Here is a 72,089-nt window from a genome sequence, read left to right as displayed (position 1 = left end):
TTTTTGTGATTAGGGGATTTGTCTAAAAACAGAGGTTTTTATCTTTTTTTCCTTACACACTTTCTAAGCAGTGTGGATTTTGCCTCAACACATTACTTCCTTACCTGTGTGTGTTCTTAGAGGCTAGCCAGTGAGAAGTATGGAGTTTCCTGGAGTTCTCCAGGGCCTCCGAGTCAGTGTAAGCCACTTTTGCTATTTACATTATAAAATGATGTGATTAAAAGGCAGTTCTAAAGCAAAATGCTTCCCTGATCGTGTTGCAGTTTTGCCATTACCTTGCAGAAAGAGCACAGTTGGGGTGAGCTTTGATGCCTTAAGGCCCTGATTTTTTGATAGATTGGAAGGAATCTGTCTAGCAGGTTTTATTGATAAATTTACTTTTCTCCATGTATAAGTAGCACAGTGGAGAGCTGGTTTTATCAAGTAGAGCAGCACTGAAAAAGTGACTCAAAGGCATGTTGTAGAGAGAGTGGGGTAATCATAAGTGAAGGCAAGTATAAGTATTGACGTTACCATGGTACCCCTTTGGAAATACTTAATGCCTGCAATGTTCAATGGTGGACAATAGATGAGTAAGATTTAATAGCTATCATTTCCATCCCTCCAGGCTTGCGAGCATTCACTATAACTACAATAGAGCAATAAAATGAGATTTAAAAGTATCCTACATGCATTATGTATGTAACTTTTGTATTTTAACATGTAACCTTGAGGTTGATAACTTCTTAGACCTACCCCATCCTCATTTTTCCCCAAGTTATCATTCAATTCATGATTCTCTTTACTTTCATGTTCTTCTCAATGAGTTAGAAATTCCTTTGAGCACAGGAACCAGGCTCTTTCCTATTCCTCTCTACCACATGACACAATGCTTTATACCTTTTTTAAAAGAACATATACGGTGAGAATGCTTTTACAGTGTTAGGAAATTATACAGGGGATAAACTTTTATATTTAGTGATACCTGCATTTGATGAATGACTGAAAGTGTCACATTTGTTTATTAAATGTAGATCTTTGTTGTCTTTCCAGTCTTGGCCTTTTGCTCTTCCCTTTTTATTTTGTCTCCTGGAGAGCTCATCATCTCCCATAACTTTTGTCATATTGATGACTCTAACCTAGGATTTAAAGCTTGTCCTCTGGTTTTATTTCTACTTGCATTTCTTGCTACCACCTTAAATTTAATCATGTCCAGAGTTCTTACCAGAATAAGCTTTCCCCTCCTAAATTCTATGTTGGCCAATAATTGTACCATTCATCAGTTTGGAAATTCTTTATTTTTATTCCTCAGTGCCACCTCTATGACTTAATTTCAGTACATGTTATGCACTTATCTCTTAGATTAATTTCTTTTCTATTGTTGTCAACCACTCACTCAGTCTAGACATGACTTCAAGCTATGCTTACTTTGAAGCATCCTAACTAGTCTTTTTGACTCTATTCACTTGCTTCTTTAGAGTAGGGGTTGACAAACCTTTTCTGCAAAGGGTTAGATAGCACATAGGCAGATTAGAACATTGCAAATGTGTTCTCTTCTCCTTCTGGCTGGAGGGAGGGAACCAGGAATTGGGCCTCTTCCTCCTGACTGCTCTGCCCTGTGGAGGAAGGGGGGCAAAGGCAAGTTAAGACATCACAAAATTTCAACCATTTTGAATGAGTCTTTTTCTTGATTAGGTGTTTGGTTGCTTTCGATCTTGGACTAGTTTCGAGAGTTCTTATAAAGTTGTTTTAGTCAGTCTACAGTTATTTAAAAAATGTTTCTATGGAGGACTGGGGGCCTGAAACTTCCTAGTCTGCCATCTCACTGAATATGTCACTCTCAGAATATGAGGTTTGAAACAGGGGAGAAAAAATATAAATAAAAAACAGAGTTTCATTTGGAAAGTGTATGCTTAGGCTCAAAAGCTCAGTGAGCTTGTTTTGTGAGATGTACTAGTAATGGTTGTAGACATCTTTGCCTATATTAGGAGTGAGACCCAAAGACCCATTTGAGTATATCTGGCAGTTAGGTGGGATGGGTCTGAAGGAGACCATTTACAACAGGGAATGAGATGATTTTGGGGGGATAATTCATTTGGGACACCAGATTATAAAATCCACAAGATTATAAAATCCACAGATTATAAAATCCATACATTGGAAGTGGCATGTATCCAGTGGGAAGTAGTGTGACCATGGTGACAGAGAAGACCAGGTACCTTTGTGTAGCTTTGTGAGAAGTGGGAGCCTTAGCAATCACCACTGAAGGGGACAGGTTCAAGAGATTAAAGAAATAGTGTCAAGTGTGAACTGATAGAACTTGTTTCTACTCATGTGAGACACTCCTTGGTGACTCCTAGAAATAATTTCTTGAGTAGCATGTATGGGGCATACTTGCATGAAGCTAGAAATGTTGAGGGATGGTGAGATCCAGAGAAATTTGGTTCTCTAATGTTAATGGGATTTTACAGACTGATAAGGTCTGAGGATACTGTGTAGTCGTAAAAATAATTTTAAAATAAAATAAAGATCCTATGAAAATATTTTTTAAACCATTTTGCATTGCATGGTGTGAAGATAATCCAAGAATCAATATGTACTTTCTGTGGCACATTGGGTCATTTAGAATTTCCTCAATAGCATGGAATTTCTGTGAGGCCTGTGCTTTGTTCCAGTCTACCATTAGCCAATCTTGAGCAGTAATGATGCTTAGCAGTAAGAGCTCCAATACTGTTTTTATGCTTGATGAGGAAGCAACTGTAGCTAACATTCCATTTCATTTGCAGAGTAGAGATTACTGCGTCCTCTGAATAGATTTTATGGATATTATTGCTATCAGTTCAGTGCTACAGGGGAATTCAAGTGGGGACTCAACTTGAAATGGCTAAAGCCAATCTATTGGAGGTGATCAAATTATATCCTGAAATATGGCTCTGAAAAATGGAACATAGTGGAAAACTGCTTGCTAGAAAATGAGTGTTTTGAATCTTGACTGACAAACCTACATTTTATAAAATCTCTCATTTTTCTAATATAGACAGATATACTAAATTTAATTTGCCAAGTGATAGAATCTTGACACGTTTACCAAGGAATACTCTATAGATAAAATGTAAAACAGGAAGGAAAAATATTCCTTTATTTCACAATGCACACTTTTCTGACTGCAGAAAAGATCAGAAAGATAGCACTTTATTCCCTTAAAAACAAACTTTTTTGTCTGTTAGAAGAAATATATTTATAGTTTTAAAAATAAAATTGTATTCATGATTCATCCTCTTTGTGTCCCTCACCAAGCTGCTTTCTTTTTCTCATCTTTTTCATATAATAAGATCACCATTCACTTAGACGTTAACTTAGATGTCTGGGAGTATTTTTGTTTCCTCTCTTTCCTTCCTTTGTCCCTGTATCAAACTAGCCACCAAGGCCTGTCATTTATGTCTCCTAAAATTGTCTTGATTCTGTACTCTCCTCTGCAGCCTGTTGGAGGCTATCAGGATTCCAAACTGTCATAGTTTCTCATGTAAACTCATTTTTTCTTAACTGAGCTTCATGTTCCACTCTAATTACCTCTACCATCCAATCTGTTTTTACTCTGCCATCAGAGTTATTGTTTTCAAATATAATTGTGCCCTATCCGTCTCCTGTTTAAGAGTGCCTGTTTGCTTTCCATTTAATGCCTTCAGTTCAAGCTATTGCCCTGTGGTGGATTAAAGATGGCCCCTCCCATTGAGAAATGGGGTCTTTGTTAACTTCCATTGGGGAAAAAAAAAGACTCAAACAGTAATGCTTAGCGGTTTCAGAGCCCAGGAGTTAAGAGACTAGTTGTAAGTATTTCATGTTTCTTGGACCACTCCCTCTTGGGACACTCCCTCTTGTAACTCAGCCATCATTGCTTGAGAAGTCCAAGCCATGTGGAGAGGTCAAGTATAGATGCTCGCATTGACATCTCTGGCTGTCAGCATCAATTGCCAGCCATGAGAGTGAGCCATCTTGAACCTCCAGCCCAAGTGATTGAGCTTTCAGATAGACTGCAGGTCCAGCCAGCTAACATTTGACTACAAAAGCATAGACCTCAAAAAAGAACCACAGAGTAAGCCCAGTCAACCTAGGGAAACAAGAGAGATATTAATGAACTGTTGTTTTAAACAATTGCTTTGAAATGGCTTGTAGATAACTGAAAGAGCTTGACTTAAAATGTGCTTTGCAATCCTGTATTGACCTGCTCTTCTAGATTCATGTCCCGCAATTATCCTATAAGCTCACTATATTTTCGACAGTCTCTATATGCTTGGCAAGTTCTTTTGTGACTTGATATGTTTGTACGTGCTATGCCTTTGCCTAGGATACACTTCTATTCCTTGCCCACCAAGAAAATTCTTATTTCCTTTATGACTTAGCTACTGTCACCTCTTTTGTGAGGACATCTTCATCTTCTTCTGTGTAGAAATGGCTTCTCGTTACACTGGGCTCCTACCGTAGCCTGGATCACAGATCTTTTTACACTCTATCATACTTCATAATTGTATGATTTTTTTCCTTACTTCCTCCTGGAGGATAGGAATCATGTCTTATTTAACTATTCCTGGTGCTTAGCAGAGCTCTGGTATAGAGTGGACTGTGCACCTGTTTCTGTGACTGTGTCTGTGTGCTAATGTGTATATATATGTGTGTAAAGGGGTAAGGTAAATTAGTGGGCCTGAGGCAGGAAAAATAGAAGTAGAATATAATAGATTGTCTTAGTTTTTGCCTTTTTTCTTTTTTTTGGTAAAATATGATCCAATGATTTGATGTCTGATGCCAGAAATTCCTCAGGGTAGTTCTAACTAGTAGGTCCACAAATTAAATTTCAGGCAAGGTAAATATTATATAGACTTGTTCATAAATTTTAGAAACTATTTTAGGAGTATGAGTATCAAAATTCAGTGGTAAATATATATATGTTTTAGTGTACTATCAAATCAACTTATCGATCTCTTAGTCTAATGATTACTTTTATGAAATCACCTCTGATATATTAAATATCTTTGCTTTGAGAATATACCTGTCCTAGTTACGATAGGATAGGTAATGCTACAGTAACAACAACAACCAAAATGATTTCTCTACATTTTAGCAGCTTCTTACTCACACAGACTGTGGCAATTCTAGAGGTTCTCCAGGGAAGGTTCCTTCTAAGCAGTAAGTGACTCAGAAATCCAGGCAGCTACCGTCTTATGATTCCACCTTCATGACACATGGCTCCCCTTTTGCTGGGGACAGGCACAAGAGAAGAAGGGTGATGTACGAGGTCTGACTATTAAATTCGCAAACTTACTGCCTCGCACTTACATTGGCAGCACTGTACAAATAGCTCGGTAAGGTTTCATAACTTTGGTATATCCATGTCTCACAGTTGTGTTCGTGTTGATGTGTGGCGGTGTCTTGCTGAGTGGCATTCATTATTGCTATTGCGTGTTTTTGTGTGCCATCGCGAGAATGTCTGAGCTTGAATTAGAGCAACATTTTTGTAATGTTTTGTCAGTTCTGCTTGTTACTGGCCTCCCTGACCTCTCTTCAGCAGTGACATGTTCTCTCCCCTCAGAAAAAAGTTTAATTCACTTGTACACTGCTGTTTTCTTCATGGCATTATCCCCATAAACTTGAACTAACATGTCCCTGATTTCACTTCCACTCTTGCCAAGTTTAACATGAAATGTAATGTTTGTTTGTTGCTCTAATTTAAGCTCAGACATTCTCGTGATGACACACAAAAACACGCAACAACAATAATGAACATCACTCAGGAAGACACCACCACATGTCAACACCAACACAACTGTGAGACACTGATACGCTCAATGTGTCTTCAACTTTTTCTCTATTCCCAGTTTCAAGAATGCAGTATGCCTGTACCCCATTAGTATCTCTGTTATGGTATTATATAACTTATGAAATCTTTTTTCATAAGTATTATATAACTTATGTATTAAGTTATATAATTTAATACCATATGTAATATGGTATTATATAACTTATGAAATTATGAGTATAAGACAAAGTGTATTGTCATGCAGGGTGTCATGTGGGGTCTCAGCTCCCGCTCCCCACATAAGCACGCAGGATATGGTGAGGCGAAAAAGGAACCCTCACAGAGCCATAGATAGGGGAGTCATACTACTATATTCTCTCTGGTGGCTGGGTTGGAGACTCAGGGAGCAAACACCAGCCTGCACCCCAACAAGGGGTCTTCTTGCACCCCAGTCTCTCTGATGGCTGGGCGAGATGCACACAGGAAGTAGGATCCACACTATCTGCAATCTGCCATCCACCTTTCTGCCAACCAACCAACTGACCACACAGTCACAGCAGTTATATCAATGGCTAATTGGCTAACTGGTTACAGCTGATGGCCAACCAGTCACAGCTGACGGCCATCTACTACCTGAGCCAGTACCTTTCCACGTGGGGCTGAGAGCCTGGAAACTGCTCTCTGGGGCTCTGTCCCCACAGTTATTCAAAGTGTAGACCCTACCCATCTCAGCATTTGGGGCTTGTGTCACGTTTCCTAAATGCCATATTTGCATTTTCTCTCTGGTAATTGCAGGAAAGACGGTCCAGGAGAGGAAGCAGTAAGTATAGGAACATCTGGGTCCTATTGTGCAGCTACAATCAGTGCCATCATTAATCTTTGAGATCCTCACCCCCCATTTACTAATAAACAGCGAGTTCATCCAGAGTAACACAGCAATCAAAGTTAAGTGGCGAAGTTAATTGGAATCCAGCAGCCTCCATATCCCCAGTCAGCAGCCATTCCTCTGCATTAAACACAAAAGTACTCAGTGAGCCTGGTTGTCTTTTTGACTAAGAAAGGGAGATGGAAAGAAGTGATTGAAACTAAGATGATGGCTTTAGATTTTGGAGTTTCTTGTATTTTCTTTTCAGGTTGGAGATATCAGCCACTGTGGCTTGAAGGGAAGAAGGACCAGGGATCCGCTGGTGGGTCTTCCCTCTTTTTGGTCTCCTGAAGTTGAAGGCACAAGATTCATAGCCTCCTACTGGGGAGGAGAGGAGGAAAGAGAAAGAAGGGTTGCATGCAGGGGCGAAGCTTGATGCCCTCCACAAATTTCCCTTCATCCTATGTACACGTGACTTAACTTTTGGACTTCATCAGCTTGAATCATTTCTTAAGGTGACTGGTGTACTTCTCCACCAGGTTTTCTGTGAGGGCATGCTCCACACAGAGAAAGAACACAACTTGGGGTCTTTGGCCATCAGCTTGCCTTTACTTTCCATCCCCAGCTGTGTCTGTTAGGAAGAAGGACCATGCACAGACATGTGGACATCCCATCTAGACTCCCTCCACATCTTAGGAAATAGCTGCCCTCATGCTTAGGGGTGTGCCTGCTGCAGCACTGCCAGCCTCCAGGAACTAGATTCACAGAAGTGACCTATGGTAGACTTTGGGTGTGGGGACAGAACCAGGAGAGCAGTTTCCAGGCTCTTGGCCTCATGAGGAAAGGTGCTGGCTCAGTTATTAGATGGTTCCATCAGCTGTAATCAGATGGCCATCTGCTGTGTCTAGGTGGCCATCAGCTGTAACCAGTTAGCCATTGGCCACTAACATAACTACTGTGGCTACGCTAGGGGGTTTGTTGGTTGGCTGGCATTGAAGCGGACGGTGGATTGCCGCTAGCAAGTGGGGTTAGGAAGCACAGATGGCAGATTACGGATTGTGTGGATCCTACTTCCTGTGTCTCACCCGGCTGCCAGTGAGACTGGGGTGCAGGAAGATCCCTCGTTGGGATACTGGCAGATGTTTGCTTTTGTGTCTCAACCAGCCACCATCGAGAATATAGTGGTATGACTCCCCTATCTATGGCTCTGTTGTTGTTCCTTTTTGGCCTCTCTGTATCCTGCGTTCTTGTGTGGGGAGTGGGAACTGAGGTCCTGCATTACATTGGGAATTCCAGATCTTTGGTATCTCAGGTGTAGGGAAGGAATGGGTTCCAAGTGGACATGTTCCCTTGGACCTTCAGATTCCTCATTCTGCATAGAGGGCCATGCTCCCTCTAATGGGAGAACCCAGAGCAGGGGTTATAGTTGCCTGGCCTAAGGGCAGTACTGGTGACCATATTATGCTTTGAAACACCTCAGCTGGAAACAGCAGGTATTAATTAAATTAAGCAAAAACACAGGTGATAGGGGGAAGTAGTTGAACTTGTTCCTCTTGATTTTTTATAAAGGGCATTCCAAAGATAACAGAAATTATCTACCTACTGGGTCACTCCATTACTTCCAGTAATGAAATCTGTTGATATTCTGAAACTTCAAGGATTGGCCTGTATTTTCTCACAATTTGGAGAAACTTTAGAATAATAGCCTTTATGGTATTTTACACATGGGGATTACAAATCCATCACCTAGAAGAGAAGTAGGCTTAGGTAGGTGGCAGTATGTATTGATACAGTCTAAGTAACTCTTCAAAAGGGTGACATTTTATAGCCCTGTAATTTTTTTTCCTTTTATTAAGACAAATGCTAAACCAAGAGCAGAGGAATGTAAATGTCTGTCAGAATATCTTTCTCTTTAGCTTTCACTTAGAGAGACCCTAAGTTGAAGGCATTTTAGAGCCTTCTTCTTTAATGACTGTAATTAATGTTTCATGTGCTATGGCCAACTAGGGATACAGAAAATGACCCTGAGTCAAGTTTGCTGGCTATTCTGAGAAGCTCCCTAAATGTGAAAACATTACAGTACATCAGTGATATAATGCTTTTTACTCCCCTTATACTGCTAATGAAACAATCGCCATCCTCTTTCATTTCTGTCATTTAGCCATTCATTTTAATACAATGCAATAACGTTTTTTCTTTTTACCTGTTGCACATACTTCTTTCTCCTGCTGTATTTCAAAATGACTCCTTTAGCACTGTGCATAAAATCATAGAATATTAAAGCTGGAAGACACTTTGGATCTTATCTCACTTAACTCCCTAACTAATGCAAGTTTTATCAGTAGTAATGCTAAGAGACGGCTACTTAGCTTCCTCGTTGCTCTGAAGTCTCAGACAAAATGCAGGAAAAAGAAAACTTCCCATTTTCTTCCTGAGTTATCTACCTTTTGGGGCAAGGAGCGTCCATCATTGACAGTATAGATTTTGTCTGAGAATTCAGAGCAATGGGGGTGATGCACACCCACACATTCTAAACAGAGAGGCATATCTATGCAGGACTTGCTAAGAGATGGTCAATCCGGTCTTTCAACTATCTAGTCCCATTACCCACCTCTAGGAGGTCAGAGGAGGCAAAGTAGAGGAAGGGAGAGGAGAAAGCTGCACAGATAGAGAACTACAGAGAATCTACAGAGGGTCCCCTTCGAGTCTTCAGTTGATTATCAATCAATTCATACGTGTGAGGGAATTACTGGAAGTTATGGCAAGAGTCACTTGAACAGATGAGAGAGAACAGTCAATCCTCAGTGTTGACACAAGGCCAGGAATAGTTACTGTTCCACCAGCCAGAGTGAAAAACCTCATAATTCATAGGTTCATAGGGTTCATAGGACATTCATAGGACATTGAGCATTCAGAAGTGGAGAAAAATTAGCCCGAGACTAAATGATACTCTGGTCTCAAGGAATAAAGTTTAAAAGCAAGTCTGATATAGAAAACAGAAAACAATAGGAAAAGCAAAGCAAATAAAACAAGAAAATAAGTAAAAGCAACAAAAAAGGATCAGAGTGGAAATCAATGACAGAAAACAAAAGTAGAGAAAAATCAATTAAACCAAAAGGTATTTTTTATTAGTTTCTCTCTAAGTGAAAGCTGAAGAGAAAGGTATTCTGACAGACATTTACATTCCTCTGCTCTTGGTTTAGCTTTTGTCTTAAAAGGAAAAAAAAATTATTAGTAATCAATATGTACAAAACTACATATTGATTAGACATTTATGTACCTCACAAAGTAATAACTGCAATAAGTCTATTACCCATCTGACACTGTACATAGTTATTAGAATATTATTGACTGTATTCCTTATGCTGTACTATATATTCCCATGACTATTTTTTAAAAATTATAGTTGATATTCAGTATTATAATAGGTAATTTTTGAGGAGATCAATAAAACAGATAAACCTCTAGTCAGAGTCATCAGAAAAAAATGGAGAGAAAACACTAATCACCAATATCAGGAGTGAGACGTGACACCAGTACAGATTCTACAGATAGCAAAAGGATAAGGGAATTTTATAAAAAGTTTTATGCTAATAAAATTGATGACTTAGATTCTACAGATATTCAAAGGCCGTAGTCTCCCGGCATCCAGTCACTAAGTCTTAAAGATTCTGACACTTAAATGTTTCTTAAACTTGTTGATGTCTCTCCATCCTCTAGCATATTCTAGCTTAGGCCACCACCTTATCTCATTGTATGAAACTCTTAGCTAAACCCACTGCCTTTCTCTGTCTGTCTGTCTATCGGTCTGTCTGTCTGCCTCTCTCTCTACACACACACACACACACACACACACACACACATACTGGGGATGCCAAAAAATGTATACAAGTGGACATTTTGATCAACGTTGTTCAAGCAGTAATTTGCTGTAATCAGAAGTGTCTGGACGCTGATGGTAAGCACTTTGAACACCTCTTGTAATTGCAGAAGTCAAATGTGACTTGTTTTCACCTTTTGTTATCAGTATATATTGAGTATTACAATTTTAATACAGTGTTTTCCCTTTCTTAAAATGTGTATACATTTTTGGCACCCTCTCTATATATACAAGTGCAAACAATTAAGTTCATGAACGCATCCTAGAAAAAGTGCTACATACCTCATGGCTGAATATCACTACAGTCACCTTCAAAGTACTCCTCTTGGGAAGCTGTGCACCGATGCCAGCGCCTAGTCCACCTTCAAAGCAATTCTGGAACTCTTTTTCTGGAATGGCCATCAGAGCTGTCGTCGTATTACCCTTGATGTCCTGAATGTCATCCAAATGTCTTCCTTTCAATATTTCCTTTATCTTTAGGTAAAGAAAGAAGTCATTACGGGCCAGATCAGGTGAGCAGGGAGGGTGTTCCAATACAGTTATTTGTTTATTGGCTAAAAACTCCCTCCCACACAGTGCCGTGTGAGCTGGTGCATTGTCGTGATGCAAGAGCCATGAATTGTTGGTGAAAAGTTCAGGTTGTCTAACTTTTTCACGCAGCCTTTTCAGCATGTCCAAATAGTAAACTTGGTTAACTGTTTGTCTAGTTGGTACAAATTCATAATGACTAATCCCTCTGATATCAAAAAAAGGTTAGCAACATTATTGCAACAAGTTTGTGAACTTAATTGTCTGACCTCATATATAAAACAGTGAGCATGATTTTTAAAATATGGAAACTTGATTATATCACCCCTGCCATTCTTGTTTAAATGGTTTTCCATTACCCTCAAGAGAAGACCAAACTCTGTAACCTGATGAGACTCTTCCAGCTGTTTTCTCATGGCTCTCCCTTCACATTCTATGTTCCATAACAAGATGTGCTTTCTCTTTCCTCTGAGCACTTGTTTTTGCCTTTAATCTTTTATTCTCCGTATTAATTTGGCTAACTTTTACCGTCTTCCAAGTCTCAGTTTAAAAGTATATTCTTTCAGAACTTTTTTTTGATATTCTCATATTGGAGGTGAATGTTCTTTATATACTGTCAAAGCTCTTTACATGTGTCCATCCAACATTTATCACACTGTCATCATTGCCTATTTACTTCCCTGTAATCCTCAATGGGCTGAATGGTCTTCAAGATGGGGAAATACTTATTTTGTTTATGGTATTAACTCTTTCCTGTGACAAAGGCACATGGTACTCTATTTATAAATAGTCATCAGGGTGATTAATTAAATGTTCTTCTATTCAAACCTCAAATCCAAGGGCACTCTAATTTTGGACACAGATTATTTTAAGCAGGATACAAGCAGTAAGTTCTTGATTCCAACTTCAGATTGCCTGCTGATATATGTTCCATGGTGAAAACATGATTTTCTCCCTCTTAAACTCTCCTGGTTTTATATGTATTAACATTTTCAATCTATTATCCAAAAGTGAATACTGACGCAGTAATTCAATTGTAGGCTTTTGTGACTATTCATAAACCATGAGATGGAAGTAGAAAGCTTTCAGTTGGATTATAATATTTTATTCAGTCTAAGAGTATATAATTGATTGAGCAGTATGTTATACTTTATACAATTGCTTTTGCTCTTAGTCTATTCCAAAGTTCTTTGCCTTTCGCTTTTTCCTTTTGACCAAAGCCCCTTCCAGAATCAGACACTAAGTAACCCACATTCTAGGAGAAAGCCCTTTGCCATCATTTATACACTAATTCTTGTATCAGTTAGTTGTCTTCTATTTTTGAAATATGTGGTGAATTTTTAACCAAAAACAATCTTTCTCTGCTAATCAGAACCTTCTTGGCAATTTCTTTTTTTTTTTCTTTTTTGGCAATTTCTTCATCTCATTTATATTTTCCTTCTTTGTCCTAATAGTTTTTTCTAATTAACTAATTTTGTTTACTGCTGAAAATTTCAAATATACGTAAAGTTAGAGGAGGGAAAGAAAAACATCCAGAGATGAAGCCCTGTTAACACTTGGGTATATTGTTTCACACCACCATATGTACTTATTATTTGAGCCCCTCATAGAGTCAGACTAGTAATCTTTTGCCATAGTTGATTCAAATATTTTCCCTGATTTACTTTTAATTTTTGACTTTAAATTTTAGTTCTGATATTTTAAATATGGAGACTTTGTTGGGCAGTGAAATCTATTGTTCTATTTATTTCACTGCTTTTAGGCTTAGAAATGACTTTTTCACACAGAGTGCACATATTTATTTGCATCGATTTTTTAAGGTTTCAGTTTTTGTAGTTAACTATATGATTCATATGTAATTTACTTTTATGAGTATATTGGCTATTTCCCAGTAGTCAAAATTCTTTGAATTATATTTAATTTTGTCCATCTTTGACTTGTTTGGTTGAGAAACAGTGACTTGCAATGTTTCTCTAAACAGATATTAGTCTTTTATAGATTAGTATCTTTGAATAATCTATTCTAGTTTTATATGATTGTCTTTTATTCTTGTGCCAATGAAATACTGTATTATTAATGCTTGTATAACTAATGTTTAATATAGGTATTTTTCCTATAACTTTTTCTTTCTCCCAAATTTTGTTAGTTATTTTAACATCTTCATTGATTGCTAAATTTTGGACTAGTTTTTGTTGATTCAAATAACCATATTGGGATTCTGATGTTTTATTACTATAAGTTAATTTGGAAATAGTTGGCAGATATAGGAAATACATATTCATTATAAGTTGTCCCTCTTTATCCTCCGTTTCGCATCCCACAATTTCAGTTACCTTTGGCCAACCCAGGTCTGAAAACATTAAATGGAAAATTCCAGAAATAAATACTCATAAGTTTTAAATTGTGTGCCATTCTCAGTAGTGTATTGAAATTTCGCAAGTCCCACTCTATCCCACCAGGAATTGAATCATCCCTTTGACCAGAGTCTCCACCTTGTAGATGCTCCCTGCCCGCAAGTCACTTAGTAGTTATCTAGGTGAATAGACCAACTGTCACAGTACTGCAGTGCTTGTGTTCAAGTCACCCTTATTTTACTTACTCATGCCCCCAAAGCACAAGAATAGTGATGCTGGCAATTTGTTCATACCAAAGAGAAGCCGTAGAGTGCCTCTTTTAAGTGAACAGGTGAAAGTTCTTGACTTAATAAGGAAAGAAAAAATATTGTATGCTGAGCTTGCTCAATGGTTAAGACCAAACTTTCTTGTGAAATTGTGAAGAAGGTGAAAAAAATCATGCTAGTTTTGTTGTCGCACCTCAAACTGCAAAAGTTACAGACACAGTGTGTGATAAGTACTTAGTTAAGATGGAAAGACATTAAATTTCTGAGTGGAAGACATGAACAGAAAATGTGTTCAGATTGACAGTAGTGTTGCTCCAGAAAGCAATGAACCTGTACGAAGACTTCGGCAAGGGATCCCCAGAAATGAGGGACACCAAGCCATTTACTGCAAGTAAGGGATGGCTCTACAGATTCAGGAATAGGCTTGGCATTTTATCGTCTTACATCATGACAAGAAGAAAGGCGAGTACAATACAATGAGATATTTTGAGAGAGACCATATTCACATAATTTTTGTTACAGTATATTGTTATAATTGTTCTATTTTATTATTAGTTATTCTTATGCTATCTCTCATGGAATTTTTCTGTGACTCATTTATTCTCTCAATCCTGTATATTTTGGGTGAAGATATTTCTAAGTAAATTAGGTACTTTTTTGTTGTTACTATAGAAAAATCAACTTTATTTCTTTATTTTCTATTATATGTTTTAATTAATTATTGCTGGTGGGTTAAAAATTATTTGAAGACATACTTGGTTTATTTCAATATATATGTGTTTAGTGCAAAATGAGTGATATAAGCAGTAGGTTTGATTCAGAGGAAGAAGTCAGGGTAGGTTGCCATAGTTGACTAAAGTTATAAGGACAAAGAAGGATTTTTTTAATGGAAAGAAAACAAGGATATTCCAGACAATTCAGGGCAAATGGAGTTTTGGAGATGAGTAAGGTGTTAGAAGCACCTAATTTTTGTTAGTGTTTGGAAATAGTTAAAGTTAGAAGTACTGAGATTGTGGGAAACCTTGGATGCTAGCTAAGGGCTGTAATTCAAACGGCATTGTATTCACACAAGTATAGCTGATCACACCAGCCAAATGTATGTTTTCCTTAGGAACGAGTGACATGCCTAAAGTACCACCTTTGAAAGGTAATGTCTAGGTGATGTTTAGGTTTAGTGTATTAGTCTGCTCAGGCTACCATAACAAAATATCACAGACTATGTGGCTTAAACAACAGAAATTAATTTTTCTCACTGTTCTGGAGACTGGAAATCTGTGATCAAGGTGCTGACTGATTTGGTTCCTGGTGGGGGCTCTCTTCCTGGCCTGCAGATGGTGGCCTTCGTGTTATATTCTAATGTGGTGTTTTCGTGTGCACATGTGGCAGTGGAGAGGGCTCACCCTGGTCTCTCTTTCTCTTCTTATAAAGGACACCAGTACTATCAGATTAAGGCTGCACCCTCATGACCTCATTTAACCTTAATTATTTCCGTATAGGCCCTCTCTCTAAATATAGTCATATTGGGGTTAGAGCTTCAAGATATGAATTTGGGGAGTGGAGGAGTGCGGCACCATGATCCAGTCCACAGTGTTTGGTTTGCAGAGTAGAGAGCCTAGAAGAATGCTGGCTAAATTGGCAACAATGAGGAGATGGGGATGTGAGAGAATTTTTTTTTTTTATGTTACTCCCAACACCACGCTCCCTTATTTTAATTTAGAAACCACATTTTTTAATAATAACATTAATAGCTCACATTAGTTCAGGCACAGATCTGTGCCCTTATAAGCACCATCCCCCCTTTTTTTTATTAGTTTCAGGTGCACAAGACAAAGTAATATTTAGACGTTTATCATTTATATCCCTCACACTGTGTGGACACCCCTCCCCCCATCCACTATCCCTCTGACATCGCACAGAGCCGTTACATTTCCAGTCTCTATTCCTAATGCTGTACTCCGCTTCTTTTAAGTATATACCTACATGTATATAATTATAGTTGGCATTCATTATTGTTCAGCTTCAGGTGTACAGTTGTGAGAGAAATTTTGAAGGGAGATGTGAGAAAACAGAACATTAAAGGTTACTGTCGCATCCTTACTTTGGAAAGCTGGAAGAAGGAAACTGATTTTCTAGCTTTGTTTTAAGTACAGTACATTTTAAGTATATAAGCAGTGAATCTTCTTGTTGCCATCTTCTCATCTAGAACACATGTTTCGGAAGGGACCATGAAGATAACATTGTGAAACCAAGTGGGAAAATTTATGTTCTTGGATGTTTTTTGTTCATACTATCATGCCACCTGTTTGCACCCATATGGTCCATGCCATGTTGTAAAGTTTTAGAAAATGGTCCTGTGTCCTATTTACAGTGAATTTTATAACTTCCAGAAGAGTACCTTCTCCTTATATGTAGTACTTCTTTATTTTATAGTTCTTAATTTTTTTTCAATTACAGTTGACATATAATATTATATTAGTTTCAGGAATACAATGTAGTGATTAGACATTTACGTAACTTACGAAGTGATCACTGCACTATATCTAGTGCCCAGCTGACACCATACATAGTTAACACAATATTATTGACTGTGTTCCTTATGCTACACTTTACATCCCCATGACTTTTTTCCTTTTTTATTATTAGTTTCAGATGTACAAAACCACATAGTGATTAGACATTTACACACCTCACAGAGTGATAACCCCAACAAGTCTACTACCCCTCTGATATCGTATATAGCTGTTACAATACCACTGACTATATTCCTATGCTGTACTTTATATCCCATAACTATATACATTTTTTAATTCGGCGACTTTTATTTGTTGATTACAGTTGACATTCAATATTATTTTATATTTCAGGTGTACAGCATAGTGGTTAGACATTTATATAATTTACAAAGTGATCCCCCCAATAAATCTAGTACCCACGTGGCACTATACAAAGTTACTACCACATTATTGACTTTATTCTCTATGCTATACTCTACATCCCCATAACTATTTTGTAACTACAAATTTGTAGTACTTACTTCTTGAAGATGATGAATTATCCTTTTGGCATCAGTAACTTGGAGCAGTTTTGAAAAAACAAAGGAAGTTTATGAAAGAACAAGAGGGTATGCAAATAGCTATTTATGCTCTTATTATTTATGCTAACTTGAGTCAAATTTTATGAGAACAGAAATTTATTAAATAATCTCAATATCCAGCAACTCCCTTTCCACACCCCATAATGTTGGTATTCCAGCCCCTGTCTCATCCTCATTACTATCGCTGGTACTTGTTAACTGTAGTTCTGGGCTGGTCTTCCACTTAATGCACCATGGTAATTTCTTTTTCATTTTTCTTTCTTTCTTTCTTTCTTTCTTTCTTTCTTTCTTTCTTTCTTTCTTTCTTTCTTTCTTTCTTTCTTTCTTTCTTTCTTTCTTTCTTTCTTTCTTTCTTTCTCTCTCTCTCTCTCTCTCTCTCTCTCTCTCTCTCTCTCCTCCCTCCCTCCCTCCCTCCCTCCCTCCCTCCCTCCCTCCCTCCCTCCCTCCCTCCCTCCCTCCCTCCCCTCCCCTCCTCCCTCCCTCCCTTCCTTCCTTTTTGGTAATTTCTTCTTGAGATCAATTGTCTTTTTTCTCCTTCTCATGTTAAGATTAGTTGAATTTATTCCCAATTGGTACTCAGTTTTACTCTTTATCTTTGCACTGCTTCCTCAGTCTTCACTCAATGTGGACATCCTTTTCTGTCAAGGCTTAAAGATTATCCATAACTCTGTATTTGTGTCAGCAATGTTTTTCTTTGTCCTTGGTCCTCTTCTTAGAAAAACTTTCTCAAATTGTTCCTGAACTTTTTTGATAGCCTGATCAATTAGGAGAATCCAGAGCTTCTAAAAAGCTGGTTGGTCAAGAATCCTAGAAATTTTATAATAGACTTAACCTTAGTACTGATTTTTCTTAAAATATGTACAGAATCCCTTGGGTTTATTATTCACTGGTTTTATAAAAATAAATCTTCCTATTTTGAGTGCTAAACTTAGAAATAAGCTTGGAATAAACAGTGAAGTTCTGGGGCTTAGTTTATTTTCTTGTCAAGATCTTTAATAGCTCTTCTTTTTTGTGTGAGTGCAGTTGACTATTATAATAAAATCCATCTAATTAGCTATCACTATTTGACAGTGTATTTTTTAGCAGTGCCATTCATTCAACTCAACAGAGCAGTCATTTCAATCAAGAAAACCACACCAGCCATTCAAATGAGAGAATACTGCCAGAGCTGGATTTCATCTTAATGGGCTCGATAAAGAAAATAAAATTTCAGGGTTTCTATTAGCCAATATATCTCATTAATATTGTGACTGAAACTGTCAATATCCATTCTCAAATCCATCAGTGTTTAGAACCCATGCTAAATAGAGAAGACAAAAGGGAAAACAGGCTTTGTATATGTTATTTTTCATCTAGCAACATGTAGATTTATCTTTTATTGGCATCAAACATGTCACACAGTCTCATAAATGTCACTGACTTTTTTTTTTTTCTATTTCTCTTACTTTTCAGTTAGGTCATTATAGCTCTGTTATTTAATTCCTGGGAAACCCTGAGCATATTACTTATCTGAGTCTTATTTTCTCATTCTTTGCAAAATAGGAATAATAACATCAAGTATATCAGTCAGCTTTTGTTGTGTAACAAATAATCACAGTGTTTCCAAGGCTTATGACTGTACACATTTATTTTGGCTTACATGTCAGCAGGTCAGTTGGGGTGCAGCTGATTTAGGCTGGGCTCAGATGGCTTGCCTCCAGTTTCTATGTTGGGTTCAGGTCTGTTCCACATGTCCCTTATTCCTCTGAGACCAGCTTCCTAGGACATATTCTAATGGCAATGGCAAAAGCCTAATTGTGTAAGCACATTTCAAGCCTTTGGTTTTGTGGTGTCTGCTAATATCCCACTGAACAAATCAAGTCACAAGCTCAATATCAATGACAGGAGGAAGTTCTCCTTCTATGATGCGGGATGGGGTAGGGAGTGAATACTTTCTGAACAATGGTCTAATCTACCATGTGTGATGATGGGGAAGATTCTATGAAATTATGTGCTGTATATGAGAGCTCTTTATTAATTGTAAGGCATTGAATAACTACGACATTTACCATCTCTGTCATAAATTTTAGCAAGATTCCTTTTCATATTGACTGACTTACTACCCATTCCACAACTTCTTACCAAGAAAAGCCATGTGCAACTGTTATTTGCAGCCGTTGACGTAGAGTACTGAAGTATCATTGCACATTATTATAGTGGGAGACTAAAAATCAGTAGTATCTATTGCAGTCTGGGATGTTTAAACTCCTTTTCTTACCCTAAGACTTTAAATTCAAGGAAAAAGCAAGCCAAGGAAAGAGGATTACGCTTGAACAGTCTTCATGATAAAATAGTAGTAATTAGTTTGAGCAAAATCCCGTAATAGTTTTTTTCACACTTTGCAGGAAACCAAATGGCAGACAGATAAAACAAATTACTTTACTCGGGGTAATTAGCAAGCGATTATAAGGTTCTGCCTCTGTTCTCCCAAGAGTACAAAGATCATGCCCTGTTTTTCGAAGTTTATGTTGTTGATACCTAATCTGTATAAATTCAACTGCAAAATCTGACAGCAACTTCACCACAAACACTGAACTACCCAGAATACTGGGGAGACAGTAGCAATGCTAATTTAATGATGAGAGGGGGAAGGGTAGAAGCACAATGTTTTTCTTTTACTTTCTTATTGTTTTGCCACTTTTGTTAGCCTCCAGTTCACATTTCTCTTTCTGTAGATATCACAAATTCCTAAGAATTAAGTTCTCCGTGCTTATGTACCAAATCTAGGATTGTGAATTAAAATATTGTGTTGAGGACAGAAAAGGGGGGTCACAGGTTAAACCTGACAAGCTCAGGAAACTGAAAATAACCACATAAAATGGCATGAACATAAAAAAAAATCATAATTAAGGTAGGCCATGGCGCGAAGTCACATCTTTAGCCTGAAGCTTCCTTCATAAAGTCAATTTTCTCCTTCTGTGAGCCTGTCTATGGTCTTTTTGCACCTCAGAAGACATCCTTGGAATGTCAGTAATCCCTTTTTCTGGACCAGAGCTGAAGGAAACTACAGAATCCCTCATTATTATTCTTGTCCCTTTGTTAACATCTCTGTGAACTATTAACTGTCCTGCACCCACCTGTGTGAAAGAAGTATCTGTCTCTCCAATTTACTTTTATCCAATCCCAGAGATTCCCCCCACTTTGCTTTCTTCCACCCCCTTAATCTACCACCAGTGAATTTCATGTAACCCTCCTCCTTTGATTCTAGGTATAAAATACACTGCAAACCGCCATTTTGCGGAGCGTTTTCTCAATCCGTTGAGATTTTGCTTCCCAGCAATTGTCAGTTTGGCTCAAATAAATTCTTATGAGTTTTCTCTTAGGCTGGGTGTTTTTTCATTGACAGTGTTGTTAAGTCCAGACCACTTCATCTGAGAACAATAACATCATTGAAAGACAGAATTATCTTCCTGATGGAGGTCATAGAAGATTCAAATTAATTCCTAATCAAAGATGACTCAGGAAAACAGATAGTTCACATTAATGTTTTGATTGAAGGACACTGAGACCTTCAGGATAAGGTTGCTGCCGACTGACAAATAAGGGCACCTCTCTATACCGAAAGTGAGGGAAGGAACAGCAATGCAGGGCTCTGTTTGGATGTAGAGGTTGTATGATCTAGCCATGTTAAACATGACAAACCCTGAAGACAATCACATTTATTTATTCACATACAGCATTAAAAAAAAATCTTCTCTAATTCACATATTCACAGCAAAGGGAAATACATACATAGTTTTATATTTGATGGGATTCAATGCTCTCTCTTTGTAATGTATAAAATTCATAGAATAGTTCATATCTTGACTAAATTTTGTAATTCTCGGTCATGGAACTTCTTTTTTCAGTAGTGATTTTTTTTTTTAAAGTTGCTCAAGTCCTCCCAAGTGTTTATCGTGTTTTCTTTTTTACAAGCAGTTGTGTTTTAGAACTATCTTGTAACTTATTTTAAATATTTCCAGATATAAAGTTTGCTTCTATTCCATCCTGATTCTCAAATGCTCTCTATTATGGACATGATGATTTGTTGTTTTACTTAATAAGAATCAGAAGGGTTGGACTGCCCACATGTGGGACCATTTGGGAAAGAAATACCTGATAGGATCGTAGATAGAGCAGTGAATATGCTTCACCTGGCTTTTCATGGAGTGGGTGTGGAAACAGAGCACTAGTTTCTTCCAGAGAGACACAGTTTTGTTTAAGGGCTAAGACCTTAAAGAGGTGGATTAGTTTTCCTTTCTAAAAGTTTGAGTTGTGATTGAATTCTTTAGGCATTAAAGTGAATTAGTTATGTTCCTGTGTTAAATCTGTGAGTTACACTATAAAACATTAAAATTCAGTTTGTTCCTTTTTATTTGGAGACTTTGGTAGATTGATGACATCACAAGTGCTAATTTTGCTAATTTTCCATGCTTCCTGCTATCTATGCCCTATGGTAGTGCCCACCCACATTGACTCTGGGCCTGGTCTTGGGGATGGCTAGTCTAAGATGGTCTTGGCTGACATAATTAGGCTTTCCTCCATGCTTCTTTCACATTCCTTCAACAGTCTATTCCAGGCACGTTCTCACAGTGGAGGAAGGGTTCCAAAACAGGAAGCAGAAATGTACAACTGCTTTTTCAAGTTTCTGTTTACATCAAACTTGTTATATTTTTCATTGGCCGTTCTTTTATTTTTTCCCCATAGTACTGTCTTGGAAATAATTTTACATAATAAATCTTTAGAAAAACAGATTGTCTTTTCCCATGGGAGCAATGCTACATTTAGCATTTAGCAGGGATGATTGTGACTTTTCATCTTCTACTTGATATTCAGCACATTGATTATATAACCATTCATCTAGAAACTATTTCCAGTGGATCCCCTGTTTAACCTGATTAAACAGGCCTTTTACAATCTGACCCTATTTTTCATTAATTTCATCTGTCATGACTAATTACACTGTATATCTAGCTACATATTTTGACAAACATCTCCTCAGTATGCAATGCTCTTCCTTCCCTCTCTGCCTATTTCTATACTGTTTCCTTTACCTGGAAAACTCCTACTCCTACTCCAAACTCCAACTTAAATGTTCTCTCCTACTTTTCTCTCACTTTCCCAGGAGAGCTGTTTATAACAATTACTCTGGGTATTTATAATAATTGTATAAATGCAAATAATTGTAATTATTTATGTCTATGTCCAAAATTAGTGTGAATATGTGAAGTCCTGATGAGTTTCTTAATCACCATTTTCCTTCATCTCAAATGGCAAGCAATGCCTTGTATTGAAAATATATTTGTTAAAATGTGATTTAGAATAAATGAATAATGATGATACTGTGTTTTAAAAGCTAAGATATAAGAATTTTAAGCTTCTAATTAATGAAACTTGAAAGATTTAGAACTAGGGGAAACATTAAAGATCATTTCTGCAACCATTATTGTATAGATGAGGAATCAGTTGTTTAATGTTAGTTCTATATATAAATTGATTTATTGCTCACCATTAGAATTTCATACCATAGCTGGTTTGATTCTTTTCTTGATTACTGGAATTTTAACCTTAAGGCTATATTTCCAGAATCCAAAAAATTCGATAAACATTTTTCTGTTACATTTTTTAAATGGGTACAATATTATTGGATTATATATTTTTTCCCATCAAAATTTGCTGGCTGTTATTCCACTGTCTCCTACAAATGGAAGGAAATAGCAATCTGATTTTCCCCCTTGGTAGATGATTTGCTTTTACTACTGGAAGCCTCTAGGGTCCTTTTCTTGTCCTTGAAGTTTAGTCATTTCTCCAGGCTGTCTTTATGTTGATTATTTTATAATTTTGGGGGGGAATACATTTTGTCATACTAATTTATGGATTTGAGACTTTATTTATTTTAGAATGGTTTTTCTATTTTATTTTGGTTATTTTTTTCTTTCTGGTATCATCATCATCATCATCACCATCATCACCATCATCACCGTCATCACCTCCGTCATTATCATCACCATCAACAGCGGCAGAGTCTGGCCTTTGGATTTCCCTTGCCTCTATTCCTTCTTATCTTCATTTATTTGCCTTCATCTTCTGAACTTTGTGTTATTTTCTCCTGCCTTGTTTCCACATTGTTGACTCTTTCTCAGCAGAGTGTAGTTTCCTTCTCATTGTTTTTATTTTGAAGTAGGTTTATTATCATCTTCAATTTTTTCCTCATTTTTGCGAAATCATGTTTTGTTTTAGCTATAATATCATTTTAGCTATTTCTTCTAATAGTCCATATTCCTTTACTTTTTTGAGATTATAAAGATGCTTATCTGAACTTTTCTTCAATTTCTTAGGGATAATGCATCTGAAGTACAGCTTTTATTCCTTTTGCTTGTTACGTCAATTTCCCCCAGGTTTTATAATGTTTGTGTATACTGGCCCATGTGAACTCTTTCTACTTCTTTCTTATCTGTGGGTGGGTTATTATTGTATTATTGTATTATTGTATCTGTATCTGCTTGCGTCTCCTGCTTTGGAAGCATATCTCCCCACAGAAAGGTCAGAAATAATATAAGAGATCAACAGGAACCAAAGTGGAGCCTCTGAGCTCACAAATCTTTTACTTTATTATTGAGTATGTATTCATCTTTGTTTATAAGAGTTCGCTCCAGAACCAATTGGTGTTTTTCTTTTCCTTCTGGTCTCACTTCATTCTGTTTAGACTTTGGGGCAGAAAATAATAAATACAGTGGAGTCGTGTATTCTTTTCATCAACCTCCTTCTCATGGCACTTTGTGACTTGGAACTGGTACACCAGTTCCTCATAGCCTGTCCATATCCACAATCTTCATTGGTCCAAGTATAGGAGTCTCAATTCAGTCTCTCAACATCCTACAACTTCCAGAATCTTTTCATACTGCTCCAGAGCAGAAGTGAGTTTTCGCTTTCATCATTCTTAATTTAAGCCCACAATTCACTGAATTTTGGCAGATATTGTTTAGCAACTGTGGGTTGGGGTTTATGCTATTTCCTAGGTTCATGTAGATAGATATTTTTCATTTATTTCGTTTTGGGGTTTTCAGAGAATAAACGTACTTTTTCTATACCATCTTCTATCAGAAGTTTTTGAGATGGGTTCCTAAGGTGGGTTTTGCTATCTCCAATCATCATTATCATCAAATATTTATTGAGCATTTATCACATGACAATCATAAAATTAAACACTTTATGTGGATTTATACAAAACCACCCTATTATTATGTCCATCAATATATAGATAAAAAACAAGCCTGGAGAGTTTAGCTGACTTCGTTAAAATTGCACAGCTCTTAAATGACACAGACACAGGATTTGAATCTTGTTTCAGAATCTTGTCATAACTACTACAGGACTCTACCTCCAACATCAGATTAAGGCTTTTGCTAAAGAGGAAAATTTTTACATTCCAAAATCATCAATGTTCTGGCACTCAGTTGATTAAAATGTAACAAGAAGGGAAATAATAAGGGCACTATAATCAGGTAACCTGGTGTTTATAGATTTGGTTAAGTGTTTAGTAGAGACATGGTCTGGATGGGGCAACAGGAAACCACGGTACTTGACTGCCTTATATGTGTGTCTCATCCTTTACTCAAAGGCAAAGGTCTTCTGAGGTCTCTAAAAGTCTCTCTTCATACATTTTCTGTTCTCATGGATCAAAAGAATTTTCACAACCTGTGGAGTGCCAGAAGTTCCAGCCTTGGTGGGGTCCAGCTGAGGAATCCTGAAGAGACTGAATGTTCATTCTGAAAATTCAATATGTATGTAGCAACCTTGTGGAATTGATTCAAGCATTGTATGAACTGTGTCTTATTACTCTGAAGTAGTAATGAGTATTAGAGAGCTCTGCATAACACACAGTACATGCTGGACTAAAGACAAGTTAGGAAAAAATTGGATTGTCTGTGACCTACTTTACTGTACTTCACTGAGGAAAGGTCAAAAACTCTATCCTGTGACAATTTTGCACTCATCCTTTCTGCAAACCCTTTCAAAAGAGATTAGGTTCTTATTACTTTATTACTGCAATAAAATGTACATCCCAAATTCTGGAATGAAAGAGCTGCTGCTACAGAAGCTATAATAGAAGAAGCTTTAACTTAAGTGTAGGCTTGAAAAATTGCCATAAAGGCAATCTTTTATAAAGAGAGAATACCTTCGAATTTCTCACAGCAGAATATGACCACCAGCTATGAAACATCATGGATGCAGACTCTTTTCAAGAGTGACCCACACAATATTTTGGCATAAAAGCTATTCTGGTAATAAAAAGCTATTCTGTGACGTATTTGTAACGTAAAGCAGGGCTTCATTCATTGTGGTTACTGTTGCTTTGATGACATAACTAGTAGTTAACCAGTTAGTACTAGGTAAATACAGTGCTTGTACAATGAGCACTATTTTTGAGATTTTGCTTTTGGACATCAAAACCTTTTTAATCCTCTCCCTCTTTCTCATTTGCTTTTCTTCTATGTATTATTCATTTTGGAGTAGACTCTCCCATCCCTAAGAGCTGGTGTGATGGGATAGGAATATCTATGTTTTTGGTCCTTTTTTTCCACAGGTCATAACTGTGTTTTTGTAATTATATGCAGTGCACATGCAGGCACTGGATTCACTTTAGGGAAAGAAGGTCATTGAGGGCTACCCTTCTGAATTTTCACAGTAGACCAGGGAAATTTTTGTGATGTGGTCCACCAACATCTTCCAATAGACATTGCTTTTGCAAGCTAGAGAAACTTGACTCACACATTTTTATATGCCTGAGTTGTCTTCAAGAGCTTCTATGAAATAAATGACAGAAGAGATTTTGCACAAGTATGGGAGACATTGCTTCAGTTGATATGAAAGGAATTATGAGGCTAAGCAAAAAAAAAAAAGCCAATATTGTATTTTAACATAATATGTAACACAATAGTATTTGTACTGATGCAAATTGGGATAAACCTATAGACTCAAGACATGTAAATCCTTTAGTACACTGTTAAATCAATGTATGGCATGAACACCAAAATTATGCTTTTATGTTGCTGAGAATTTATGAGAGAGATTTTTACTTCACCTTTTCTACCATCTCCATCCTCCTAAGTCATATCTCTCACTTGAATTACCCTTTATTCCGCTTGTCTAGTGCTTTCATGGACATTCCCAAATTTGTTCCTCACCGCAATTTTAGCACATAGGAAGGGCAGTTATGGCTATTTACATTTTGCTAATGACTAATGTAGCAATAGAATTTCAGAGACAGTAAGTAATCCAAAAAGTGAATGTTAGAAACCAAAGACTCAGAGCTTCTGGACTGTATACCACAATGGATTAAAAGCAGATGGTAGGTTGGCTGAGAGAATCTCGGCACCAAATTATGCTCATTATGATGGTCACCATGGGCAGGTAGCACATGGGTCTTTAGCCCTTGCCACTCTTTCGTTATCTAAGCTGTGGTGTAATGGGGGCTTCTGTATTTTACAGAAGACATAAACTTTCCATTCAAACTGCAGAGATGTCTGATGTGATGAGAATTAGAAAAGCATTTGATCAGAGGCTATTATGAAAAAGAAGTGTATGCTTCAGGACAAATTATTTTGCATCTTAATTTGTTCTCTTGGCTAATATAACTGACAATTGAAACAACACCTAAATTTCATTGTGTCAGGAACTGGAGGTTCTCACTTCATCCTCACTGGGGTCCTTGTGGGTGGAATTCACCCATATATTGCTTGCTCCATATTCAATGGTTTATGCCAGTATTTTCATCACGAATCTACCTTCCCACTTGAAGTTTTGGAAACCATATGAACCAATAAATTGTCCTCCCACAGTATATTTTTACTTGTACTTTTGTGCTTTTGTCAAAGTCACGCTCCCACCAGAGAGTCTTAATCCCTTTTGTTCCCCCCCCAGCTTTATTGAGATGTGATTGACATTTAATATTGTATAAGTTTTAAGTCTACAGTGTGATTATTTGATACATGTATATATTATGAAATAATTACCACAATAAAGTTAGTTAACACACCCATCACCTCACATAGTTATCAATCTTTTTTGTGTGTGGTAAGAACATTTCAGATTTCCTCTCTTTCTGCTATCCAAATATTCTCCTATCTCATCACTCCACTTGAAGTTCCATCTTGTGTTGGAAAACTCAGTCCAAATTTAGCACCCAAATAGTCTTTCATTTATCTTAATTCCAGTAACATTTTATAGAGACGTCATAGTTTAGTATTTGATTTTGTCATTGCCTTCTGTCGTATTTGATTGTGCCATTCTCTTAATGTATTATGCTTTGTTTTCCCTACCAAGTGGGAAACTTCTCAAAGAGAGTCATTTGAACTTTGATGGTCTCATGAGGAATCAAATGGGAATTCAAGTTGGGTAATTTTAGAGAAGTTTAGTAAAGGACTATTTGCAAATGTGTAGAAAAGACAGAAGGAAACCATGTGGCAGTATCCTGCTTAGTAACAGCATCATTTCTTTTAGGTCCAAAATAGTGAGTGGATGGAATGGTTTCTAAAACCTAGAGGCAGAGAGCAGAGAGCTGTGCCCCAGCCAGCCTGTGGTGAACCCACAGGAAATGAATACTCATCTCACCCTCCTTTCACCATTTCATCTCTTGCTGATGCTCTTTATTGGCCAAATCCACCAAGAAGCCAGAGGCTAAGTAAACCCATTGATGTGATTCATGCACATTACTTTTGCAGGGCACAGAGAATAATGCAAAATCGTGAACAGTGGATCTGGAGGGATGATAATGAGTGATAACCAGCACAAACATCATACCATTTATTACACTGGTTTTGCATCTGTCAAGTTCCTGACACATTGTAGAGCTGATTGATAGTTTGTAGAACACAAATGGCAGGGCCATAAACATCAAACATGCACATAATTGCTACAGTCACTCACCAAAGAGAATCTTCATGGATTTTTCCATACATATCCTGCTGAACAGTACTTTGACTATTCGTCAGAATTTTTGGTTACAGCTAACCAAATATAGAACCATCATTAGAAGCATCATCAAGAATGCAGGGGAGAAAAACTTCTGAGTACATAGCAGTGACTTGATGAGTAGGTGGCACGTGGCAAGATGTGACTTGATTCACTATTTATTTCATCTAAAACCAGTTTCATAGATTCTTGCATTTCAATTATTCCTTTGGAAAGGCATCCTTTTTGGAAATTTTGCTTGTCTCCAGAAATATGTTTTATTTTTATATTCATATTCCCTGTCATTTAAATTTCAATTAATGCTACTAACCCCCCCACCCACAAAATGACTTTATTCCAGCTCTCTAAGTCTTTGCCTACTTGTAACAAAATTTATCAGGGCAGAGCTCAGCATCTAAGGTAGCAAAACCAAGAAAACATTTTCAGTTAACGTTCAGATGGAATTGATTTGAATTAAAGTCTGTTGACATATATAATGATAAAGAAAACAGTTTTCAGCTGGTAAAAAAACTTGGGATTGAAAAATATTAAAATACTGTATATCAATGTCAGAAAGACATCTGAACAAATGCTATGGAACATCAAAGTCACTTCAAGTGTCAACTGAGAGAATATAAATAAAACCTGATGAATTTCATCATGATGAGGTTATATAAAAAAAAAAAAGCTTTGCTAGAGATAAAGAAGGAAGATAGGAATTTATGTGGTCCTAAAATATACCCTTTAACCCCAAGATGCTAAACCATAATAAAAAATCTCAAGGTTGCAAAAGCTAAAGATGGTACTAAATTCAAGGTTGAGTAATAAATTTTATTTATTGCTCATAGGCATATAAATGTTGTTATACTTTTGATTATTTTAATTCAATATATGAACTTGATATTTCTTTGCAGGGTGTTGTCAAACATGAGAGAATTATACGAAGATAGTGGAAGGAGAACTGATAGAAATGATAATTGACAAGTTATAATGATTGAAATATTTCTTGATTTCATTTCAACAAGGAATGATTATTTTGCTATTACCTACTGTCATTTGGTCCATGCATTAAGGAGCAGGGGTAGTTTTTCTAAACAGCTTGTTTTGCCATGTTTTTTTTGAAATCAAGCAAGTTCTGTCCTCCATCATCTCTTGTGTAACTGGGTTTCAGTTCTCTTCTAAGAACTTAGAGGTCCCATAGGAAGTAGACATGTCAATGAAAATTGTTTTAAAATTCCAAATGTCTGCCTGTCAAACTTTAGGGTATTTAAATCTATTCCTGCAGAAAGCATTTATGAAGTGTTTACTATGAGCCAGTTTATGAGCACTGAAGATAAAGGGAAGAACATTACAGAAAAGTTCCCTGCCCCAATATATCATACATTTGAATGTCAGGAGCTAGGTAATAAATACTGGATGAATGAGATTTTTTCAGTGTATAGAAAGAAAACCTGTACTGATATTTAAGTGTAATGGAGAAAACAGAATATGATAACATGATTGAAAGTAACTGTGTGTGTGTGTGTGTGTGTGTGTGTGTGTGTGTGTGTGTGTGTGTGCCATATTAAATTGAGTGGTCTTAGAGGTACTTTCTCAAGGGGAGAAATTTTAGTCAAGACCTGAATGACAAGAGGCTGGTATGAATAGATGAGAGGACAGAAGGTTGTAGTCAAGTAGAAAATTGCAAAAGTCCTGAGGTGTGAACACACTTTATGTTTAAGATAAGTAAGGAATGCTTGAATGGGGTTACAGAAAAGCCTAAAATGGTATTTGATTGGATACTTAAAGAATTACATTGGTCTAAACTTATGCTATTAAATAGTCCCAGGGTTCTACGACTTTTGAAGGGGGTTGTTGCTTAAATATATTACAAATGATTAGGCAGAAAAAATAATTTTCATAAATTGTAGTTAATTGTGGTTCTTTTTATTAATTTATCGGGGTGACAATTGTTAGTAAAATTACATAGATTTCAGGTGTACAATTCTGTATTACATCATCTATAAATCCCATTGTGTGTTCACCACCCAGAGTCAGTTCTCCTTCCATCACCATATATTTGATCCCCCTTTACCCTCATCTCTCACTCCCCTGCCCCCTTACCTTCTGGTAACCACTAAACTATTGTCTGTGTCTATGAGTTTGTGTTTCTCATTTGTTTGTCTTGTTCTTTTGTTGTTTTAGGTTTATATATGACACACCAGTGAAATCATATGGTTCTCTGCTTTTTCTGTCTGACTTATTTCGCTTAGCATGATACTCTCAAGATCCATCCATGTTGTCACAAATGTTCCTATATCATCTTTTCTTACTGCAGAATAGTATTCCATTGTGTATATATACCACAACTTCTTTATCCATTCACTTATCGAAGGACATTTTGGTGGTTTCCATGTCTTGGCCACCGTAAAAAAAGCTGCAATGAACATTGGAGCACACGTGTCTTTATGGATAAATGTTTTCAGATTTTTTTTGGTAGATACCCAGGAGAGGGATCGCTGGGTCATATGGTAATTCTATTTGTAATTTTTTGAGGAACCTCCACACTGCCTTCCATAGCGGCTGCACCAGTCTGCATTCCCACCAACAGTGTATGAGGGTTCCTTTTTCTCCACAGCCTCTCCAACACTTGTTACTATTTGTCTTGTTGACGATAGCCATTCTGACTGGGGAGAGGTGATATCTCATTGTGGTTTTTATTTGCATTTCTCTTCTGATTAGTGATGTTGAACATTTTTTCATATGTCTATTTGCTATTTGTATGTCCTCTGAAGAAATGTCTCTTCAGGTCCTCTGCCCATTTTTCATTTGGGTTGTTTGTTTTTTTGTTGTTAAGCTTCATGAGTTCCTTGTATATTTTGAATATTAGCTCCTTATCAGAGGCATTGTTTGCAAAAATTGTTTACCATTCAGTTGGTTGCCTCATTATTTTGTCGATGGTTTCTTTTGCTGTGCAGAAGCTTTTAAGTTTCATATAGTCCCATTCGTTTATTTTAGCTTTTACTTCCATTGCCTTTGGAGTCAAATTCATAAAATGCTCTTTGAACCCAAGGTCCATAAGTTTAGTACCTACGTTTTCTTCTATGCAGTTTATTGTGTCAGGTCTTATGCTAAAGTCTTTGATCCATTTTGAATTAATTTTGGTACATGGTGACAGATAGCAGTCCAGTTTCATTCTTTTGCATGTGGGTATCCAATTCTGCCAGCACCATTTATGGAAGAGGCTGTATTTCCTCCATTATATGTTTTTAGCTTCTTTATCAAAAATCATCTGTCCATATTTATGTGGTTTTGTTTCTGGGTTCTCAATTCTATTCCATTGGTCTATGTGTCTGTTTTTCTGCCAATACCATGCTATTTTGATTACTGTAGCCCTGTAGTACAAGCTAAAGTCAGGGAGTGTGATACCTCCAGTATTGTTCTTTTTTCTTAAGATTGCTTTGGCTATTTGGGGTCTTTTGTGGTTCCAAACAAAGCTGATGATGTTTTGTTCTATTTCTTTAAAAAATGCCATTGGTATTTTGACGGGGATTGCATTAAATCTGTATATTGCTTTGGGTAATATGGCCATTTTAACTATGTTGATTCTTCCGATCCATGAGCACGGAATGTCTGTCCATTTCTTTGTGTCTTCAATTTTTTTCAAAAATGTCGTGTAGTTCTCAGCATATAGGTCCTTCACATCCTTGGTTAAGTTTATTCCTATGTATTTTATTCTTTTTGGTGCAATTGCAAAAGGAATTCTTTTTGTATTTCTTTTTCTGAGATTTCATTGTTAGTATATAGGAATGCAATGGACTTTTGTACGTTGATTTTGTAGCCAGCAACTTGACTGTATTCGTTGATTGTTTCTAACAGCTTTTTGGTGGAGTCTTTAGGGTTTTCTATATATAGCATCATGTCATCTGCAAAGAGTGATAATTTAACTTCTTCATTCCCAATTTGGATGCCTTTTATTTCTTTCTCTTGCCTGATTGCTCTGGCAAGGACTTCCAATACTATGTTGAAAAGCAGAGGTGATAGGGGACAGCCCTGTCATGTTCCTGAACGTAGAGCAAAGGACTTCAGTTTTTCACCATTAATTATGAGATTAGCTGAGGGCTTGTCATAGATGGCCTTTATTATGTTAAGGTATTTTCCTTCTATACCTATTTTATTAAGTGTTTTAATCATAAATGGATGTTGTAGCTTGTCAAATGCTTTTTCTGCATCAATTGATATAATCATATGATTTTTGTCCTTTATTTTGTTTATGTGATGTATCACATTGAGGGATTTGCGGATATTGAACCATCCTTGTGCCCCAGGGATAAACCCCACTTGTCCATGATGAATAATCTTTTTAATGCATTGTTGTATTCAATTTGCTAGAATTTTGTTTAGGATTTTTGCATCTGTATTCATCAGAGATATTGGTCTGTAGTTTTCTTTTTTTGTGTTGTCCTTACCAGGTTTTGGTATCAGAGTAATGTTGCCCTCATAATATGAGTTAGGGAGTACTGCCTCTTCTTCAATTTTTTGGAAGAGTTTGAGCAGGATTGGTATTAGATCCTCTTTGAAGGTTTGGTAGAATTCACTAGTGAAGCCACCTGGTCCCGGACTTTTGCTTTTGGGAAGGTTTTGGATGACTGATTCAATTTCGTTACTGGTGATCGGTCTGTTTAGATTTTCCAGTTCTTCATGGTTCAGCCTTGGAAGGCTATATGTTTCTAAGAGCTTGTCCATTTCTTCTAGGTTATTGAATTTGGTGGCATATAGTCCTTCATAGTATTCTTGGATGATCTTTTGTATTTCTGTGGTGTCCGTGATAACTTCCCCTTTTTCATTTCTGTTTTTGTTAATTAGTGTCTTCTCTCCTTACCTTAGTGAGTCTAGCCCAGGGTTTGTCAATTTTGATAATCTTTTCAAAGAAAAAGCTCTTTGTCACATTTACTTTTCCTATTGTCTTTTTGTTCTCTATTTCATTTAGTTCTGCTCTGATTTTTGTTATTTCCTTTCTTATGCTGATCTTGGGTTTCACTTGTTCTTCTTTTTCTAGTTCTTTAAGGTGTAACTTGAGGTTATTTATCTGGGATTTTTCTTGTTTCTTGAGATAGGCTGTAATGATATAAATTTCCCTCTTAAAACTGCTTTCGCTACATCCAAAAAATTTTGGTAGGATGTATTTTCATTCTCATTTGTTTCTGTCCTTGAGAATGTTCCATGTACACTAGAAAAGAATGTATAGTCTGATGTTTTCAGAGGAAGTACTCTATATATGTCAATGATTTCCATTTCATCTAACGTGTCATTGAGGGCTGCTATTTCGTTATTTATTTTCTGTTTGGATGATCTATCCATAGCTGTCAATGATGAATTTAAGTCTTCTAGTATAATGGTGTTTTGGTCAATTTCTCCCTTTAGTTCTGTTAGTAGTTGCTTGGTATATTTTGGTGCTCCCTGATTGGGGGCATAAATGTTGGTGACTGTCATGTCTTCTTGTTGTATAGTCCCCTTTACCATTATGAAATGTCCATCTTTGTCTCTTGTTATCTTTTTCACCCTGAAGTCTGTTTCATCTGATATCATTATGGCTACACCTGATTTTCTCTGGGTACAGTTTACTTGGAGTGTCAATTTCCACCCTTTCACTTTGAGTCTATGCTTGTCCTTGTAGCTGAGATGTGTCTCTTGGAGACAGCATATGGTTGGGTTTAATTTTTTGATCCAATCTGCTACTGTGTGCCTTTTTATTGGTGAGTTCAATCCATTTACATTTAGGGTGATTATTGATACGTGAGGAGTTACTGTCATTCTATCTCTAGTTTTCCAATAAGGCTGTGTCTCCATTGTTTCTTTGGTTTTTCGTTGTTGTCTTTTATTTCTGTGTGGTGGTATTCTATGATGTTTCCCTCTGTTTCTTATTTTATTACAGTATATATTTCAGTTCTGGATTTTTTTTGAGTGGTTACCCTTAAGTTTATGTAAAAGAAAGTTTGATATTTAGAGTATTCCATTTTCTTCAGCACGCTTACATTCTCCATTTCCATATTCCGGTTCACGCCTTATTCTCCCCCTTTTTATGTTTTGGTTGCCACAAATTGTCCCTGTTAATGGTGGTCGAATAGCCTCCTTTAGTATTTCTTGTAGTGCAGGTCATGTATTAGAAAATTCTTTCAGCTTCCATCTGTCTGGAAAGGTCTTTATTCCTCCTTCATATCTAAAGGATATCTTTGCTGGATATATTATTCTTGGCTCATAATTTCTCTCTTTCAATAGTTTGACTATTTGGTTCCACTCCCTCCTGGCTTGTAGAGTTTCTGCTGAAATGTCTGATGATAATCTAATGGACTTTCCTTTGTACGTTACCATCTTCTTTTCCCTGGCTTCCTTGAGGATTCTTTCTTTGTTGTTGATTTTAGACAGCTGCAATACAATGTGCCTTGGAGAAGGCCTGTTGGGATTGAGGTAATTAGGTGTTCTATTTGCTTCTTGGATTCGAGGATCCAGTTCTGTCCATAAATTTGTGAAGTTCTCATCAACAATTTGTTTGAATATATTCTCTGTTCCCTTCTCTCTTTCTTCTCCTTCTGGTATGCCCATTATTCTTATATTGCTCTTTCTGATGGAGTCAGAAAGTTCTTGTAGAGTTCTTTCATTTCTTTTAAGTCTCAAGTCTCTTTCTTCTTCCATCTGTGTCATTTCCAGGTTTCTATCTTCGATGTCACTGATTCTTTCCTCCATCTGGTCAACTCTAGTACCTCAACTGGTTATTTCATTCTTAATTTCTTCTTTTGAGTTTTTAATATCCAGAAATTCCATTTGATTCTTTTTTAAAATTTTAATCTCTTTCGTAAAATGCTCATGTTGTTCTTTGATTGTGTTTCTGAGTTTATTAAACTGTTTTTCTCTGTTTTCTTGCATCTTGTTGAGTTTTTTCTGAACTGCAATCTTGAATTCTCTGTCATTTAAGTCGCATATTTCCATATCTTTAAGTTCCTTTTCTGGAGACTTTTCACTTTCTTTCTGAGCTGTCTTGCTGCCTTGGTTATTCATGGTAATTACTGATTTATTATTTCTCTTCCTAGACATCTACAGGAGTGCCTTCTGCAACAGGTTGATAGGAAGAGGTCTTTCTTTTGTTTTCCAGTACTTGTCTATAGTATGTTTTATTTTCTCTCCGACTGCAGCCTTTCTTTTCTCTCTCACATGGTAGTGCTAAGTTTTCTAGGCACTATTCCAGCTTCTCACGCAATGAGGGGATTCCCTCGAAGATGGGCTTCTCCTCTGTTAATAGTTCGCCTGGGTCACGTGGTGCATTGTCCATGTGGGTACGCAGAGAGCTTTTGAAGTTCCAAAGCTCTTCCTGCACCAGATTCAGAACCCATATATTTCAGCAGTTCTGTTTACTCCTGCAGGGATCCGCCCAGATAGGTGGGGCCAGGGGCGGGGTGAGTTGTGAGAGGTGGCCCAGAGCAATGTCGGCAACCACCACCATAGCCAGTCCTGCTTCCACAGCTCCTTCCCCTTTGCTGCAACTAGTTGGGCTGCGAATCTGTGTCTGTGGTCTACAGTTCTCAGAATAGGAAATATTCTGTTCTTTTGATCTGACAGTGCTACTGTTCCGCTTCTAGTACTGGGCAGGTGGGGGCCGGGCAAGCTCTCGAGGGTAGGGAGGGGGCGGCCAGTCTCAGTGCCTAAGGCTTCCGTTCTCTGCTCAGCAATGAGGGCTTAAACCACCGTTTTCAGCCTTCTTCCCTCAGTCTTTGCTCCGAGGTCTCTGCCGTGAGCTTTGGGTTCAGCCGTGTTATATGCTGCCCCCTCAGCCCTGTGGGCCGTAAGCGGAGCCCTAGCGGTCCGAGTCCTTCCCTCTCCCACAGCTGCGGTAGATCCAGGAGCAGCGGGCTCCGAGCACTGAGCTAGGTCTGTGACCTGCGCCCGCGCGGCTCCGTCTCCGCACTTCTCCTTTCCCTCTTTCCCCTCTCGCGCGATTTTCCCACCTTTAGGTGAATTCAGTAGTTGGCCTCTCTGTCTTGCCTGTCTGCTGTGCAGGGAGTCCTTTATGGACTTATTATTGTTCAATTAGTTGTAAATTCCTGGGGAGCTTTACAGAGGCTCACCTCACGCCGCCATTTTTCAGAAAGGATTTTTTTTTTTAATTTCTTTTTCTGAAATTTCACTTTTAGTACATATTGCGTTTCCCAGAATATAACACCTAGCCGGACCATCAGCTCTAATGTGTCTTTTGGAGCAAAAATTAATATAAGACCCGGTCTTACATCAATTTTTGCTCCAAAAGACACATTATAGCTGATGATCCGGCTAGGTCTTATTTTCGGGGAAACAGGGTAGGAGCACAGTAGATTTTTGTACATTGATTTTGTGTCCTGCTACTTTACTGTATTTGTTTATTGTTTCTAATAATTTTTTTTTTGTTGAGTCTAGGATTTTCTACAAAAATAATCATGCCATCTGCATAAAGTTACAGTTTGACTTCTTCATTCCCAATGTGGATGCCTTTTATTTCTGTCTCTTGCCTGGTTGCTCCGGCGAGGACTCCCAATAGTATGTTGAATAATAGTGGTGATAGGTGGTATCCCTGTCTTGTTCCTGATCTTAGAGGAAAAGCTTTCAGTTTTTCACCATTAAGTATGACATTAGCTGTTGGTTTGTCATATATGGCCTTTATTATGTTGAGGTACTTTCCTTCTATACCTATTGTATTAAGCGTTTTAATCATAAGTGGATGTTGTGTCTTGTCAGATGCTTTTTCTGCATCTGTTGATATGATCATGTGATTTTTATCCTTTATTTTGTTTATGTGGTGTATCACATTGATTGATGTGCATATGTTGAACCATTCTTGCACCCTTGCAATGAATCCCCCTTGGTCATGATGTATAATCTTTTCTTTCTTTTTGGAGGGCACAGGTCACAATGGCCCATGCGAGGATGGAATTGGTAAACTTGGTGTTATTAGAACCAGACTCTAACCAACTGAGCTAACCGGCCATTCCAGATGTATAATCTTTTTAATGTATTGTTGTATGTGATTTGCTAGTATTGTGTTTAGGATTTTTGCATCTGTATTCATCAGAGACATTTGTCTGCAGTTTTATTTTTGTGTGTTATCCGTACCAAGTTTTGGTAATAGGGTAATGTTAGTCTCATAAAATGACTTATAAAGTATTGTCTCTTCTTTATTTTTTTTGGAAGAGTTTGAGAAGGATAGGTATTAAATCATCTTTGAATGTTTGGTAGAATTCACTCGTGAAGCCATCTTGTCCTGGACTTTTGCTTTTTGGGAGGTTTTTGATGTTTGTTCCAATTTCCTTGCTGTTGGTTGGTCTATTTAGATTTTCTAGTTCTTTGTGATTTAGTCTAGGAAGGTTACATATTTTTAAAAACTTGTCCATTTCTTTTAGATTATTGATTGGGTGGCATATAATCTTTCATAGTATTCTGGTATGATTGTTTGTATTTCTGTGGCATCTATCATGACTTCTCTTTCATTTCTGATTTTGTTTATTTGTGTCTTTTTTTCTCCTTAGTCAGTCTAGCCTGGGGTTTGTTGATTTTATTAATCTCTTCAAAGAACCCACTCGTTGTTGCATTAATTTTTTCTGTTGTCTTTTGTTCTGTTTCATTTAATTTTGCCCTAATTTTTATTATTTCTTTCCCTCTGCTAACCTTGAGTTTTATTTGCTCTTTTTGTAGTGTTTTAAGATGTAATGTTAGGTTGTTTACGTGGGATTTATTTTTGTTTCTTGAGATACACCTGTAATAATATAAAATTCCTTCTGATTACCACTTTGGCTGCATCCCACAAATTTTGATATGTTGTAATTTTATGGTAATTTGTTTCTGTGTATCTTTTGATCAGTCCTCCTATTTCTTCTTTGACCTAGATGTTTTCAGTAACATTTGTTTAATCTCCACATATTTGTGGTTTGCCCCACATTCTACTTGCTGTCCATCTCTAATTTCAAAGCATGGCGGTCACAAAGTGTGCTTGGTATGACTTCAGTCTTCTTAAATTTATTGAGGCTAGTTTTGTGTCCCAGCATATGGCCTGTCCTTGAGAATGTTTCTTATGCACTAAAGGAGAATGTATAATCTGGTGTCCTGGGAGGAAAGGCTCTGCAAATGTTAATTGTGTCCATTTGGTCTAAGGTTACATTTAAGGCTAATATTTTCTTATTGATTTTATTGTTTTGATGATCTGTCCATAGCTCTCAGTGATGTATTTAGATCCCCTACTATAATTGTGTTTTTGTCAGTTTCTCCCTTTAGTTCTGTTAGTAGTTGCTTTATATATTTTGGTGCTCCCTGATTAGGAGCATATATATTGATAAATGTTATGTCTTCTTATTGTATTGTCTCCCTTATCATTATGAATTGTCCATCTTTGAATCTTATTTTTTTATATTGAAGTATATTTTATTAATATAAGTATGGCTGCACTGCTTTTCTCTGGATACCATTTGCTTGGAGTATCGTTTTCCACTCTTTCACTTTGAGTCTATATTTGTTCTTGTAGCTGAGATGTGTCTCTTGAAGGTAGCATATGATTGCATTTTGTTTTTTGATCCAATCTGGTACTCTGTGGTGTTTTATTGGTGAGTTCAGTCCATTTACATTTAGGGTGATTATTGATATATGAGGATTTTCTATAGCTATTCTATCTTTTGTTTTCTGGTAGCTCAGTGTCTCCATTGTTTCTTTTCCACTCTGTTTGTGTCTTATTTTAGTTTGGTGGTATTCTATGATTTTTCCTCTGCTTCGTCTTTTTTTTATGTTATGTGTCTCAGTTCTGGATTTTTTCGGGGGTGGTTACTTTTAGGTTTATGTAAAAGAAAATTTCATACATACAGTACTCCTTTATCTTCAGCATGTGTTTTATCTCCATTCCCCTTGCAAATCAGGTCTTCAAGGGATGGTTAAGTTAAAATGAGGCCATTAAGTAGGCCATAATACAGTGTGAGTGGTGTCCTTATAAGAAGAGATTGTGACACACGAGGGGACACCGGGGACACACTCACACAATGAGACAGCCACGTGAAGAGGGTAGTTGTCTAGAAGCCAAGGAGAGAGGCCTCAGAGGGAACTAACCCTGCCAGTTCTCGACCTTGGACGTCCAGCCTCCAGAACAGTGAGAAAATGAATTTTGGTTGTTTAAGCAACCCAGTCTGGGGTATTTTGTTATGGCAGCCTGAGATAACTGCTACACTGCCCAGGATGGACATTTCTTTCTACTTATCTACCATCCCAATGTAATTCACAAGAGCATGTTTTATGGCCTTCTGTTTACCCCATGAGGTGAGGAAGGTGGTCATGGGGTGTCCACACACACAACACTGGACACTGCAGAGATGAGATAGACAGCGATTTATTAACCACGTGTACTCACATGACGGGGAGGACCCCACGTGCCCCACTGTGCCACACGGGGTTTGCACTAGGGAACAGAGTGAAGAGATAGTGTCTTTGGGAGGGGGTATTTGTGATATCAAGAGGGTGAGCTGACCCCTAGTTCCCATGGCAGCGTGTAATCAGATTGTCTGCAAAATTCTGCAGGGTGGTAGGGACCGGATGACTGCTGCTTAGGAATGAGCAAGATCTATGCTTTGTCCCCTTATAAAGCTGGTTGTTTGGTAGGGGACCTTATGTACAAGTGAGGACTATGGATGGGAACTTGCATTTTGGGGATGTGAGGCCCTGCTGGTTTCACCAAATGTCCAGGCAGCCCATATTATTGGGTCTTAATTTTACACCTTACACCACAGTACATTCTTTAATACGCCAAGATATACATCAATTTTATGAAACAAAACACTGAGTCAGTAAAATCAAGGTTGATGATGCTTTATTTTTTTTTTCTATTCCATTCTCCCCAAAATTTTACTGTGGGATTCTTTCACATTTCCACGAAAATCCCTATTGTGCTGTCATTTTTTTTATCTTGATAAAAATCCTCAGACATCACTAGGGGTGGGAGAAGCTGGGGCTGTGATATCATGTCCAGCTGTGGCACCAGTGGCAGCCCTCACTGCCTCTGTGGCTCGTGCTCTGTCTTCATCTTCCAGAGCCTCTTCATACCAAGGTGACAAAGCACTAGGGACTGTGTCATTAACCTTGGCCAAAAATTCCAGGACTTGCATCTTGCTTGTTTCAGCGTGAGCTCTTGGGCCCCATAAAAACTCATAACGTGCAGGATCGCTGTCAGGTACCTGGCGGTACTCCAGGTACTGTAACTGCACCAGATTTCTGTTAATGAGCTTCCTGGGTTCCCCATAGACATGGTGCTTCCTCCCAGCGTATACTTCCAGCATATTCAGGAATTGCCACATCTCCTCCTCGCTGGCCCGGTTGCCTTTAATGAAGATCAGGCCCAGAACATTCAGCAGGAGACCCGTTTTGGGTAATCCCCTGCCAGCATACACCCTCCCATTATTGGGGAGGTTCAGTTTGCTGACGAGCTCATATGCGTGGTTGCTTGAGTCGACTTCTTGCAAATCAACCGCAAAGACGGCCTCAATACGATCCGAGGCTTTCTGGAGGATGTCATCCAACTCGTCTTGGTTATTTTCTCCTACAATCTGGATCATCTCTTCCTTCAGAATGGGCTGCTGCATTTTATACTTGTACAGAAGGTATCGCTCCACCAATTCCACTTTCATAGTTAGAGTCTCACTCCATGAGTTCACAGAAGATGAGGAGTTAGAGGAGCGTGCATGTTCCTCATCTAGGCTTTCATCATCTGTATCAGATCTTGTGTGAAAAGAACCTGAAGAGGCAATGGTGGTAGACGAGGGACTCCAAGAGCCCTGGGAAGTGCTACTTGTCTCTGTAGCTGATAGCATCTGGGGATTATCCCCCAAAACAGAAGGACAGCAGGGGGTCTCTTCTTCCTCTACTGATGCTGCCTGAAGTGTATTCTGACTCTTGGAGTCATCGCGACCCCGGTTGCATTTCCCATGGGCACGGGGCATAGTCTTCCGACCCCTAGGCATGATGGCTCTGGTCCGGGACAGCAGTCAGGCAGGGTGGTAGCACATTGATGAGGGCACCTGGGGTGGAAGGTTGAGGGGATGTGTGTACCTTCTGCATGGAAATACCACTTAGTTATAAGGAAGGCTAAGTTTGCAGTTTTCCCCAAGGGCACTGCTCGAAAAACCCACAGGGCTCCTGTTCTAATGGGCCTGTCCCCTTTCGGCTGCATCCTGTGTGCTCTGACTCTAGCATACTGACGGGACAGCAGGGGCTGTCCATATTTTAGTTTTAGGAGTCTCGTGTCTCATATTGAAGAGCATCCAATTGGTGAGAGGTCATGGGACCCACAAGAATTAAGTAAAGGGTCCTGTCAAGCAGGGTCTCATGTGGGGTCTCTGGTCTTACTCCCCACAGAAGAACGCAGGACATGGTGAGACCAAAAAGGAAACCCACAGAGCCATAGGTAGGGGAGTTATACCACTATAGTCTCGCTGGTGGCTGGGTTGGAGATACAGGAAGCAGGAGCCACACTATCTACAATCCACATTCCAATTCTCTGCCAATCAACCAACCCTAATCCTCTATGCTAACTGTAATCCGTTCTTGCTAGTTCAGCCACCATCTTCTTGCTAGCCCCCATTTGCTGCTAGCATAGCCACAGCAGTTATATTAGTGGCCAATGGCTCACTGGTTATAGCTGACAGCCAATTAGCCACAGCTGATAGTCTTCCAATCACAATTGATGGCATTTACTACCTGGGCCAGCACCTTTCCACATGTGGGTGGGAGCCTGGAAACTGCACTCCTGGCTCTCTCCCCACATTCCACCCCTACAGGGTCTCGCATCACTATCTATGTGACAAGCACCTTCCACTAGGGGCCCTGTAAGAGGAGCTTGGAGGTGAATGCAATACCCTGGACACAGCCAGGCTCTCTGGGCACAGCCAGGATTTCTCATGGCACCACCAGACCTTCTCGGCACAGCCAGACTTCCTGGGCTTCTTAGGGTACCATCAGTCTCCTCAGGCACAGCCAGGGTCTTTCAGGGGACTGCCACTCTCTCTGGGCACAGACAGCCTTCCTGGACACAGCCAGGGTCTCTCAGGGCACTGCCACTCTCTCTGGGCACATGCAGACTCCCTGGACTAAGCCAGGACTCTCAGGGCACTGCCACTCTCTCTGGGCACAGCCAGAGTTCCTGGGCTCAGGCAGGGTTTTCAGGGCACTGCCACCATCTCCCTGGGCCATTTATTACGCAGGGTGTCATGTGGGGTAACTGGTCCCAATCCCCACATAAGTACACAGGACATGGTGAGGCCAAAAAGGAACACCCATGGAGCCATAGATAGGGGAGTCATACCACTATAGTCTCGCTGGTCGCTGGGTTGGAGACACAGGAAGCAGGAGCCGCACAATCCACAATCCACAAATCCACACTCCACTTCTCTGCCAACCAACCAACTTCACTTGCTAGCTGCAATCCGTTCTTGCTAGCTCAGCCACCATACTCTTGCTAGCCTCCCCATTTTTCTGCTAGCGTAGCCATGGCAGTTATATTAGTGGCCCAGTGGCTCACTGGTTAAAGCTGATGGCAAGCTAACCACAGCTCATGGCCATCCAATCACAGTTGATGGCCATTTACTACCTGAGCCAGCACCTTACCATGTGAGGCCCAGAGCCTGGAAACTGCACTCCTGGCTCTGTCCCCACAGGGCCCCTCAGCTTATCATCCCTGCCCAAGTGTCCCCAGTACTGACTGCTTGGTGGGAGTTTTCTGTCCCGGTCACTTTGGGTTCCTCAGTCCTCAATAAGGGCCCTTACTTTGGCTCCAGTAGGGCCTGGTACGCCCACCCCTTTAGTCGAATGGTGGCTCTACTTTCAAACTAAGGATTTTACCTCCCATAGACCTGATGTAAATAAGTGTTTTGGGAGCTTTAGCGGGACAGTCTTATCCTGGACCTTCAAGGGCTGAAACCAGGGATGTCGCCTGATTCTTTGTCATCCCTACGATTTAGTGGTGATGGTCCCTCAGTGGTTGCTTCCACCCCTATTCTGGCCTAGAATTCCTCCCCAGCCCTTAGGCCTACCCCTCCTGCTAAGGCCAGCACCACCCTGAGACCCCTAGGAGGAAGTGAGGACCTCCGCCTCTGACCATACCTGTGTCAGTCTCCTGCGGCCAGGTAAGGAAGAGAATTCTGTCGTGTTTCTACTGCTGTGAGGTGTGTGGTTCCCTTTGTCCTCACAGTATTCACGTTGGCCTCTTCTGGAAAGATTAGAGATCCTCCCCTGTGGTCCTTAGGCCACACCCCTTAGAGTAAGTCACTCACCCCTTTGTGACAGCACGGGAGGAAGTGAGTATGTCACTTCCTGTCAACAGTGCCCAGGTATCCCAGGGCAGCCAGCAGGGGCAGGGTTCTCTGTGGTCCTCTCAGTTCTGAGCATGCAGTGTTCCCTACATCCTGACTCAGGGTCCTCACCTCGACTCCTGGCAGGGCCGGGGACATCTTCCTTGGCTTACCTGAGGACCCTCCCCTCAGACCAAGGCCCTCCATTCTGCCACCCTTCTCTCCGAGTCAGTCTGACAGCCCTGATCCCAGGGTTGATGGCTGGGGCAGTCTCTGGGCCACCTCACTGCCCTGGGGTGTGCGATACCCTGTGGTCTCTCCGGGCTCTGCCCTTGAATCTTGGCAGTGCCTGGAATGCGTCCCTGTAGTGTCCTGGGTCTCAGAGCCGCAGACCACGTGCTCACTTCCTGGGGTGCCAGGGAGGGAAGGTCAGGGAGTGCTGCATGAGGCTGTCCTCCCTGCACCCTTCCTGGGCTGACAGCAGGATTCAGACTCCTTGGGGCCTCTCTGTTCAGCGTAGGAGTGAGCCCCAATGCTCACTCGGGATCCTTACATGACTCCTGACGGGAACCGGGACTGCTCCTTCTTTCAGCTTAAGGTCACCCACATAGAACCAAGCTCGCAGGTCCCTGAGAACCCTGAAAGTAAGGGAGGGGATGCTCAGCCCGACAGCCCTGTCCGGGCCTTCTGGGTCTGAGAGCAGACAGAAGCCAGTCTCTCTCCGGTTACCAAGTGGTGTGTCTCATCAGTCCTCATTCGTCAGAGTCTTCCTCTCGACTCCTGTCTTCCATAAAAGGCTTCCTGGGAAATGGTACATCTTTGAAAACTCTTGATTAGTCTCTGTGCTGCAAACCCAGCAGAGACCGTGTTGAGCCCCAGGAGTGATGCAAGGTGGGGAAGGTGCGGCAAAGGAAGAGGAGGGCCCACGACAGGTGTTGTGTTATCAGAAAAAACACACCGATCTCTTCCCTCTCTTCATTAGCCACACGTAGCCTCTGATCCGACTTCACTTCTTATAGATCTACTTTCCAAAGGGAAGGGGCTGAGCCCAGTGATTTTGTGAGCCCCTGATCTTTTGAGGTTTATCGATCTTTTCTACCTAGACTCTGGACATCTGATGCGTAAAACACCTGGTGTGTGCACTGTGATCCTCTGCCCCAGGGCAAGCGCACAGGGCTCCTTCTCGTCTGGCCCTGGGTGGAGGTTACTCTCTTGTTCTCCCACACTCCAAAGTAACCATTAAGATGTCCTTTCCATTCCCGTCTTTGTCTCTCAACTCTGAGTCCCATTATCTGAGGGTCTGGCCCCTGCCCACCACTCCCACAGCTTCATCCAGCCCCCCATGAAGCCTGGCCTAAAATGACCTCTCCACCACCACATGGTCGCCCCAGGACTGGCAGTTTCCCAAGGCCCAACCCCGTCTTGGTCACGTGATTTACAATAAATTGCTCTCATCTGCAACCTCTCTTTACAGTCCTTCTTTTTACTTATCATTTACTTATTACTTAGAGTGTGTGTCACCATCTTCCTTATATGACCTATATTATGGCTAGACTCTAAAATTCTATGGGCTTGACTCAGTCTTATTTTTCTTACCATGACGAGTACTACTAGAGAACCCTCCAATGAGGGTTATTGCTAGAGGAAAAAGGAAGAAATGAGCAAGGAGTTGAATACATTATGAATTAATTTCTCATACTGTTTGAATTAGCTAAGCAAATACAGGTATATATTATTTAATTGTACAGGCAAAGAGCACAAAGAATAAGGCTGAGTTAACCAGCCTTTACTTTTGTATCACTGTTTTGTGTCTCCTCGAGGCAGCATATGGTTGGGTTTTATTTTTTGGTCCCATGTGCTACTCTGTGCCTTTTTATTGTTGACTTCAGTTCACTTACATTTAGGGTGATTATTGATATGTGACAGTTTCCTATAGACATTTTATCTTTTGTTTTCTGGTAGTTCTATATCTCCATTGTTTCCTTTCCTCTTTGTTTCTGTTATTTTAGTTTGTTGGTATTCTATGATTTTTTTCCTGTGTTTCATCTTTCTTTATGTTATGTACCTTAGTTTCAGATTTTTATATGTGGTTACCATTAGGTTTATACAAAGCAATGTTTCATGTATATAGTAGTTCTTTTTTTCCCCTCAATGCATCTTATCTCCATTCTCCTTTGCAAATTCAGACCTTTACCCCCTCCCCTTTTATGTTTTTATTGTTACAAATTAACCATTTATGCTGTGAGTTAATTTCCAAATTGTAGTAGCAATTGTCTTCTTCTTCTCTTATGTTTTTACCTCCTATAATTTTTATGTTATGTTTAATTGTATTGTGCCCTATCCTGAATAGGTATTGCCATTTCCTGCTTCTGTATCTCTGTTGGTGATCTTACTTATAGTTTTGTATCCTTTAGTTTTTTTCTTTCAGGTAGAAGAACTCCCTTCAGTAATTCTTGTAATACAGGCCTTGGGGTGGAAAATTAGTTTCTGTATATCTGGAAAAGTCTTTGTTACTCTTTCATATCTAAAGGATAAATTTCTGGATATATTATCCTTGACTGGTGATTTAATAGTTTGAATATTTGATTCCACTCCCTCCTAGCCTTCAGTGTTTCTTGTGAAAAATCTTGTGATAATGTAGTGGGTTTTCCTTGATTTGTTACCATGTTCTTTTCCCTGGCCACCTTGAGAATTCTTTCTCTGTTGTTAATTTTTGACAGTTTCAATACAATGTGCCTTGGAGAAGGCCTTTTTGGATGAGGTAATTAGGTGTTCTGTTTACTTTTTGGATTCAAGGATCTAGTTGTTTTCATAGGTTTGGGAAGTTCTCTTTGACTCTTTGAGTAGGCTCTCTGTTCTTTTTTCCCTGTCTTCTCCTTCTGGTATACTCATTATTCTTGTATACCTATTGCTCTTTCTGATGGTGTCAGATAATTCTTGTAGAGTTATTTCATTTCTTTTAACTTTTAATTTTCTCTGTTTCATTTGCGTCATTTCCAGATTTCTATCATCGATGTCATTAATTCTTTCCTGCATGTGGTGAGCTCTATTTCCCAAGCTCACTATTTAATTCTTAATGTCTTTTATTTAAGATAACTTCCTAAATTCTTCAGCTCTAGAATTTCTATTTGGTTCTTTTTAATAATTTCAGTCTTTTTAGTAAAGTATTCATTTTTTTTTGTTGTTGAGTTTGTTTCTGAGTTCATTAAACTGCCTGTGTAAGTTTTCTTGAGTCTTGTTTAGTTTTTTCAGGACTGCAATGTTGAATTCTCTGTCATTTCATTTTCTTTCTGAGCTGCCTTGTTACCTTGGTCATTTGTAGTATTTGATGGATTATTTCTCTGCCTAGGCATTTCTGGAAATAGCTCTGCAGAAGGTTGATCTGAAGGTCTTTCTTTTGTGTTCCAGTAGGTGGCATTAGAGCATTTTATTTACTATCGCTCTGTTTTGGCTTCTAGTGGTGGAAGATGTCTTATATTCCCTGGGGATATCGATGTCTCCTCTGTGACCAGGTAACCTCGGTGTCAGGGCACCTCCCCGTGAGAGGATGTGGTGGGCGAAGGGGTTTTGAGCCCCTGAAATCACAATGCTGTGCTGCCTGAGCTGTGCCAGGTGTCTCCGCTGGGATCAGCTGTGAAGGCTTGGGGACGGGTCAGCTGGGAGAGGCTGCTGGTGTGTTTGTGGCTTTGTTCTCTTCCCGGTAATGGTGACTGCCAGACCTCAGATGCCTCACCTCTGTATTTCCAGCCTTGTTACTGGGATTAGCCACAGTGTGCAGACGCCACTCAGGATCTGTCTTTCCAGTTCTCAGGGCTGAGGAGATCCTGCTTGTCGTGTGGGGGACCCTGCTCGCTGCGCCATTTGTCATGCTGGACAGCCTGTGGGTCTCTGCTCCCACGCCCCACATAAGAACGCAGGATGTGGTGAGGCCAAAAAGGAACACCCATGGAGCCATAGGTACGGGAGTCATACCACTATATTCTCACTGGAGGCTGGATTCACATGATGTGCGACCTGCTGTCTGCTTTTCTGCCAACTGACCAGCGACTCTCCTCGACTCTTCTCCCCAACGTAGCTGTAGCAGTTATATTAGTGGCCAATGGCTCAATGGTTACAGCTGACGGCCAACTAGTCACAGCTGACGGCCATATACTACCCAAGCCAGCACCTTTCCTCATGAGGTCGAGAGCCTGGAAACTGCTCTCTGGGGCTCTGTCCACACACTGCTCTTTAACCCAACGTTCAGTGCTACGGTTTCTTCTGTGATCTGCTGTAGCTCTGGGAGGGTGGGGGCAGTGGCCAAGCTCCGTGGCTTTGTTTTCTGCCTGGCAGTGGTGGCTTCTAGACCACAGCTATCACACTGCTGTATTTGGTCTGTGCTCCAGGTCTCTGCCCAGATCCTGGGTTCAGCAATACTATATGCTGATCACTGAGGCAGGAGTGCTCGGAGCCACAGAGAGTGCACCTGAAGCCTGACTCCTCCCCTCTCCCAGGATGGGCAAGGAGCTCTGGGCTGCATCGGCAGCAACTCTCTCTGCCCTTCTCCCTTCCCTTGCACCCTATTTGCCCAGATTCGCCCACCTTAAGATGTTTCAAGGGGCTGGCCTGGTGGCTCAGGCGGTTGGAGCTCCATGCTCCTAACTCTGAAGGCTGCCGGTTCAATTCCCACATGGGCCAGTGGGCTCTCGACCACAAGGTTGCCGGCTCAACTCCTTGACTCCCTGTCTCCTGCAAGGGATGGTGGGCTCCACTCCCTGCAACTAGGATTGAACAGGGCACCTTGAGCTGAGCTGCCGCTGAGCTCCCAGATGGCTCAGTTGGTTGGAGCACGTCCTCTCAACCGAAAGGTTGCCGGTTCAACTACTTGACTCCCACAAGTGATGGTGGGCTGCGCCCTCTGCAACTAGCAACGGCAACTGGACCTGAAGCTGAGCTACGCCCTCCACAACTAAGACTGAAAGGACAACAACGTGAAGCTGAACGGCACCCTCCACAACTAAGATTGGAAGGACAACAACTTGACTTGGAGAAAACAGTCCTGGAGGTACGCACTGTTTCCCAATAAAGTCCTGCTAAAAACAAACAAACAAACAAACAAAAAACAAACAAGATGTTCCAATGTGCTGATCTCTCAGATGTGTTTGTGTGTTGTGTAGGGAGTTCTTTTTTGAATCATCATTATTCAACTTGTAACTTCAAGGTAAGAAATCAAGCAGGACCCCTCACACTAACATGTCTGTTAATTAATTTTCAAAAATTGGATAGGAATTTTGCTAACAAATCAACTTATATTTATTGAACACCTAGTAGGTGCTCTGTATGTCGTGAGCAAGCTCTATGAGAAAAAAATATAAGGTAATATAAGATATAACTTTTATCCTTAAGATGAGCGGTGTTCAGTTCTTGTGTAAAGGTATAAGCCCACAAAAAGATAACTAATGCTACAACATCATACCCGGGTACAAAATGAATCATGAATTGATAAAGCAGAAACAAAGATTGCTTTCGGATCACAGTGCTTAGTGTAGCTTCTTGAAAGAAATTGGATTTGAACTGGGAGAAAGTAAGAATTCAGTGACTAGAGACTGGTGGGGTTTGTGGTAAGGAGCAGGAGTGATGGGGAACAGTAACATATCAAGTGCTTTTCATGGCCTTCCTTTCTTCTTCATACCATGAAGTTGAGTAAAGTTTCAAAAATTGATTTTGCTTTTGGCATGATCAAAACACATACTTAAAGCATTAGAAAGTAAGGTGAGGTTTTTTCCTTGCAGGAATTATCTCTAGTAGAATAGGCTTCGTTTCCTACTAGAGAGCAACTTACCTTATGAAGAAAACTCTAGCCTCCACATTGTTAATTTTGTATTTTGATGATGTTTTAACTATTGCAAACAAATGTAACTTTAGTATTGACAAATAAGATGGATATGATGCAATAAATACCCATTGTTGAAATCTACACCATTTCTTTTACTGTGAAGTAGATAATTTGGGTTGCTGGGCCCCATGTATCATAACTGGACTTTATAGTGTCTTATAAATAGTGTTCTTTGAAGGTGAGTCAAGGTTGTTGAGGTATCAAAAGTTGCTAGACACCTCTCTGTGAGACCTACTTGATACTTAAAAAGGACTGAAAACATATAAAGGAATACAGCTCAGTGAGCAGTTAAATCAGTAGTGTAAATGGACTCAGCACCTCATTGACTTTCACTGGTCATTGAGTCAGGTCCATGTTGCTTGCTGAGGGTCAGTTCAGTCACTTGTTTTTCCTTTTATCATTTGCCTGCTATTTTTCTCTGTTAGAGCCACAGCTGCTACAGACTGTCTGAGATGTTACTGTGTGTGTGTGAGTGTGTGCGCGCTGTGCTCACGTGTGCATACGCACACACTTGCGCAGGATGTCTGTTTTCTTGAAGTTCTAGAATGGTTCTTGAAAGTGGCTGATCATTACAGTTACTTCAGGTTTTTTACAAAATACAGATGCTTTGGACTTACCCCAAACCATTTGGATAAGAACCTCTATGCTGGGGCCCAGGCATCAGTATATATTTTAAAAGCTCCCCCAGTGCTTCCAAAGTTCAGTGAGTTTTGAGATCCACCGACCTCTCCGGAGAGGACGAATGCCTTGATTTGTATGCGTGCATTTCTGTCAGATGCTTTAAATGAAGTCATTAACCAAAATGCACTTCTAGAGTTTGGGTCATTGAGTTTAAAATCAAATGAAACACATTTCTGGGTGATAGAACAGTAAGAACATAAAGAGAACTGGGGTGATGTCCACAGATGTAGCTACTGTTCGGCGCAGCACAGATACTGATCCAAAGAAGGCTAGTGCCCAGGTCATAGCTTCAAGAAGAATCAGTGGCTTAACAACGCCATTATACCAGGTGGAAGGTAGTCACTGCCATTCAACTCCCTGTCCCTTGATAAAGAGGAGAATCATCTGGCCAACACACTAATCAGACTATACTAACCTGCTACACATCAGTGCTGAGAGCTTCAGATGAGGTTATATCTTGGTTCCATTGTGGGATAAAGTAAGAATAAAAAAAGAAAATCCTTTCTGTCTATGAAGGGCCATGTAATGATAAGACTTCATCTTCCTCCTCAGGGCAGTGCAGTGACTCTGTAGGTTGAGCTCTTCTGTAGACCAACGGTAAAAGAGTTTGCAGAGAGTCTTGAATTTGGACTCAGGTATCAGATTTAAGTTGTGTGATTGGGCACATTCCTTGACTCGTCTGAACCTCTTTTTCTCTAAAATGTGCACAGTGAGAAGGCTGGTGTGAGACTTACAGATAATTTACTTATACATTCATTTCATGAGAATGTATAATACACATTCATTACATACATTCAATATACATACATTCAATATACATACATTCATACATACATTGAATATACATACATTGAATATACATGAATTTATAATATACATTCATTTCATGAGAATGTGTTCAATACCATGGATCATGTACTGTTCTAGGCAGTAGGGATAAAGCAAAGAACAAAACAGACAAAGTGTCCAGCTTTCATGGAATTTATAGGCATGTAGTGGAACAAAGACAATGAACAGATAAACAAACATAGACATAGTATGCCAGGTGTTTAATAAGGGCTGTGGAGAAAAAGGAAGCAGGGTGAATAAGACATGAATTTCTGGGGGAATGCAGATGTGTTGAGATTTTTATATCAGGAAAGCCTCATTGATTATATGATATTTGAGGAAAGTCTTGAAGGATTTAGGGCAACTGAACCAGGTGGGTATCAGTGGCATGTTCACTGCAAGCAGAAGACATAGCAAGTGCAAAGACCCTGTCGTGCTATCATGTATATGGAAGCTCAAGAAATACAAGGAGGCCAACGTGTCGAACAGAGTGAGAATGAAGGAGACTGGTAGGAGATGTAGTCAGTTAGTAATGAGGCCAAGTCTTGGAGGTAGCCTTTCTCAAGCTTTAAGGTGCTCATGAATACCTTGGAGATGTTATTGAAGTGTGGGTTCGTATTGAAGTGGGTGTCTGGAGCAGGGTCCGGGTTTCTGCATTTCTAATTTTGTCCAGGTCCGCAGACCACACTCTGAGTAGAAGTGGTGCAGGGCCGTGTAAGGTGTTGTAGATAGAGACATTAGCTTCTACCTGAGTGAGAAGGTAAATCATGGAAAGGCTTGGAGCAGAATGGCGTTTTGAAGAGATCACTCTGGCTGGGGCCATAATAGGGGTAGTCAACAGCCCTTGCTGGCTTTGCAAACAATGTCTGGGTTTCAGTCCTAGCACCACCCTTCACTCCCTGTGCGTCTTTGGCAAGTTTGCTTAAACTCCTTTTTCTCCCAACTTTTTGTCTTGAAAAATGTTAAACGTAGAGAACAAGTGAAAGAAAAGTATAATAAGCACCCTTAATCCTTCACCTAGATTGACCTAGATTTGTCTATATTTACTTTATGTCATACTGTAAGTACATATTATCTGTATTGTTATTACATTAGCCATTTAAGAGTGAGTTTTTGACGTAATGACACTTCATCCCTAACTATTTCATCATGTACTGTCTAGGAATAAAAATAATCTCCTACATAGTCAGTTATCAAATTCAGAACATTTGATATTGATATAATCATCTAATATAAAATCTCAATTTAAATATAATCGATTTCCTCCCAAAATGTTCTTTAGAACCATTTTCTTTTTCTGGTGCAGGATCCAATCCAGGATATTATATTGTATGTTACATTGCTTTAGTTTTCATGTGTAATTAGTCTTTTGACCTAGAATAGGGAGTCTCTTAACCTTAGCCTTCTTTTTTTTTTTTATGTCATCCTTATTTTTGAAAAGTCTGGGCCAGTTGTTTTATAGAATGTCACCTAATTCGGATTAAAGTTTTTTCATGATTTGATTCAAGGCAATGAATTATTGGCAAAAATACTGCACAAGTGATATGTCCTGCTCAGTGCATGCATCTGAAGGCACTTGTCAGTTTGCTTCACTTTGGTGATGTTAAGTTGGATCAGTTGGCTAAGGTATTATACAGCAGATTTTACTATAAAGGTACCCATTTTCCTTGTAATTAACAAGCTATCTACAGAGAAACACTACGTATATATTCTTTTCCCCAGCAAACTTTTACTCGATGATTTTCCACCCATGAATAATCCTCATCTGAATAAAGTATTTCTATGGAGATTGCAAAATGGTGATTTTCTAATTATTATTTTTATATTAGTTGGTATTCTGCTATAAAGAAGAGCTTTCTCTTCACCCTATGTATGTATATATGTGTGTCTTTATGTATATATGTATGTGTGCATGTATCTACCTACCTACCTATTTACCTAGTACTTGCCCCTATATGAACTCATGGATTCTTTTATTAAAAAATTTAGTTGTGCTCATGCACTGAAATCTATGTAACTTTACTAACAATTGTCACCCCAACACACTTTAATTAAAAAGATTTAGTTGTATTATAAACCATTATTATCATTGTTTTGATGACCAAATTGTCCCATTTTTGTTAGTAGGAGCCCACTTAATCTGGTTCCCATGTTTTTTTGTTTGGTTGGGTTTTGTGTTTGGTTTTAGTTTTTGAGTGTTTCCTTATTTTCTTGTCCCCCAAAACATTCCAGGTTCACCTTCTACTTTACCTTCCTTAGCCCTGGATCAGCCATTTCTCCCAAGACCCCTGGTTCCTTTTAGTGAGGAATTACTCCTGTTTAAGTACCGATTTTTTCAATTTATAAAATGGGATGGCAGTATATAACAATATGTGCAGAATTGTTTTGAGGATTAAATGAGAAAAGTGTAAAAGACTTAACACAATACCTGACACATAGTACATGCTCAATAAATTATTTTATTCAAACTGTTTCCAAGGCAGTATAAATAATGAAAGCATGGCTGGATATTTCAGGGCAAATACTGAGAATGACAATACATGAATTTAGAAAATGTGAATTATAATGTTCTAAGGGAAAGCAAAAGGTTAACAGATTTTTATAATATGTCCATAAATATCTGGTTTGCCTCTTGATGCATAGATGAGAAGCACTTTGTCATCACATGTGGCATTTTAGCATAAACAGTTACCAATCTTGTGCTTAAGTCCTTATGCAAATAACAGAAAATAAGTCATACTCTAAAGTAAGTGAATTCTTAGTTTTGATGATGTGGGAAGAGATTTTACATAAGACTTTAAATCCTAATGCATTTCATTTAAAATTATTTGCAAAAATTTCTTTAAGAAGCAAGCTTCATGTGGAGAGAGATTGGTCCCATTGTAGGCCCAGCTATAGAACCAAGTAGCATGAGAACGTAATACTGGAGTCTTACAGTGAAGAGGAGTTTGCATTACTTCACCATTTCTAATTTTCCTGACCATAAACAATCATACTTTGCTTGGGGCATTGGTCTTCAAGTGTGTTAACATTTTCTTAAAATTACCTTTAATTTTTCTTTATTATACAAATAATAGATGTTTCTTGTAGACACATTAGAAATATAAATAAGCAAAAAGAAAAAATTATCTTCATCCCACTACCAAAAGGTAACTGTAATTAACATTTTAGCCAATACATTATATTTTTGTATAATATGCATTTATATATTAATATGTATTATATATTTATATATGTTTATATGTATTTATATATAAATATATATTAATGTATAAATATATTAATATATATTTATATATAATTTACATATAACAAGTATGTGTTATGCTGCAATATTGCATGTAACTGCCTATTCTTTTGATAACATATCGAAAACATGTCAATAAATATTCTACTGTTTTGTTTTTGTGGATACAAAATAGATACATGGTTGTATGAAATTTATTTAACCAATACGCTGTTGCTGAACATTATTTTTAATGTTTCTCTATTAAGCACAACATCTCTTTGCAGTTTAATTAATTATAACTCCCTTTTGACTCTTCCATTAGATAGAGAGCTACTTGAAGTCCTAAAATGTATCTTGTTTATCTAAGTATCCCTAGCATCCAGTAGTATGCCTGGACCCACTTGGCACTCAGTAAATATTTCTTAAAGGCATGCATAGTCTATAAATATCTCAAGCTCATTGTTAGCTTTAGGGTTTTGTATTTGTGGTGGGATGCTTGATAAGACAGAATCTAAAAATAATTGTAGCAAAAGAAACTGCAAACTACTTCTCCAAGGTGAAGAAGAAGAGCATAACCTGGGAATTCAGATTCTCTGAATCCCCCTTAAATCCCTAAGTGACACTTTTGGTATAAAAAGGCAGGTAAATAGGCACCAATATATATTTTTTTATGAACTAATGAAAGTTACATCTCATGATGTTCCTTGGTATGCATAGTTCACTGGGGGGAAGGGGAGTGTTTTGCATGAGAACAAGGAGCTCCATGGGAATAAAGGCAACGCCACCCGACCCTTTTTTGGTGAGACTGAATGTTACTAGACCCTGTGATTGATTAGATGGTGGTGACTTGGATCTACTGGAAGAAACAGTTCCAAAGGGAAGCTCACCTCAAGAAAAGAGAAAGTGTTCCTTTTCCACTAGTGTCTAGAGGTGTAGGGAGAGGACTTGTTCTCTTACAGCTTGTAGTTGAAGCTGCTTTGACCCAACAGTTCTGCTTTGAGGACAAAAGGTATGCATGCAAGTAGACACTTTTCAAAAAGCTATCACCTTGGGGGTTCCGGTGATGTGATACTCTTGAGTCCTGTACAAACATCTAAACTAGTATGGCTCTCACTGTAGTAATGGAGAAAGGTAGCCATCTCTGGGGGACAAATTGTCACAGCAACGTCGTATAATAGTGACGAGGGCAAAGGAAAATGGAAACTTGGGCCTCCTGCTGGACTGAGAAAATTCTTGGTCTCTTTTAGCCTAATTTGGACTGAGTCAGTGACCACAGTTATTGCACAAATGAGGGAAATGGTGCTGGTTTTTAATAGGAGATACCAGAATTCTTGCTAATATGGATGAGTGGAGTAGTAGGTATTTGGAGAAATAAAAGAAACACGAAACATTCATATGCAAAGCTGGCAAAGCACGTTGTACCAGACACAAATGCCTTCTTATTGTTTTACCCTTTACCTATTCAAGCTATAACCTGTCTCTGAGTGTATCAATCAGCTATTGTTATGTAATACTCCTAAAATTCAGTGGCTAAAAATTTCTGTTTTCACATGTCTGCAAGTTGCCTAATCAAGGCTGAGTTCAGCTGGATGCTCTACTTCAAACTGCAAGTCCAGATGAATTTGGCTCCTCACAGAAAGGTGGGCTCAGGTTTGCTCCACCTGTGTTCATTCTGGGGCCCAGGCTGAGGAAGCAGCTGGTACCTGGGAGATGCTCTTCTCCTGGGTAGGGATGTCAAAAGTGCAAAGAAGCGTGCCCTACCATGGAAGCACATTCCATGCCTTTGCTTGCTAATTTTCTGTTGGTCAAAGCAGGTCACAAGGTCATTCCCAAAGTTAAGATGCAGGAGGATACATTCAGTCTTTGATGGAGGAACTGCAAAGTCACGTGTCAAAGCTTGTAGATAGGGTTGGGGTGAAGAATGGAGCCAGTAAGTCAATTGATCACTCCAAAGATTATATTAACTTCCTCTCTGAGCTTTTCGTTGTCTATTTCCATTCTCACTGAAATTCTCTCTTCAGAACTCATCTAGGAGTAACTTTATCTTAGGATTTAGTTGAATTGGGTCTTGGTTGTTTATGTCTCTTAATTTTTTTCTCTTCAGCTAAATTGTAAGCAACTTAATGTGGAGACCATATCTTACATTTTAAAATATTTCCTGTATGTTTTACAACAGTAGTGAACACATATGCATACATTAGGTACCAATAAAAACCTAAGTAATATATTTGTGGAAGTCACATAAAAAACATTTCCTGGAGAAAAAGAAATCTTATGATTACTAATATCTTAATCTAAGATTCTCATAAAAGGTAGGCTACAAGCCTATAACACCTTCTTAAAGAATTTGGCATATACTAGACTGCCTAGACATATTTCAAATAAATACAAATCGTGTATTTCTGAGCTGCCTACTTCAGTTATATTAACTATTTCTGGTATAATGGCAGGTTGTTTCCTCTATAATCAAAAGAAAATGTACAGATTGACAATTCTTTAAACTATTCAAATATCTCTTAAAAATAAAATTGGTGGTAAGTAACAGGTATTTTACATGTACTGGTTATTTTGACCTGATGGATTTGCAAATTTCTTATGAGCATACAAAATAAAAACTGCAGCTTATTTTTAAGTACAAATATTGTGTGCAGCAAATGAAGTCACATTTTTTATTTATTCATTTATTTGTTTGTGCTGTTAGAAAACCACTTTGCAGCAAGTATGAGGGTGAATACTTATTAGGCTAATAACAGCAGAATCAGAAATGAGGCATGTAGACAAATCTGCCTCTGGAAAGTAATGTGGAGTTACAGAAGGTTGTGAATCTGTAAAGATCAATAGAAGCCAAGAGCTCATAATAGATAAGCAGCATTGAGAGGAAAAAAAAAAAAAAAGGAAAAGTAATAGGAAACACCAAGAAACCATGAAGAGTGTTTCAGATGGCTATTTTGTCTTTGTTCCCTGCTGAAAACAACCTAAAATCTTATTAAAAGACATTTAGAAATTCCTTTAAATAAATCATTTTTATTATGCACCATGTATAAACTCCTGTGGGTATCTTGGTTTTCCATTTTAAAAGGCACAATGTGTCCCTCTCCTTCTCTGTCCTCCTCCCTCTCTCCTTCCCCCTCTTCTTCTCCCTCTCCTCCCTCCTCCTCTTCTCCTTCCCTCCTCTGCTCTCCTCCCCTTCCCTCCTCTCCCTCTCCCCACCCCCCACACCTTTGATTTATGTAATGAAACACATGTCAATTTATGAGTACAATGAATGCAGTAAAATATGTTAATATGAGTAGTAAAAAATGAAGCTGGTTGTAATGGGTAAAGCTGATTCTTAAGTATAATGCTTCCTATATCCAAATGGAAAATGCAAAAGTATTAATATTGAAACATCCTCATATAATTTGGGAGATAATGTATCATACTTTCTTTGACAGATGCTTTTATGAAATTTTTGTTCCTAATTTCCTCTCAATTTTCAGTGGAATATCAGGAAAGGTGTTTACTCTTTATGAAGGTATCTATTCAGTGTGAAACAGGAAGACCATGGCATAAGACCAGGCAGTTTTATTTGCCTACAGACATTTTCATGTTTTATCCTTCCTGTTCCCCCAAAACCAAAGGACTACCAAAACTGATGTTCTGCGTTCTGGAAAAAATAGATGAAAATTACAAAAAGACTATCCTTTTGTCTTTCTAGGCCTCTGGTATTCATAATATTGTTGGCCCCAACCTATACCTCACAGCCTATTTTGCAAGTTGATAGGAAATAGTAGAAGTATGATATTTTGCATTAATAAACCCTTTTCTCTCATTTATTATAATTTTGGAGTTCCTTTCATATCCTTACCGTATCTAAAGTTAAATCATTTCAATCTGCCCTCTGATCTTTGAGAAGTTGGATGAGAACTGGGATCTATATAGGACACTGTGTTAGTCTGCTAAGGCTGCCATATTAAAGTATCACAGACCAGGTGGCTTAAACAACCGAAATATACTTTGTCACAGTTCTGGAGGCTGGAAGTCAGAGATCTGGGTCTTGGCAGGGTTCATTTCTTCTGAGGCCTCTCTCCTTGGTTTGTAGATGGCCAGCTTCTCACTGTTTCTTCAGTTGGTGTTCCCTCTGTACTTGTCTGTGCCCTAACATTCTTTTCCTTTAAAGACACCAGTCATATTAGCCATATGACCCCATTTTACCTGAATCACCTCTTAAGGGCTCTATCTTCGAATACACCCAATCTAAGGGATTCAGGATTAGGCCTTCAACATGTAAATTTGGGGGGAACACAGTTCAGCCCATAACACATACCTTTCATCAACATAGTGGAAGACTCTTTAGGCTACTTTATCTGTAGAGAAAAATCTCGGTTTCAAATCGTATTTTTTCTGAATCACATCAGTGTAAATATTTCGGGTTCAACATATGGTTGGCAAGCTACAAGTGCCTCGCAGATTTTTAAAAAGTGTTTTAGATATTTCAACACATTTGCTAGGTAATCTCATTCTATTGGCCAGACTGCCTGGACTTCAAATCTATACCCACACTGAATAAAGTCCAGATATGTCATTTTTTCCACCTTCCACTCTCCACCCCATCTCAACCAAGTGAGATAGAATTATTTGGGAGAAAAAAAGATTATGAGTAGAAGAATCAAGGGGAAACACAAGACTTTCTTCCTAAAACTCTTCAGGCTTTCATATATAGTATTTTATATGTTTTGTATATATTGCATTTTCTATAGATTACATATACATATTTTAAAGATCTATTATCACAGTGAGAATGGTATAACATCTTTATCATATAACATCTGTTCTAGATGCATTGCTACAAATACCTGAGATGTCACATTCCCTCCCCCTCTCCCTTCTTTCCTTCTTTCCTTCCTTCTTTCCTTCCTTCTTTCCTTCCTTCTTTCCTTCTCATTCCCTTTCCCTTCTCTCATTTCTTTGACTCTATACTGTGTTTCCCCGAAAATAAGACCTAACTGGAAAATAAGCCCTAGCATGATTTTTCAGGATGACATCCCCTGAACATAAGCCCTAATGCGTCTTTTTGAGCAAAATTTAATGTAAGACCTGGTCTTATTTTCAGGGAAACATGGTAATTCCCTAATTCACACATACAAGAAGGTAGGTTCAGTCTCAAGGAAATTGATTGCTAATGCAATTCATTTACCAATCATCTCTTCGTGATCACTCCAAGTCATCTGATGAGAACAATGAAGTTAATGAGGACATGGAAATGAAGAGAAGCAGGGAAAGATGATGGATGATAAGGAAACAAGCACAGGACTGAAAAGCATGGGGGAAGAGGGCAGACTGGCACCCAGAAGCCAGGGGCAGAGTGATGTTTTCTTCCTGTGGCCCTCAGTGCATTAGGATGCAGCCAATCACATTACCCAATTGGATTTTCTGACCAAAGTCTCAGTTGAAGCAAAAATGTTATTCTGAAGATAATATATGTATATGAATGATTACATGGCTTTGGTGTATTATTTCCTTGCTGTAAAGAGGAATATATTATTTATTTATAGAAGTAGCACAATTTCTACAGGTATGAGGGATAATTTATGAACAATATTTTAGAATCTACCAATGTAGAAAGCCTCAAGTTGTCATAAGGAAGGTGCTTTTAAACATTTTTATTAGTGGATTGAAAATTGCCAGCATACTGTCAGTAGGGATAACTGTGCAGTTGTTTGCAGGTCATGTTGTTTGGTAAACTGGCCCAATGCTATAAACAAGAAATTATAGAAAGCACATTTGTTTTTCTGCTTGATGGCCAGGAGTAATTTTAATAGATTCCTGAATTTTGTCTCCAGGCAAGTCAGAAACATATGGAAATCATTTTTACTTGTTAATAATTTTGTTGCTGATGGGAATTATAAAGAAGATTTATTTTAATCATTTTAGGACTTATTAATGGGACTGCTGATAGCTGGGGGCCAAAAAGAGTAACTACTTCTAGTGAGTTCAATGGCAGGCCCATGTGGAAGTGAGATTTTATGTTAGGAGACAACATGTCCTTTCTGACTGTCCCAATGGCATTGGTGTTAAAAGAGCCTGGGACCCCTGCAAGGTCAGAAATCAAAGCCTGGTGATAGATCAATAAACACTCTAATACATTTCTCAGTGTTCTGCACGTTTTCTCAGGCAAGTAAAACACACTAAAGCAGTGAAGGTCCTGGGTTTGGCTTGGGCAGTTATTATTTGCATGGTCCTGGGCAAATTCCTTTACTTTTCTCTGCCTCTGTGTCTTTCTCTGCAAAAATGGCAACAATAATAGCAACTATGTACCGTGTTTCCCCGAAAATAAGGCCTAACTGGAAAATAAGCCCTAGCATGATTTTTTAGGAGGACATCCCCTGAATATAAGCCCTAATGCGTCTTTTGGAGCAAAAATGAATATAAGACCCCATCTTATTTTCGGGGAAACACGGTACCTACAATAGCACTTTGAAGGACAATTAAGAATGTATGTCAGTCTTACAGCACCAAGCCTGACAGACTGAATGCTCAGTAAATTACAATTATTCTTACTAATATTATTATTTTTATGCTTAAAAATCTGTATCTGTTTCATCATACATGTTAGAAAGAGAAACCCAAACTTGAATATTGAGAGAATAGGCGTAGGCCTAGAATTGTGATGGTATACCTTGTAAAAATAATGGGTCTGCAATGGAATAGAAAATGGAATTTACAACATTTTCTACATAGAAAATTCATAATGTTCTAATACTCTCCAGTTCCTTTAGCTATCTAGACATAACCTCAAGATACTTTGTCATGCTTTGTTTGTTTTATTTTACTAGTACCTTTGCTAATCAAGAATATTATTCCTTTGTACATGGCTTTCCAATTCTCCCAGCACCATTTATTGCAAAGGCTTTCTTTTCTCCATTGTATGTTTTTGGCTTCTTTGTCGAAAATTGTCTGCCCATATTTATGTGGGTTTATTTATGGTTCTCAGTTCTATTCCATTGGTCTCTGTGTTTGTTTTTCTGCCAATACCATCCTGTTTTGATTATTGTTGCCCTGTAGTACAAACTGAAGTCGGGGAGTGTAATACCTCCAACATTTTTCTTTTTTCTTAGGATCTTGAGATTATAATGCTAAGCAAAATAAGTCAGACAGGAAAAGCAGAGAACCATATGATTTCACTGATATGTGGTATATAAAACTGAAAACAACAAAGGAACAGGACAAACAAATGAAGAAACAAAAACTCATAGATACAGACAATATTTTAGTGGTTACTAGAGGGTAAGGGGGAGAGAGGGTGGTAAGTGAGGAGAAACGGGGTCAAACATATGGTGATGGAAGGAGAACTGACTCTGGGTGGGGAACACACAATGTGAACACAGAATTGTACACCTGAAATCTATATAACATTTGTCACCCCAATAAACTGTAATTAAAACAAACAAAAAAGAATATTGTTCCATGTTAAAAAAAGGGTTCATGGTATTTTCCTTGGTTATTTATAAAATGTAAAGTTTATACGATCAGATTGAGCCGTTTTCACTTTTATCTAGTCTGTTTCCTAAAATTAAATATCTGCAACCTTTCCATTGAAAAAGCACGGTTTGTGAGGTATAATTATAAAGAAACTTTGTTTGTTTCTCAATACCTCCTTAAATTTATTCTGTGGAGATGCTTCTTTTGTTGGCCTTGGATGAAATTTAAAGAAATTCCCATCATTTTGATGGTCACTTTTAGGTAATAAAAAGAACAACTTTTAGTCAGTAATTCATTTAGTCAGTAATTAATAGTCCTGTCAAAATACTAAATTTCATTTAAAGGTAAAGCTTCTCTCCTTTTCTAGTCAGCTCGCTGCAGGCTGGTGGCTAGTGGGTGGGGATTCTGGGTGGTTTGTTCTTTTTCCTCTTGTAGGTTAATCCTGCCTCCCCCAAAGCAATTGCAGACCACTTTAGGTTTAGAGCTGGGGGAGACAGAAGGGTAAAGAGGACAAGAATGCACTTGCTTGAAGAAAGGAAATAACGAAAATCAGAGCAGAACTAAATGAAATAGAGAACAAAAAGACAATAGAAAAAATTAATGTGACAAAGACCTGGTTCTTTGAAAAGATTAACAAAATTGACAAACCCTTGGCTAGACTCACTGAGATAAAAAGAGAGAAGACACTAATGAACAAAATCAGAAATGAAAAAGGGGAGGTTATCACGGACACCACAGAAATACAAAGGATCATCCAAGAATACTATGAAGGACTATATGCCACCAAATTCAATAACCTAGAAGAAATGGACAAATTCTTAGAAACATATAGCCTTCCAAGGCTGAACCATGAAGAACTGGAAAATCTAAACAGACCGATCACCAGTAACGAAATGGAATCAGTCGTCCAAAACCTTCCCAAAAGCAAAAGTCCTGGACCAGATGGTTTCACTAGAGAATTCTACTAAACCTTCAAAGAGGATCTGATACCATTTCTGCTCAAACTCTTCCAAAAATTTGAAGAACAGACAGTACTTCCTAACTCATTTTATGATGCCAACATTACTCTGATACCAAAACCTGGTAAGGACAACACAAAGAAGGAAAACTATAGACCAATATCTCTGATGAATACAGATGCAAAAATCCTAAACAAAATTCTAGCAAATCAAATACAACAATGCATTGAAAAGATTATTCATCACGACCAAGTGGGGTTTATCCCCAGAGCACAAGGATGGTTCAATATCCGCAAATCCATCCATGTGATACATCACATAAACAAAATAAAGGACAAAAATCATATGATTATATCAATTGATGATTCTAGCAAATCAAATACAACAATGCATTGAAAAGATTATTCATCACGACCAAGTGGGGTTTATCCCCAGAGCACAAGGATGATTCAATATCCGCAAATCCATCCATGTGATACATCACATAAACAAAATAAAGGACAAAAATCATATGATTATATCAATTGATGCAGAAAAAGCATTTGACAAGCTACAACATCCATTTATGATTAAAACACTTAATAAAATAGGTATAGAAGGAAAATACCTTAACATAATAAAAGCCATCTATGACAAGCCCTCAGCTAATCTCATAATTAATGGTGAAAAACTGAAGCCCTTTGCTCTACGTTCAGGAACATGACAGGGCTGTCCCCTATCACCTCTGCTTTTCAACATAGTGTTGGAAGTCCTTGCCAGAGCAATCAGGCAAGAGAAAGAAATAAAAGGCATCCAAATTGGGAATGAAGAAGTTAAAATATCACTCTTTGCAGATGACATGATGCTATATATAGAAAACCCTAAAGACTCCACCAAAAAGCTGTTAGAAACAATCAACGAATACAGTCAAGTTGCTGGCTACAAAATCAACGTACAAAAGTCCATTGCATTCCTATATACTAACAATGAAATCTCAGAAAAAGAAATACAAAAACAATTCTTTTTTCAATTGCAGCAAAAACAATAAAATACCTAGGAATAAACTTAACCAAGGATGTGAAGGACCTATATGCTGAAAACTATAAGACATTTTTGAAAGAAATTGAAGAAGACACAAAGAAATGGACAGACATTCTGTGCTCATGGATCGGAAGAATCAACATAATTAAAATGGCCATATTACCCAAAGCAATATACAGCTTTAATGCAATCCCCATCAAAATCCCAATGGCAGCTTTTAAAGAAACAGAACAAAAATTCATCAGATTTGTTTGGAACCACAAAAGACCCCAAATAGCCAAAGCAATCTTAAGAAAAAAGAACAATACTGGAGGTATCACACTCCCTGACTTTAGCTTGTACTACAGGGCTACAGTAATCAAAACAACATGGTATTGGCAGAAAAACAGACACATAGACCAATGGAATAGAATTGACAACCCAGAAATAAAAACCACATAAATATGGACAGATAATTTTTGACAAAGAAGCTAAAAACATACAATGGAGGAAGAGGCTGAAAGACAGCCTCTTCAATAAATGGTGCTGGGAGAATTGGATAGCCACATGCTAAAGAATGGAACTGGACTGTTATCTGTCACCATGTACAAAAATTAATTCAAAATGGATCAAAGACTTAAGCATAAGACCTGACACAATAAACTTCATAGAAGAAAACATAGGTACTAAACTTATGGACCTTGGGTTCTAAGAGCATTTTATGAATTTGACTCCAAAGGCAATGGAAGTAAAAGCTAAAATAAACGAATGGGACTATATGAAACTTAAAATCTTTGCACAGCAAAAGAAACCATCGACAAAATAAAGAAGCAACCAACTGAATGGGAGAAGATTTTTGCAAACAGTGCTTCCAATAAGGGGCTAATATCCAAAATATACAAGGAACTCATGAAACTCAACAACAAAAGAAAACACAACCCAATTGAAAAATGGGCAGAGGACCTGAAGAGACATTTCTCCAAAGAGGACATACAAATGGCAAATAGACATGGAAAAATGCTCAACATCACTAATCATCAGAGACATGCAAATAAAACCCACAATGAGTTACCACCTCACCCCAGTCAGAATGGCTATCATCAACAAGACAAATAGTAACAAGTGTTGGAGAGGCTGTGGAGAAAAAGGAACTCTCATACACTGTTAGTGGGAATGCAGACTGGTGCAGCCGCTATGGAAGGCAGTGTGGAGGTTCCTCAAAAAATTACGAATAGAATTACCATATGACCCAGCAATCCCTCTCCTGGGTATCCACCCATGAAATCGGAAAACGTTTATCCATAAAGACATGTGTGCTCCAATGTTCATTGCAGCTTTGTTTACGGTGACCAAGACATGGAAACAACCAAAATATCGTTCGATAGATGAATGGATAAAGAAGTTGTGGTATATATACACAATGGAATATTATTCTGCGGTAAGAAAAGATGATATAGGAACATTTGTGACATCATGGATGGATCTTGAGAGTATGATGCTAAGCGAAATAAGTCAGACAGAAAAAGCAGAGAACCATATGATTTCACTGATATGTGGTATATAAACCAAAAACAACAAAAGAACAAGACAAACAAATGAGAAACAAAAACTTAGACACAGACAATAGTTTAGTGGTTACCAGAGGGTAAGAGGGGTGGGGGGAAGGAGATGAGGATAAGGGGGATCAAATATATGGTGATGGAAGGAGAACTGACTCTGGGTGGTGAACACACAATGGGATTTATAGATGATGTAATACAGAATTGTACACCTGAAATCTATGTAATTTTACTAACAGTTGTTACCCTAATAAATTAAAAATAAATAAATAAATAAATGGTGGTAATTAAAAAAAGAAACAATTACATATATATTATATATATAAATTATATATTATATATATTAATTATATATATTACATATATATAAATTATATATATATAAAAGAATGCACTTGCTTGCCTGCCATTGTCTGGTGATCTAGCATCAGCGCTCTCTAGACCTGGTAATCTACAGCTAAGTCTTTTGGGACACTTTTGTGGATTCATCAGAGACCCCGTGGCCCTTTCCCTCTCTTTCTCTCATTGTTGGAGATTTCTAACACTCACTTTTAGTTCCTTTGATAGGGCAAATGCATCTCTAATTGCCATTGGCTGCATGGCTGGGTACTAACTCCTTCCTTAGAACCTAGTCACATGGTGGCACGTTCACCTTCTTTTTATCTGTCCCTTCAGTGGACTCTTTTGGACAAGATGTGAGCTGAAGCTACACTAACTCTCTCATGTATAGACTACACATTTGTCCCAAATTATTCTGGGACTGCACATGACCCCCAGTGAAGCAATCTTTCTTTCACTCCTGTTTTAAAGTAGCACATTAGCCAGATTCGGGAACCTTATGTTACTTACGGATGAGTCTGACTAATTTCATCCAGTGTGCTTCTCAAGCTGTGTGAGAACTGTACGGAACGTTTCAGGTGGTCTTATTATACTACTTTCCTTTATTTTGGAAAAGTGAACACAGAAAATCAATTTATTTTTTTCCAAAATTCCACTTCTAATATCCAACTACTTTCAATCCTTTTATATCATCATTTTGGGTGTGGGGTTAAGAGTGGAATAGCTGGTTATTTTTCTATGACTCTAAACTAAGGGATAACATTCTATTATTCTGGAAAATACCATTATTATATGGGCATATCACAAGACAAGAAGCTTTATTCTAAACTCATTTATAATTCTGCACCTTGTCCTATTCTTTCCATATTTTCTTTATATTATCTTATAGAGAGAAATATCTATATCTATCTATCTATCTATCTATCTATGAAATTGTCGTAAAAAGCACAGAATGTAAATGTACCCTCTTAATCATTTTTAAGTGTACAGTTCAGCAGTGTTAAGTATATTCACATTGTTGTGAAACATGGAACCACATTTTAAACATCTCATTGTATATTGAAAAAAATCCATCTCTTTCTGTGATTGTTTTTTAAAAAACATTTTGATTATGATATCGGTTGTTAAACATTTAATCAAGCTTCTTCATGTAAGGGGAACTGGTATCAGGATGTACATGGTCAACAAGGAGATAGAATCTCATGCAAATTCAGTTCAGTCACTATAACAGTGCCAAGCCTCAGGGAGATTGTCATTGAAAGGAGAGGTCGGAACAGAAACAGCACTTGAAACCTCAATTTCCTGAGTCTCCATTCCACAGCTACCCTATTAATAAAACTTGAGTGTTCCTAGTCTGCCTGCTTCCTTTTGAACTGATACCATTTGCTTGTTGTTTTCCTCTGTTTCATGTATCATTTCTTCATACATCTTAATTTTGGTTGTCTCATAGTTTCTGGTTCATAATAATTTCTGTTTACTGCCTTATGGCTCTGAAAAACTGTTCATAACTCCAGCTCATCTTCCCACAGTGAAAGTCCTCTTTCTCTTGGTATTGGTATTTCCTAATTTAAATTTTCAAGAGAGGAAATTGGATTGTTTTTCCTTGTCTTTTGATACTATGTGGATACAGTCAGCCAAAGGTTTGGTTGGCTACCCTTGGGTCAAAATGTGGCCACATATGGCTGCCTTTTGAGTAGAGGCTGGCAGGATAGGGAGCCCTGGTTAATTTTATGTACTTAATAAAAATCTTTGTGTGCATGCTTAAACAAGAATGAATCTTTCTATATTTACTTTGCAGTCTTTGGTAGAAAACAGGTACTCTTAGAGGAGAAAGATGCTAATAAAATCTCTTTGAGAACAAAGAATTGAAGAAAGACTTCTGAGTTTCTGATTGTAGTGGATTTTTTTGAGGGAGGGGCTATTTTTCTGGTTTGAGTTCCCCCAGCAGCAGACCCCGAGACAAGGATGCTATTGCAGTTTATTTGGAAGATAACAGGAAACACTGGTAAGGAAAGTGAAGAAATGAGACAGCTCAAAAAAAGCAGCCAATAAAAAGTGCATTCTTAAGTGGTTATTGCCATGGCTTATTCCACTGGTTAACCCTGAGAAATGTACAATACATCTCAAAGTTATTTCAAATGAGGACCCAGGAAGCTGGATATTTATCTGCCAATTCCCCATCTATCGTTGGTTGAGGGCTGCTTCTGGGCGATTGATTCTCTGGCACTTCTGGCTTACCCTGTGCACAGCTTATAGCTGAATGCCCAGTAGAAAGCCCTCAAGCCATGAGTCATAGGGGTTTGCAGTTAGCAGTTTACGATGTGCAGGCATGAGAGCAGAGTGGATGTGGGCAAGGCTGACAGCATTCATCCCAACACCCCTTCCCACTTCCTCCTTCTTGAAACCTGATTTTAGTCTGATATTATCTCTTAGGGAAGGTGACCTTACCTATAGCTCAAGGGGTAAGTCTGTATTAATCTTAGCCATTCATGGAGATTCTATTCCTTGTGCTTGCTTTTTGGTGTAGGTGTGGACGTGTGGTGCAATGTGGCTTGCGATGTGACATGAGGGCTGCTAGAGGGCCTCTGGTAAAGGTTTGCTCATTCTTACAGAGCCTCCCAGGAAAAAACTTTAACATCTTTGTGTATGTACTTTTTCCCTTCTATTACATTTTGCACTAGACATGTCACATATTCATGTGTTACTTGGAAATGTGAGACCCACCTTGGTACCATGAGCCCTGAACTAATCAACCTTAAAGATGCCCTATCTTTGAGATTTCTCATTTTGAGAGATGACAACTTTTCCTGTTTATCTAAATCATTTTGAAAAAATAAATAAAAATAAATCATTTTGAGTAAGGTTTATTGTTATCTGCAGTCAAAGACATCCTATTTGGTACCAGGATAAAGTGTAAATACAAGACAAAAAACCTCATTTCTTGAAGTCTACAAAAAGGTTAGCAAGAGATTATAGGATGATGCCAGTCTGTATGTTGTCACAATTCTAACTCCCTTTGTATGACATTTATACCCCTCTTAGAGGACAAACAACATTCAGGGGTTTTGCTGATGATTGATTATGAGTTGTAGAATAGCAGTTTATTCAGTCTCAACCCTTGATTGCATGTCTGTTCAGTAGGCTGTGATTAAATAGGAAGTATGCATAACACACTTTTTCTACATACTGAGGTGCCATCGTCTTGAAGAGAAGCACATGTGTAATTGATTGAGCTGCCAGCTGAACTAACCACTTTTCCCCTTGAAAACCTTTCTTACTTGAAAGAAAGACTGGTAGAAAACAAATGATGGCTACCCAGACTTGGGTATTTGGCGATTTTTCCTAAGTGAATAAAGTGAACCTGTTACTTCAAGAAAAACAACTGACAATATTTGTTGCCAGTGATAAAATTTGAGCTTTTAAGTAAAATTTTGGTTTCTGGAAAACTCAAATCCACCAAAGTAAAGGTTCCCAGTACTTATAGACTTGATGAGATTAGTGGTGGTATTAACAAATGTAATTTTTAATATTATATAATAAAATGTGTCAACATTTGGAACATCTGCGTAACTCAGTGAAGCAATGTATTACAGATGACTGATGCATGATGTTACAAAATTATAAATGGGTAAAGTATCATTCAAAGTGCAAGATACACCAATGGATTTTTAATGTAGCAAAGTAAAAATAATTTTATTAATAGGGTTTAAGTTCCACATTGCAACTCACTTAAGAAGCTACTATTTGTTGAGTTGATATAGTGTCAAAGAATAATATCTATAATTATCTGAAAAGATTCTTAAAACATTCCTCCCTTTTCTAACCACATATCTGGGTGAGGCCGGATTTTCTTCATATACTTCAACAAAAATAGCATATTACAACAAACTGAATGCAGAAGCAGACATAAGAGTCCAGCTGTCTTCTATTCAGCTAGGCAAAAAGAGACTTGCAAAAATGTAAAATAATTCCACTCTTCTCACTATTTTTTTGTTGTAAAAATGAGATTTTTGTTCATAAAAATATGAAATTTATGTTAACATGAAATGGGTTTGTTATTTTTAAATGAATTAATAACTGAATATTTTAAAATTTCTTTAAATTTTGAATATAGCAAATATTAATTACTATAACATACATAAATAAAAGCTCTTTGGAGGTCTTCAATTATTTTGAAGGGTTTACAGGGTCCTGTGACAAAAAAGTTTGAAACTGTTTTTAATGGGTATAGAGGAAAGAGTTCAGAAGTTGTGGATGAGTGGGAGATGGACTCAGAAAAGAGATGTGCAGAGCTTTACAGTGATAAATGCTCAGAACATTGAGGATAAACCAAGAGACCTGGGTTGGTAACTGACAAAAGCAGAAGCAGAGGGTACAATGGGATTAGAGTTAATGATCTTGAAGTAAAGAATGGTGAAAAGGTTAGGTAGGAGGGGAAATTTCTAGAAGCATGTGCATTCTGGGCTCCCTTTTGACCCCTGTAGATGGAGGAATGGAAGTCACTGGAAGGGAAGGATAGATTTGGGGTGATGTATTAATATACACTACATCAATATAGTTTTTGATGTTTATTAAAACAATAATAAACAAAAGTAAAAATTTAGCTTGAAAAGGACTTTCTTCAGATTGAGCACATTTAATATTTTTACATTTGGGGGATAAAGACTTGATGACATTTTTGTTTTTCAGAGGGAATGTGAGCTTTAGTGGGAACCCAGGGAAAATATTGGCATGTCTGAATGAATGAATCTCAGATTGTTGGGCAGAAACCTGCCCAATATGCTAAATATTAGTGACTGTTTCAGACATGTTTCAGCTCTCCAGACTGCACATAAAAACTGAGTGATGGGAACTTTCAGAATGAAGAACAGCATTTACTGAAACTGAAAGTCCTAAGACTTCTGGATTCAGAATCCACATTGTCCAGCCTGAGCCTTGATATTACACCGGTTTTATTGCAGAATACATCATCTTTGCTCCTTAAATGACAAGTCTTGCCTATTTGACATTTAAGCTTTAAAATGTAGGCTACTCTTTGGAAGAAATCTTGTTAATTATTTGCCAGTAGAAAAAGAATGATGGGTTAAAGTAAATACATGCTGTCAAGCTGTCAATAATTATTTAATGCCACTATGTGCAAAGAATGATCCATGTCAAACTGCTCTGAATGAATTAGACAAAGACAGAAGCTACATTTGCAAAGTTTCTTGAGTTGTCACATATATAATTATATAATATGATATAATAATACATATTTGAGATAGGGAGGTGGATAAAACCACTACCAAACCCAAATCCAAAACAAAACAAAAAAAGATATGTTTGAAACAACTATGAGAAATAATTTTTATTCGAAAATCAGTTGGGAACTTGAAGAGAGGATTATTACCTTTCTGGGATGCCTCCTCTGTTCCAGACCCTCTTATACCCTTTAACTTCTGAAGTATTTTTGTTTTGCCTCATATTTCATAGATGAAGAAACCAAGACTCAAAAAAGTTGAGGAAAGTTCCCCAGGATCAAAGATGTAGAAGGGTACACAACTGAGAGTCAAACCCCAGATATCTTTGTCTTTGAAGGCCATTGTTTTTATGATTCCATGGAAACGCCCGACTCAGATCCTATTGGACAGCATACCCATTAGCTGTATGGGAAGAGGAGAGGAGAGCGTGCTGCTGCAACTATTGTTTTGGTTTTATATCACCTAATTTACTAAAAAATGTCTTGGTCTTTATTTTTATTGTTCCTTGCAATAGCTGAGCAGTAAGTAAGGAAGTATTCATTAGGAAAATGAACAAACACAGCTTTGGAGGATTTGAAAAGATCCGGTAAATCAGCAATATGGCTGTTACTTATTCCTTTGTCCGTTGAGCCAAATCTTTCACCCAGACTTGGTATTGGGTTAGAAGACCTCATTTTTGCTGCCTAAAAGTAGATGAAACAATATAAATTCTCTATGCTTTACATTTCTAACTGTGAGGCAAGGGACACACCACCACTCTCAAAACAGTCATCCACAAGATACATAGCTTTATAGTGTGGACTTGAGAGAAAAGATTCGTCTTCAAAGATTCAAGCTCCTTATGTGGAAGAGACATAAACCTAACTTTTCATGGTTAGTTTAATAGTTGCTGTGATTATCATTCTTTAAAGTGTTATTCTGAGGATAGGTTAAAATTCTTAACTACTTACCCAATTTGCTGTCATTATTTCAGCAGCCTTCTCCTCTGTTCTCAAAATTACCCACTCCACTTTGAACTTATTATTCTGTTCTTTTTTGTCCTTGTAAAGTCCCCACAGTGCCCTTAATTATGTTTTACACTGGGTACTGCTTTCCATAAGTGTTAGATAACTTCCTTAAGTCTTAGTATTTTTAACCCTTGCTTTCAGAAAAAGAAGCTATCTCATACAGTTGTCAGAAGTAAAAAAGGTTATACTAAGTCCAATGCCTGACTCAATAAGTGCTAGCTATTCTTATTCTTAATACTCAATCATCTTATAAAACAAGCCCAATTTTAAGCTATCTAAAGTTTTATTTTACTAAAAGGTTTATTCTTTTTTTAAAGAAAAATTTATACCATACTTCCAAAAAGAATTCGAAAAAGGCTGAACATTAAAGGCATATTACAAATAAGGCTTCGTAAGAGGAATAAAAATCAAAAGTCTGGCGAAGTGAACTGCCTCAGAAACATAATCAAGACTACCACTGACTCTCCCCATAGTTATTTGAATCCCTTTTTCATTAGAGGAACGCTGGGAATGATTGTTTCAGGAAAGTTGACAATGCTCCAAAAATATTTCCCTTTGCTCTGCTGCATCCTTTCCTCTATTCTAATTTCCACACTACTTTCTTCCCACTTGGGTCTCATCACTTCTATTCAGTCTAACCCTTTCCACCTGGCCCTCTGAACGCCACTTCATGATATCCTCAGTCTTCTCACAGAATGTTCCCTCTTGCTGGGAAAGGCAGTCTTGAATATGCAGTCTTTTGACCCCCACTCAGCTGCATAAGAATGGGTCTTGGGCCTGGAACACTTCCTTACCAGGAGATAAAGTGTCCTCACAGTTTGCAGTGGGTTTAGTCCCTTGTGTGGGAATATCTTTCAGACTGTGGGG

The 72,089-nt window shown here is 38.3% G+C and overlaps 1 protein-coding gene across 1 annotated transcript; it reads right to left on the bottom strand.

Moving 5' to 3' along the window:
* Positions 1–39,682: 39,682 nt before the first annotated feature.
* Positions 39,683–40,720, bottom strand: LOC308495171 (melanoma-associated antigen B5-like; the record flags this gene model as incomplete). Its single annotated transcript, XM_081043093.1, has 1 exon — positions 39,683–40,720. One exon carries the CDS (start codon positions 40,718–40,720, stop codon positions 39,683–39,685), a length of 1,038 nt encoding a protein of 345 aa, XP_080899219.1.
* Positions 40,721–72,089: the final 31,369 nt, after the last annotated feature.

The sequence above is a fragment of the Rhinolophus hipposideros genome, assembly GCF_964194185.1.
Source record: "Rhinolophus hipposideros genome assembly, chromosome: X".
Classification (NCBI taxonomy): Eukaryota; Metazoa; Chordata; class Mammalia; order Chiroptera; family Rhinolophidae; genus Rhinolophus; species Rhinolophus hipposideros.
This window is presented reverse-complemented; position numbering and strand designations above follow the sequence as displayed.